Genomic DNA, 72,089 nt, shown 5'->3' with positions numbered 1-72,089 from the left:
CCCAGTGCCCATGTGTTTGAGGTTCTTCCTGCCATAAGCTAAAATCAACTCCTTGTCTTTAATTTGATTTTCTTAGGGGTGTTCTACCACAGGAATAGAATGGAAACCGTAAGATTCTCTATCATTCTATGCAATTGTATATTAAAAATATGCAGTTTGTGTTTTGATTTATGAAGGGCTCACAATTAATGTCTCAGAAGAGACCTTATGGAGTAATTTTGAAGTATTGCTAAGTGTGTGGGAACATCTGAAGTTTGAATGTATACAGTATTATGAAATGGATATGAATTTAGTAAGAATGGGGCAGAATATTGTGATTTGACTGTCAAATGTTTTCCAAATGTTCTTGTGTTTGTACACTTTGGTTTCAAGCTAACAATACATTTGTGGAACCTTTTAAGAGGCAAGACCTACATGTCTGAAAGCCCACAGGGAATAAATTGGTCAGATGTTATTATAGCCAGCCCCTCTTGTCCTTATAACTATCTCTTGGTTGGCTTCATGCAACAAGCAACACCATGAATGGGGGCCACAGCTCTCATGTATTCCCCTCTCTGATTAACTGTGCCCTTTCAAACTAAGAGCCAAAATAAATCTTTCCTCTCTTAATATTAATCCAGTATTTTGTTAAAAGCAACAAAGAAAGCTAACTAATTCAGTGTCTACAATAGATCTTAAAGATGAGGAATGTAGGAGTGGCTTAGTGCCAGGAAAGACGAGGTATCAGATATGTGCACAGAGACTGGAGGGAATGTTGTACAAACCAACAGCATCTCTCCTGGTAGGTCTCTCATGGGGCAGTACTAATACCATAGAACATCTTTTTTGAACTTGTTTTTTACATGACATTGTTCAGGAAATAACTTCAAAACTGCTTCTTGTGTAAGGTAAGTGTAAAGTGTAAAACAGCCCTAATCCCAATATTGTTCACATTTCCCATAATTACATATTTCACTATCCATTTTTATATAGAGAAGTAACATTTGTTTTGGTATGGTTTGGATTGGCTTGGTTTTTCGAGATAGGGTTTCATTATGTACTTTTGGCTCTCTTGGAACTAGCCCTATAGATCAGCCTGGCCTCAAACTCAAAGAGATTCACCTGCTTCTGCCTCACAAGTTCTGGGATTAAAGGTATACATCACACTGCTCAGCCCAAAGTAACAGTTTTTATCTGCCCTTATATTTTTAATTCTGCAATTTTGCAATTTTTGTTGAGTTAATAAATTTGACTTCTGTTCTATGTGATGAAAATTTTATGATAATATACTAGCTACTATTTTACCTCTAATTAAATGTTAAATTTTCACTAAAATAAAAGGGAAGAAGAGAAACGGAAATTGTTAGTTGGAAAGGAAAATTATTTGGAGGGGAAAATAGGGACTTCTAATATACAGTAGGTCTAAGATTTGGGAACAATTGAGAAGAGAAGATGAATCATGGTTTAAATTTATGTCTAAGACATCAAAAGAAGTCCACTTCAAATGTAAAGAATTAAAACACTTATTATATTTTAAGTGCTTTCCTAATATTCAAATTAAGTCCATCATAGTGTAATCTCTCCTTTGACTTCCTGCATTACTCACTGACTCTTAAGTAGGCTTGTCTAGACATGTTATAGCATCTGTACTGTGCTAGACGTGTATTACAAATGCTTGAGTGGCATAAAACATAAAGGAGGAAAATGTATATTTATTTTAGATATCTTTATATATTTTGTTATTTATGACATTACTAAATTATATATTCTACTTTCAAAAGCAGATACTAGACAACATTTTAGGCATTTATTATATTGTCCTACAGAAACTATGCTTTCATAGGCATACACTGCTTCATTTTCTTGATGGTGTCATATTTTGAGACTCCTTTATGATAGTAGTCACAGCTAGCAATAAATAATTAGTATTTATAGTCATCATTTTTCATTGCTAGATTTGGAATAGAAAGTATCGTGCTATGGCTCTTTTACCTTTTCTTTTCCCTTGTGGATAATTCTAAGCATTTTATTGCTGCATCTAGAAACAACATCAGAATCCTCTGAACAAGGTACTCTGGGTACCTTGAATCTCTCTAATGGTCAATTTTATGTATGATCCTGGCTCAGCAAAGGTATCAAGCTGTCCAATGTTACAATAAGTCTTGTTGTGAGGGTATTCTGATAATGGATTAGTATTTATATTAAATATTTTGTGTGAACAAGATTATTTTAGATAATCTGAAGATCCCAATCAATCAATTAAAGACATGAAGAAGAGGGTTGAGCTATTTCTAAAAAACAAAAATATCTGTACCATGTTTAATCTTGTTTTCAAGTCTTAAGGCCACATCTAAAAATGTGGTTGGTGTAATCTATGTGGTTGGTGTAGTCTATGTTCAAATAAGAGCAAGCTGGTTTTTGAGAAATAAACCAAGTCATATAAAGAATTGATAACAACAGTTGGGACGCTGCCCTCAAAATGATAGATGGTTGAATGGACAACTCACAAGACAGAAAATGGACAACTCACAAGAAAGAAAATGAACAACTTACAAGACAGAAATTTACAAAAGTGACTTCTATTACTAATTAACTTAGTCTGGTATTTGAAGATGTGGACTCTAGTTCTTTGTCAGGTCCCCCTGACTATTCTGGTTTCACACTCCTTTTCAGAAAGAAGGCTACATTATTAGCATCTGCTTGAGGGACAACCTCTTTCCTGAAGCCAAGTGCTTGTTTTTGTACTTCCTAAACAGTATGGCTAGAGTTCTTCAGCAAAGAGATGGCAGTTCACACTGTACAGATAATCAGAAATATTTGTCTTCAGCAAATGGCATTGCAATATTAGCCTAGTTCATTTTGAGTAATAATATTAAGAATTAATATAGTAGCAGAGACATTACTATCTTGTTTTCTAGGGAAAAGCAGATGAATGATAAAAGTTAGTTACTGTTAGAAAAAAAGCTGAATAGGATAAACTGGATCGTAAGGGTGATAATGACAAAGCATCTGCGCATGTGCGACATGGCGTAGCTTGTCATCAAGCTCAAAAGACAGTCATTGAGAAAAGTAGCCATGGGCACTGAGAAAGATGGCAGTAAGAGCTGACTGGCGGCTGATGCTCATAGATAAAATGGTGAGCGCTATCTTTCCTGTGAGAAAAAGGATACTGCTGGAAGAGTATCAACATTTTGGAGATACAATAAAAACAGAGGTAGCCCTTGCTTCCTCTGCTACACAAGACTATTATTAACCTTTTTCCATGCTTCCAGATGCAGAGAGTCCAAGTGCTTGGATGTTTTAAGATCAAGAATGATTTTCTTTTTTAAGGGGGGGGATTGGGGGGTTGGGAGGAGATGGTAATAACACAGTTGATTGTCCAACATGGCAAAATGTAAGCCTTGAAACCACCTGGTCTGGATATTTTTCAGTTAGAACAATGTTGGGATGCTTATGTGCAAAGAAAATGGAAATCAAATCTATGGGATCCAAAGAAAAATGCAATTTAGTTTTTGGTATGAATTCCAGCTGAAGCACTAGTTTTTAAAATATGTCTACTGGATAGTTCCTGCCATAGCTTAGAACTCTGATACTAGAATCATATAATGTCTTTTGAAGCTATGCTTCTTCTCCAAGCCCAATACTGCATTACTAAATGAGAAAAACCTCTTTGGTTTCTAGAATTCTTATTCAAGGCATTCTTTCTCCGAATTTTAGGCAGAGAATTATTTGAATATGTGGCCATGTAAAGCTTAAGACCAAATTAACATAGAAAATGTTTGGAGTCATTCGTGATTGAAAGGTTGGTTTCTTTAAAACCGAGTGTTGCCATTTTTCAGCTAAATTTGTAAATTTACACTCTTGATGGGAACTGGTCATCATTCTTGGCTTCAAAGATTGTTAATACCAGAGTCATCTATGAGGGAAAATTAGTGAGAGAAATAACATTCAGACTTTCACAAAAATGAGAGAAAATAATTAAAATAATATGAGATTTTTTTTCCTTAAAACTGAAAATTCATTATGTGGTTCAGGAATCTGCAGTGACCCACTATAGGCCTGGGCTTTCTGCATGCAGGGGATAAGACACAGGCAGAGAACCTGGCGTACACCCATGGAGGCCCAAACACTTGCCACTAAAGTCTTTGCAAGCCTATATGTTCCCTTAGTTGATTCTGTAGGCCGTGTTCTTCTTGTGTCCTCCATCCCCTCTTACTCCTACAGATTTTCTTTCCCCTCTTCCTTCAGGTAGAGGATTACCAGGGATTTCGTGGAGGGAGGGACCTCATGGAGACCTCCAATTTAGCCTAAACCATCTAAAGTATACCTCAAATAAAACTAATTTAACACATGAGTTATGAATCTATTTCTTGATTGTGTATTTTATTACTTTCTCTGGTTATTAATTAAACGTTTCAGGATATAGCAGTATGAGATCTAAAAAGAATCAAGTATCTCTTCTCTTTCATCTGTACAGGTACGGTCTTCGTGCATCACTACATCTGTGTAATAACACTAACAGGAGACATCTGACTTTAGCCACGTTGTGATAAAATTTTTGGTCATAGCCACACACTTGTGGGACCCATGTGCTTATTTCACGATTCATCACTTCATAAGCAGAAGCACAGTAAAAGATGACGTTTCTCTGCCTACCACTGTTTCATAAATTGATTCAAAAGTAAAGACACTCCAAATAAAACGTGCCCTGTAGACCATCAGTTCCTCCAGATGGCTATTCTGAGGGTTTTTTCAAGCAGAAAAATGAAATGTTCTCATAAAATATATACATTTTCCCTTTTCAGTCTGGATTCAGCTTAACTGCTGGAAGGAAATTGAGTTTTCAGAATGATTTGAGGATAAGGATGGAAATTTTCTGTCACATGGAGAACTCACCATCTGAGTCTCTGTTTAATATTCCATGGTGGACAATAAGCAGGCATTCATTCTCTGCTTTTCTAATGTGTGTTTTTGAAGGAGCTAGCATAGAGAGAGGATAGCAGTAGTTTTCTTGGATGGTATAATCAGCTTCATGTTTTTCACATTTTTTTTTAAAAAAGGATTTTTAGTTCCCCTTCAGAAGCTTTCTTTCCTTTTTTTTTTCTTTTTTAAACTTTCATTTCACTTGAGGCTGGGAGAATGACTTCTGTTTTTCTATGAAATAAGTTAGCCTCCATAAACCTCCGTGGTCGGGCCACAGTGGAAGTGGGTGTGTTTGTAATTTGACTCAGAGTATATGCTGACCAATTTAATTCTAAAAAATAACAAATACAAATCAAATATTTTAAAAAGGAGTACTGTAATGAATTATATGCTCTTGGAGGGCAGAGGTGATGTTCTTAGTCTTTATGTGTCTCATAATGATGTGTTAAAATGTAAAAGAAAATTTTGAATTAATCAAAATTAATTGTTTTTATTTAATCTTTTGTTAGTAGCAAGCCCAGGATAATTTGTAAATAATTATTACAGATCTCAATTATAAATACCTATGTGTATTTTATGTTGAATTAACTATACAATTAATTCAACACTTTCCTCTTGAATAAAATGCATATTTACATGTATATTGACTTGCTGGTCAATATCCCACTGAGTTAATTTCATATAAAAATGATAGCTACCATCTATTGATTGCTTAATTTGTACAGTTGCTGTGATAAGCACTTTAAAGTAATTATTCTAATTTTGCTGATGAGGAAATGGATTTTCTGTTAGAGAGGTTAACAAAATTTTCCATAGCTATACACTATTAAGTTGAAAAATCAAAACATTTGAATTTTTGTCTAGCATCTGCACTCTTTAAAACTGTTCTGGAAACCTTGAAGGATTCTTATAATTTAATTGAAAAATAGAAATGTAAACACTATTACAACAACAGTCTTCTTTTTAAAAAAGAATCATCTTCCTATCTTTCTTTTTTCTTTTTCAGTTTTCTTTTCTTTGTGTTTTTATTATTCATTCAAATGAATTTCTTTATTTTCTCCTGAGAACCAACAACCTTTGTAATACGGAAATTAGAATGATATAGCCGAACTTCTAAAGCCACTTTCAAGCAAGGATTTGTACATGTATTGTGCTTAGTAGCAATCTTAGTTATAACAACTTAACTCTTCTCTGGCTAAGAGTGTAGAAGAATAACTTAAAGGGCGGATGCATTCTTGTGTATGCAATAACAAATCTGTCTTGCTGATGCTCCAGTGTTGCTGAGACTAGAAAGCATTCACCTGAGTGACATTGGTAAGGCAGGGGGATTACCTGCTCTAGAAAGAGAAGCAGCAGTTGCTTGTTCTGTTGTGGGTGTCTTTCTGGAATGAGCATTCAGACAACAATGGGAGCAGAAGAGATGTAACGGACGGCTCCTGAAAGGCTTCAATGCCAGGTTCAGTTTCTATTCTCATTTTATACTCTAGTACCACAAGGTTGGATGAATAAGAGAGCAAGATTTTACAGACAGGGGTGTAGTGGTCAGCAGATTGTTAAGGGCAGCAGCTCATTGTTTTAGGTATTCCTCCAGGCAATTTTATTACAAGTAGGAAGTGACATCATACTTGGCAGATAGGCAACATAAGCAGTGGTTTACATAAGTAACTAAATAAATCTATAAATCAGAATCGAATTATGGGTCTTTCCTACATCATTTTACTTCTCTTCGCCTTCATAACACCCTATGAATTATCTTGAGAAATGGATTAATAATCCAGGCGCATTATATTGTACTCCATTGGTTCTTATTCGTACTTCTAGACTTAGCCCTTCTAAGTATCTTTTTGACATTTTGGAAATGTTATTCCTAACTGGTTAGCATAAAAAAGCATTCCTTTCATTTAATACCATGCATATGCCTTTCTTTTCAGTGGTAATAAAATTTAATTCTCTAGGATTTTTGGAGGACCATTGCTCTCAATGAATCTATTTCATTTTGAAGAGTGACTGTGTTCTCCTAAACAACAGTTAAACCTTTCTTGATCTAAGTGGAGAACAGATCACACTGAACTGCTTGAATGCCTATTGCAGCAGCAGCTGTGATCATGGACCCTGTCAGGTTAGTTCCAGGAGGACTGGCAAAAGGACAGAAGTTCTCTTATTTCTTGAATCTAAGGGATATAAGTATTGCTAGACCTTGTTTCCTGGGAGCACATCTAAGTTAGAGGACAAGAATACCAGTCCATAGTAATCTACATGATAGCAGGTGTAAATTACTCTTAGGGCAGACACAGTATGCACTATTAGAACTTCTGTTGTGTTCTTTTCACTAGTTTGGTACAGCCCTTTTCATTTCCTTCCCATTGGGATTTTCCTATGACTTGATCAGATGGCCCAACTAAACATGTTCCTTTCCTGTTATGAGCCAGGCTTTGGTTATCTATTTCCACTCAACTGTAAATAATCCACCTTACATGTCAGCATGTTCATCAGTCCCAACCTAGGTTAAGGAGCTCATGGTTGGTATTTGCTAGACCCAGCATTTTGAGAAGAAGAACTTTAGGACCAAATAGGTTGGCTTTGTCTTGTTTACGTTTGTCTTGTTTGTGAATCAATTCAGAGGTTGGTGTGGGAAGCCAGGTACCCTCATGTTGATGGGTATAATAACAAAGCACAGGATAAATAGGGGGTCTTTTTTATCATTGTGCCAAACCAATTCATCCAGAGGTCATGGCTTTTTCATACAGAGTTCTCTATAGTCAGTTTAAATATTATCCCTCCTAGGTTTTCTCACTTAAGGTCTGATTGGGTCTTAACTTTTTTCTCTGTGTGGGAGCTCCCTTCCAGACCCATTTTTGTAGTGAAGTCCGCCCAGGACCAGTATTACAGTAAGACCAATAGGTCCCCACACAATTGCTCTTTTGTCTTTGGGCACTTGTCTGTAGGCTGCTACTAGCTGAGGCATGTCCAAAAGGAATCATAAAGGCTTCGTTTTCTGGCTTGGACAGTTCCATCACAGCATTGTGAAGTTTAAGGGGCAATCTTGGCTGACCTATTTCCAAATATCAGCACCTGAAGAACATGAGGCAGAACCCCTCTTGGGGCTGGCAGTTAGTTATATTGATGGGTATCTAGGAATTTGAGTTTCCCTGGAACAAGATTGCCCTTGCTTTTATGTGTAATTTACCCAATGAAGTCTTAGAGGCTGAGTAGAGACTAGCTTCGATGCGAAACTGTGAGATCTGGAAGGACATCCTGAGGCAGAATAAGAGCTAAGCCATTGACTCCACTACAATATTGTTTCAGAGGTGGTCTAGTCCAGCTTCCTCTGACCATCCCTGGATGGGGTCAACAACAACCATGACTCCTACAACTTTAGAAGAGAGGGAGTGGTGGGGATCTGAAATCTCAATGTGGATGGAAGATTGGAGGTAGTTCCTTGTGTCCAAGTCCACAAGTTAATTCTCTGTGCAGGGAGGAAAAGCTTCACTCTGAGAAAAGTGTACATCATACCCAAGAAGTATCAGCACCTTCACCTAGGTGGGATGTCAGGAAAGTCCATGTCTGTGTTCAAATGACTAGGACCCATGCCTTTATGTCAGCACAGGACTTGGGTGCCTGCTTGAGAGTTTTTCAGGTACACTGCAGACGAGCTTCGCTAGCTTGTTGGGTCAGTACTGGTAATCTCAAAAATAGCAACTATATAGCAATTCTTGACTGTGTTGCTTCATGAGTTTGCTGGTCTACACTGTGAGCAATCAACTCTGGAATTATTTTTCTATCTGTGTAATCAGCCATTCCTCCTGATTTTCAGTAGCCCTGGGCACTTTTTCTTCCTACTGTTTTGGGTGAGGAAGCACAGGGAGCAGGAGGAGTTTAAACATGGCTCCTAGTGGACAATGGAGAGCCTGGCAGGGTTACATCATCCATCACCAGAGGGCAGCTTGTTTGGCTACCTGGTCTGCTAGTTGGTTTCCTGACTCACTCACTCGACCTTGACTCACTGAGGCAATGCACTTCTCCACAGACAGGGGCCCCAGACAGCTCCTAGCAGCTGGAGAACTGTGGCTGTTTCTAATTTCCATGCTCCTTGAAGAAATCAGTCCTATTTCTTTGTAGACTGCTGTTTTGGGTGTCTTGATGTGAAAGCCTCTTCCTCTGTTGTCGGCTGCAGCTCCCATCAGTGAAAGTCTATGAATCTGAACTGGGAAGCAACTAAGAAGGTGTCTTAGTTAGAAATTGTCTTAGGGTTTCTATTGCTGTGAAGAGACACCATGACCATGGCAACCCTTATAAAGAAAAACATTTAATTGGGAGTCACTTAGAGTTTCAAAGGTCTAGTCCATTATCATCCCGGTGGGAAACATAGCTGCATGCAGGCAGACATGGTGCTACAGAAGGAGCTGAAAGTTCTATATTTGGATCTGCAGGCAGAACAGTAAGAGATCGCCACACTAGGCCTAGATTGAGCATCTGAGATGTTAAAGCCCACTTCTATAGTGACACATGTCGAACAATGCCATACCTCCTAATGGTACTACTCCTTATGGGCCAAACATTCACACACATGAGTCTGTATGGGCCATTCCCATTCAAACCACCACAGAAGAAAATTTCGTTTATAATTTAAGGGATGTATATGGGAGGATTTAGGGCCCAGAAACATAGCTGTCATAGGTTCATGGGAGGGCCTGATGTTCCTCCCAGTGGTTCTTAGGAAAGGGCTCTTCCCCAGAATTAGGCCAATAAGAGCCTGGTGAGCATCCCCATGTAGTTGTTGAGCCTGGCAGAGCTGGTTGGCTTGCCTTGATTGGTGATCAGTTTTTCAAGGTTGATGTTATTGGAAGAACAAGATTGAGTGCTCTTATGACTTCCTCAAAATTTTGTGATGCTGACAATTGGACCTGGTAGGGAGGCTGCATCATGTCCAAAATTTCATCCTCTGGAGAAGCCGTGGGGGTACTTCTTTGGTGTCTGCAGGCTTAAACGTTTGTATAGCCACTATGGGCTAGGGATGAGAAGGTCTCTGAATCTGATACTGAAGCCATTCACAGGGTGTTGAGCCCAAAGACAACATAAATCAATATATGGGAGCTGATCTGTGTGCTTTCAAACAGAACTCTTAGATTCTGTTAATCAGAATCAGATCTAGATCTCTTTCAGGCAGCCATCTGACCTCAAAGAATCCAATCAATTTCACAGAGTGTTTAATTTGGGGGCTTCATCTTTATTCTGCAGTCAGTGGTAAACCCTTTTTTTAAAGTTGTCAGGTACGGTTTTCAGGATTGTGTGGGTCTCATATTGGGACTGTGCCGATCCCAAGATAAGAAAAATTCCCTAGCCAGGAGTTAAGAGACCTTAGCCTGGTATGGCATGTAGGGGGAGTGGAGAAGAACAGTTTTTCCCTCCAGCATGTGCCTACCTGTTTGATCACCTCACAGTGACTTAAGGGGTCCTACCTTAGTACCACACATACATTATCTTGCTCAGTCACTTGCTATTATGGAAGGTGAGTGATGATCAGATGAATTGATCTCCATGGAAGTACAGGTTGTGGCCCAGTCAGATCTTGCAGCAACAGAGATGTGGGACCAGTACAAGCATCCACAGATGTACTCACCATTCATTTAGGAGTTATACATTCCCATTTATTTCTTTGGAGGCCAATCTGTCCTTTCCTTGGAGACTAATGTCATCTGAATCTTCTTTTAAAGTTTCTGAAATAATTTCCTGTGGGATGATCAAGCTCACTCTAGCTCTTCCTATCTCTCCAGCGAGTCCTTCCCTGTTCTGTATGGCCAGCCTTGTTTCATCTTCTTCTACTCAGAGACTCTAGTCCTCTGCCTCACACTCTCCTTGGCTACTGGAAGGGGACCCCAGAATCTCATTTAAGGCATTGTTTCCCAGTTCTAGAGACCACTGAAGAATGGTCTGAGAGGCCCTGGAGCTGTAACCTCTCTCAGGAAAGGGATCATGGTGAAATAGATCTTGCTGGAGCCTCGAGAAATGTTGAAGGAATCTTCCTGAAATAAGCATTCAGACAACAATAAGAATGGAGGAAAGGACATATCAAAAAGTAGGCTGAAGCCAGGAATCTCCCGAAAGACTTTGGTCCTGGGCTCAGTTTGTGTTCTCATTTTCTACTCCAATACCATAAGGTTGTGTGGCCAAGCAAGGAAGATTTTACAAAATGGCTTGAGGTAGTCAGCAGGTTGTTAAGGTCAGTGATCCACTGTTTCAGCTATTTTTCCAAGTTGTTTTGTTCCAGATAACAAGTGATGTCATAAATGGAAAATAAAAAAGCAGTGCTTTAAGTAAATCCCTAAATAAGTCCATATTTAATAATTTGTCTTTTCAACCATATTCTACTTTAGTTTCTTTTACTACTCATGTGCCACTAACAGTTCCAAGCAAGACAATTTTGTATTATTCTAGAGGAACAAAACTTAAAGTATATATTTATATATAGCGATATGGTGTTTATTAGTGTAGCTTAAGGGTTGTGGTTCAACCCATTGTTGTAGTCCAACACTGGTGATGTTCCAAAAGAAAGTCCAAGAATTCAGTAATAGTTTAGTTGGGGAGCCTGGATGTCCCAGCTGGTCTTCAGTGTACATTTGAGTCCCAAAGAAATACCCCTCACCGAGATAAATTCCTGCATTCTTTTTATTCCATTTCCCTACTTCATGTTCTCTTTGTTTTTGGGCCATAACCCAAAGGATCCAAATTATACTACCTATAATTTCACATGTGGTTGGCCATCCAGTGGAGCAAATGTGACTTACCAGGGGCCACATCCTTAAAGAAAACATATTCTCCTGCCTCATCTGCCTTCAACTGTCACTAGCACTTCACAATTGGTGTTGGTGTCTCTTAGCTCCATGGTAGAACATTGTGTGCTTGCCTTTGTACAGGCATCCACAGCTGTTCTGATTTCATGGGTACATTGTTTTTGTTCATTTATAGAAGAGGATGTTTTTCCCCTGTCCTTTTCAACTTCCCCTTAAAATCTTTCTGTCCTGCTCTTCTGAGATGGGATATGCACCATCACAGATGGGATACATGTATATATCCACTGATGGCTGAAAAAGGCAGTACGCTAAGTAGCAACCTTTCATTTGTAAGATGTGGAATAAGGGATAAAATTTGAGTGACGAAGATAAGACAAGAAAATTATGAGGGACACTGAGAATACATTTAATATGGCCAATTTAACTTTAACACTAATCAAGATAATTTCATGTGTAATCACCTATGTAATCACTTATTTTTAGGTAAGTCAGTCCTTAAGATAAGATCTGTATGAATAGTTGGCAAAGTATATTTTTTCCAAATTTGTAGGCTAGTTTCTTTTCATTATTCTGATTGTTTCTTTAGCATGGAAATAGACAAAGAACTATGAAAATAAAGCAGACACATACAACACATACCCAAAAATATTTTTAAAAATTCAGTAATTCAGTAAATGGATTAATTGGGTAGACAGTTCTCAAGAGAAGAAATATGGACAGCCAATCCATATTTGAAAAGTGTGCAAATTTTTAACCATCACTGAAATACAAATTAAAACTGATTTGAGAATCTATCTCATTTCAGTTAGATTGACTATCATCAAGAAAAAGATGACAATAAATGTTGATGAATGTGTCATTCTTTTTTTTAAAGATTTTATTTATTTATTATATATAAGTACACACTGTAGCTGTCTTCAGACACACCAGAAGAGGGCATCAGATCTCTTTACAGATGGTTGTGAGCCACCATGTGGTTGCTGGGAATTGAACTCATAACCTCTGGAAGAGCAGTCTGGTGCTCTTAACCGCTGAGCCATCTCTCCAGCCCCCAATATGTGTCATTCTTATACAATATTAGAAGTAATTAATGTAGTGTAGTGTATGAAAAAACCTAGTTATATCACTTTTGGATAATGACCTGAAGGACTATAGGTTAGTATTCCACCAAGATATGTGTATACCATGTTGATTGTCATATAAGGCAATAGATAAGGAATAGAACCAGCCTGTGTGTTCAGCAACAAATGAAAAAAAAAGTTCAGTACATGCACACATTGGAATTTCATTCATTTGTAAAGAAATAAACAATTTTCAGAGAAATTAATGCAACTAGAAGTCTTTATGTTAAATGAAGTAAGCTATATTCACAGAGATGTTTCATTTCTTTTACTCATAAGTTAACTGTGACTTTAAGTGTGTATGTAAATGTGTGTGTGTGTGTGTGTGTGTGTTTCATATATATAATTCATGGAAGTAGAGAAGAGTCTAAAAGAAGGAAGGAAGAGATATTAAGGGAGTGGGATATGTGTGAAGGAAGTATAATGGATACATGTGATGTGTAAGAAGGAGGAAAGACTGTGTGGAAGGAGGACAGAGTAGGTGTGGTCATGTTGGAGGAAATGTGTCAGTATGGGGATGAACAATGAGACCTTTCTCCTGAACTTTCTAGAGTCAGTTTTCTCCCAAAGGCCTTCAGAGGAAGATATAAAGCTCTTAGTTCCTCCTGCACCATGCTGACTGGATGCTGCCGTGCTCCAGCCTTGATGATAATGGACTAAACCTCTGAGCCTGTCAACCAGCTCCAATCAAATGTTGTCCGTATGAAAGTTGCTTGGTCATAGTGTCTCTTCACAGCAGTAAAAACTTAACTAAGACGGGTGGGCTGGGCAAAGGAAGAGAAGGAGACATGTAAGTAAGAACAGAGTATAATAGCTTACGCATATGAAAATATCATAATGTAATCTATCACTTTGTTAGTAACTAAAACAATAATCAATACAAGATGAATCAATAAATGACACAATCCTGAAATTGCTTGTTGCCAAGACCCTTGACTTGAGTTCAATTCTTGGACTCCCATGGTGGAAGAATCAAACTAATTCCACAAAGTTTTTCTCTACCATCCGCATATATGCTGTGCATGCAAAGTAAGTAAATGTAAAAGAAAATATTTAAATGAAAGCAAGAGTCATTTATTTTCATATTTCTTGTCTCTTCAATTGAACATAGTAGGTATCAGTTATACATTTTAAATTTTTTATTGGACCTTTGAAGAATTTCATACAACATTATTTGATCCCTAACTCCTCCCAGATCTACCCCAAAATCCCAACCCATTTCAACTTTATTTTGTCTGTACTCTCTCAGATCTCGGCTCACCCAATAGAGCATGCATGCTTGACCTACCAGGGAACATACCCTTAAATATAACCTACCCATTTTCTTCAAGAAGCCACCACTACTCATAGCTCCTTAATCAGGGTTGGGGATGCTGAAACTCTTTTCCTTCTATGGTAATATATATTATTAATATTATGAAGTTCAGGTTTATTTGGGGGTAGTACTAAGAAATATTTAGGTGTCCCAATTTTTTATCATTTTACATATTTTCCATGTTTATAAAGCATATTTCCTGAGCACAGTATTTCTATAATTAACTAAGGTAGTTTACCGTTATGACTCTGTCCATGTTTCTTCTTTATGAAGTAAACAGATAGCTAGTGAAAACTTTAGTCAGATAATAAATCCAATATTTCAGAGACAAATTAAATACAGATTCTACCTATGTATCATAGGTATTCACTTTAATATTTTATTTTCTTTGACACCATACAAAGAAATGGTGGCATCGGAGAGAAATGTCTCTCATAAACTACTGTGGAGTTTACTCTCTTGGCTCTTTGTTTTGAGTGATTTGGTAATAACCATGAAAAGTGACATCCCTTAGTGGAATGGGTTTCAGGGTCTCAAAACCATAAGACTGGCAGCTTTGTTTGAATGTTGGAGCCACATGCAGTCTTACAACTTCCCAGGTTAGACCCAGTTAATAGCACTGCTTGGGAAGGTCATGGAAGCTTTAGGATATAGAGCCTCGCTACAGAAAGTACGCCTTGGGGGTGGGTTTTGAGGTTTTGCTGCCTAGTGCCATGTTGTTCTGTCTCTTGGTTCCAGCTGATAACATGTGAACAGCAAGCTTCCAACTCCCCTGTCTTCTCTGGTGTCACATCTGACCCACTAAGATGGGCTTATTTCCCTTTGGAATTGTAAGTTGAAAATACTCACATTCCATTTTTGTCATGATATTTTATTACAGCAACAGAAAAATAACTATTGCATTGCAGTAAAGGAAACTTCATTTTTAAAAATGATTTTTAAGTGCATCTGCAAAATTGCTCTATTATGACTACACATGCACACATGCCATGGTGCACATGTGTGGAAGTCAGAAGCTCTTGTTTCCATCATGGATTTTTTTATTGTTCACTGTAGTGCATAGTAGGCTAGATGGCTCATGAATTTCTGGCAATTCACCATTCTTCTGCCTCTCATCTTCCTATGGATGTTTGTTGCCACCTCTGGCTATAGAAGTGTTCTATGGATCTGAATTAATTGGCCTCACATATGTGTGACAACTGCTTTATCCATTAAACTATGTCCCCAGTCCTAAGAAGAGTTATTCAAATACTAGTTAAAATAGGGAAGAAGACTTTAAAGACTTTATCTGTACTAAGCTTTCTGTATAGGTTTTGAGTCTCTTTGGTGCCTACATATTTATATTTACTGTCTTAGGCAGTGTTTCTTTCTTTGTTTTTATTGAATATTTTATTTATTTAGAAATGTTATCCCCTTTCCCAGTTTCCCCTCTGCAAATCCCCTATACCATCCCACCCTCCCCCTGCTTTTATAAGAGTTTGTCCCCACCTACCTATTCTTACCTCACCACCCTGGCATTCCCCTGCAGCCTCTCCTCCCATTGATGTTAGATAAGGCCATCCTCTGCCACATATGTAGCTGGGGCCATGGATTCCCTCAATGTATACTCTTTGGTTAATAGCTTTGTCCCTGGGAACTCTGGGGGAGGGGTCTTGTTGGTTGATATTGTTATTCTTCCTATGGGGTTGCAAACCCTTCCAGCTCCTTCAGTCCTTTCCCTAATTCCTCCATTTCTATTGCAATGATGAAACACCACAACCAAAAGCAAATTGGGGAGGAAAGGGTATATTCTGCTTAGACTTACAGATCCATCATTGGAGGAAGACAGGACAGGAACTCAAGTAGGGCTGAAACTCAAGTAGGAGTTGATGAGGAAGCTATGGAGGGATTCAGCTTATCGAGGTAATCTTCTGCCTTACTCAACCTAACTTCTTATAAGACAGAGGACAACCAGTCTAGCGATGGTACCACATACAAATAGCGCCCCCCCCACACCCATAGATCACTAATTGAGAAAACGCCTTACATCTGGATCTCAACTGAGGCCCCTACCATTCTGATGGTTCTGGCTTGTGTCAACTTGACACATAAAGTCAGCCAATAATTTACTAGGACTTCTTGGTAAGTTTGTCTTGAGTAGCTTACTATACTATACAGTCTGTTTAAGTGACAGTAATACACATTTAACTCCCCTACTCTCCCTTAAAATTCTGGTGATTCTATGGGTGTTTTAAATCAACAACCAAAATTTTATAACCCTATTTTAATTTTAGTGTCGGCAAATAGCTTACTTGCTACTTTTAAAAATATTTACATGATATTTACATTACTTAATGAGTTCTTATTTACATTATTTAAATGATTATTGAATTATTTTAAAGTAAGTTCTATAAATAATGTATCTTTATATCATCATATTATACTGATAAGTTATTGGAGGAAGAAGAATTTAAACTTCCATTATTGTCCTCCTGATGAATGAGAGTACTTGTAATTTTAGAGACACTGTAATTTTTTTTTTAACTTGAGTATTTCTTATATACATTTCGAGTGTTATTCCCTTTCCCGGTTTCCGGGCAAACATCCCCCTCCCCCCTCCCCTTCCATATGGGTGTTCCCCTCCCAACCCTCCCCCCATTGCCGCCCTCCCCCCCATAGTCTAGTTCACTGGGGGTTCAGTCTTAGCAGGACCCAGGGCTTCCCCTTCCACTGGTGCTCTTACTAGGATATTCATTGCTACCAATGGGGTCAGAGTCCAGGGTCAGTCCATGTATAGTCTTTAGGTAGTGGCTTAGTCCCTGGAAGCTCTGGTTGCTTGACATTGTTGTACATATGGGGTCTCGAGCCCCTTCAAGCTCTTCCAGTTCTTTCTCTGATTCCTTCAACGGGGGACCTATTCTCAGTTCAGTGGTTTGCTGCTGGCATTCGCCTCTGTATTTGCTGTATTCTGGCTGTGTCTCTCAGGAGCGATCTACATCCGGCTCCTGTCGGTCTGCACTTCTTTGCTTCATCCATCTTGTCTAATTGGGTGGCTGTATATGTATGGGCCACCTGTGGGGCAGGCTCTGAATGGGTGTTCCTTCAGTCTCTGTTTTAATCTTTGCCTCTCCCTTCCCTGCCAAGGGTATTCTTTTTCCTCATTTAAAGAAGGAGTGAAGCATTCACATTTTGATCATCCGTCTTGAGTTTCATTTGTTCTAGGCATCTAGGGTAATTCAAGCATTTGGGCTAAAGCCACTTATCAATGAGTGCATACCATGTATGTCTTTCTGTGATTGGGTTAGCTCACCCAGGATGATATTTTCCAGTTCCAACCATTTGCCTACGAATTTCATAAACTCGTTGTTTTTGATAGCTGAGTAATATTCCATTGTGTAGATGTACCACATTTTCTGTATCCATTCCTCTGTTGAAGGGCATCTGGGTTCTTTCCAGTTTCTGGCTATTATAAATAAGGCTGCAATGAACATAGTGGAGCACGTGTCTCTTTTATATGTTGAGGCATCTTTTGGGTATATACCCAAGATAGGTATAGCTGGATCCTCAGGCAGTTCAATGTCCAATTTTCTGAGGAACCTCCAGACTGATTTCCAGAATGGTTGTACCAGTCTGCAATCCCACCAACAATGGAGGAGTGTTCCTCTTTCTCCACATCCTCGCCAGCATCTGCTGTCACCTGAGTTTTTGATCTTAGCCATTCTCACTGGCGTGAGGTGAAATCTCAGGGTTGTTTTGATTTGCATTTCCCTTATGACTAAAGATGTTGAACATTTCTTTAGGTGTTTCTCAGCCATTTGGCATTCCTCAGCTGTGAATTCTTTGTTTAGCTCTGAACCCCATTTTTAATAGGGTTATTTGTTTCCCTGCGGTCTAACTTCTTGAGTTCTTTGTATATTTTGGATATAAGGCCTCAATCTGTTGTAGGATTGGTAAAGATCTTTAGATCTTTTCCCAATCTGTTGGTTGCCGTTTTGTCCTAACCACAGTGTCCTTTGCCTTACAGAAGCTTTGCAGTTTTATGAGATCCCATTTGTCGATTCTTGATCTTAGAGCGTAAGCCATTGGTGTTTTGTTCAGGAAATTTTTTCCAGTGCCCATGTGTTCCAGATGCTTCCCTAGTTTTTCTTCTATTAGTTTGAGTGTGTCTGGTTTGATGTGGAGGTCCTTGATCCACTTGGCCTTAAGCTTTGTACAGGGTGATAAGCATGGATCGATCTGCATTCTTCTACATGTTGACCTCCAGTTGAACCAGCACCATTTGCTGAAAATGCTATCTTTTTTCCACTGGATGGTTTTGGCTCCTTTGTCAAAAATCAAGTGACCATAGGTGTGTGGGTTCATTTTTGGGTCTTCAATTCTATTCCATTGGTCTATCTGTCTGTCTCTGTACCAATACCATGCAGTTTTTATCACTATTGCTCTGTAATACTGCTTGAGTTCAGGGATAGTGATTCCCCCTGAAGTCTTTTTATTGTTGAGGATAGCTTTAGCTATCCTGGGTTTTTTGTTATTCCAGATGAATTTGCAAATTGTTCTGTCTAACTCTTTGAAGAATTGGATTGGTATTTTGATGGGGATTGCATTGAATCTGTAGATTGCTTTTGGTAAAATGGCCATTTTTACTATATTAATCCTGCCAATCCATGAGCATGGGAGATCTTTCCATCTTCTGAGGTCTTCTTCAATTTCTTTCCTCAGTGTCTTGAAGTTCTTATTGTACAGATCTTTTACTTGCTTGGTTAAAGTCACACCGAGGTACTTTATATTATTTGGGTCTATTATGAAGGGTGTCGTTTCCCTAATTTCTTTCTCGGCTTGTTTCTCTTTTGTATAGAGGAAGGCAACTGATTTATTTGAGTTAATTTTATACCCAGCCACTTTGCTGAAGTTGTTTATCAGCTTTAGTAGTTCTCTGGTGGAACTTTTGGGGTCACTTAAATATACTATCATATCATCTGCAAATAGTGATATTTTGACCTCTTCTTTTCCGATCTGTATCCCCTTCATCTCCTTTTGTTGTCTGATTGCTCTGGCTAGAACTTCAAGAACTATATTGAATAAGTAGGGAGAGAGTGGGCAGCCTTGTCTAGTCCCTGATTTTAGTGGGATTGCTTCAAGTTTCTCTCCATTTAGTTTAGTGTTAGCAACTGGTTTGCTGTATATGGCTTTTACTATGTTTAGGTATGGGCCTTGAATTCCTATTCTTTCCAGGACTTTTATCATGAAGGGGTGTTGAATTTTGTCAAATGCTTTCTCAGCATCTAATGAAATGATCATGTGGTTCTGTTCTTTCAGTTTGTTTATATAATGGATCACGTTGATGGTTTTCCGTATATTAAAACATCCCTGCATGCCTGGGATGAAGCCTACTTGATCATGGTGAATGATTGTTTTGATGGGCTCTTGAATTCGGTTTGCCAGAATTTTGTTGAGTATTTTTGCGTCGATATTCATAAGGGAAATTGGTCTGAAGTTCTCTTTCTTTCTTGGGTCTTTGTGTGGTTTAGGCATAAGAGTAATTGTGGCTTCATAGAAGGTATTCGGTAGCGCTCCATCTGTTTCAGTTTTGTGGAATAGTTTGGATAATATTGGTATGAGGTCTTCTATGAAGGTCTGATAGAATTCTGCACTAAACCCGTCTGGACCTGGGCTCTTTTTGGTTGGGAGACCTTTAATGACTGTTTCTATTTCCTTAGGAGTTTTGGGGTTGTTTAACTGGTTTATCTGTTCCTGATTTAACTTCGATACCTGGTATCTGTCTAGGAAATTTTCCATTTCCTGAAGATTTTCAAGTTTTGTTGAATATAGGTTTTTATAGTAAGATCTGATGATTTTTTGAATTTCCTCTGAATCTGTTGTTATGTCTCCCTTTTCATTTCTGATTTTGTTAATTTGGACGCACTCTCTGTGTCCTCTCGTTAGTCTGGCTAAGGGTTTATCTATCTTGTTGATTTTCTCAAAGAACCAACTTTTGGTTCTGTTGATTCTTTCTATGGTCCTTTTTGTTTCTACTTGGTTGATTTCAGCTCTGAGTTTGATTATTTCCTGCCTTCTACTCCTCCTGGGTGTATTTGCTTCTTTTTGTTCTAGAGCTTTTAGGTGTGCTGTCAAGCTGCTGACATATGCTCTTTCCTGTTTCTTTCTGCAGGCACTCATCGCTATGAGTTTTCCTCTTAGCACAGCTTTCATTGTGTCCCATAAGTTTGGGTATGTTGTACCTTCATTTTCATTAAATTCTAAAAATTTTTTAATTTCTTTCTTTATTTCTTCCTTGACCAGGTTATCATTGAGTAGAGATTTGTTCAATTTCCACAATGTGGGCATTCTTCCCTTATTGTTATTGAAGGCCAGTTTTAGGCTGTGGTGGTCCGATAGCACGCATGGGTTTATTTCTATCTTTCTGTACCTGTTGAGGCCCATTTTTTGAACAATTATATGGTCAATTTTGGAGAAAGTACCATGCGGAGCTGAGAAGAAGGTATATCCTTTTGCTTTAGGATAGAATGTTCTATAAATATCCGTTAAGTCCATTTGGCTCATGACTTCTCTTAGTCTGTCGACATCACTGTTTTATTTCTGTTTCCATGATCTGTCCATTGATGAGAGTGGGGTGTTGAAATCTCCCACTATTATTGTGTGAGGTGCAATGTGTGTTTTGAGCTTCAGTAAGGTTTCTTTTTTTTTTTTTTTGTTAAAAAAAAAAAAGACACATTTATTCAGCGTCATGATCAGACTTTTACATTTAGCAATCAACAGCATGGGTGAAAAAGGTCTACAGTAAAACCCTTCGTTGGAATGCTTTACACTTTCCACAGAACAGAAACTAAAATAACCTGTTATACAATTAGTCACAGATACAGTCCTGGAGTTTTTGCCCACACACATGAGTATTGTCTAAAACATGTCTTCTTTGTAGCAGCTAGGCCCTGCCACCACTGTGCTTGGCTGAGTTCACAAATCTGTTGTAACCTGTAGCTTCCCTGTCACTTCTCTGGCTCTCCTTTCCTGCTAAGCTTTGTTTCCTGGCTGTAATTAGAACCTCCTGCCACTGCCATAGCTACTGCTGCTGCTGGAACCTCCATAGCCACCTTGGTTTCGTGGTTTAGCAAAGTACTGGCCTCCACCACCATAAGGGCCAGAGCTCCTGCCTCCAAAGTTTCCTCCTTTCATCGGTCCAAAATTTGATGACTGGTTGTTGTAATTGCCAAAATCATTGTAGCTTCCACCACCTCCAAAATTGCTTCCACTACCACCGCCAAAGCCGCCTCCGCCTCCTCCGTTGTTATAGCTGTCATAGCTGCCACTCCCGCCATAGCCACTGCCCTGGTTTCCATAACCCTGTCCACCACTTCCATAGCCTCTGCTTCCTCCAGAGTAACCAGGGCCGCCTCCTCCATAACCACCATCATTGCCAAATCCATTATAGCCATCCCCACTGCCACCATATCCACCACCACCACGGCTGCCACCAAAGCCACCACGACCACTGAAGTTCCCTCCTCGACCAAAATTGTCATTGCCACCGAAACCACCTCCACGACCACCACCAAAGTTTCCGGAACCACTTCGACCTCTCTGGCTGGATGAAGCACTAGCCATCTCTTGTTTCGACAGAGCCTTTCTTACTTCACAGTTGTGGCCATTCACAGTATGGTATTTCTGAATAACAATCTTATCCACAGAGTCATGGTCATCAAAGGTGACAAACGCAAATCCCCTCTTTTTTCCACTGCCTCTGTCAGTCATAATTTCAATCACTTCAATTTTCCCATACTGCTCAAAATAATCTCGTAGGTGATGTTCTTCAGTGTCTTCTTTAATACCGCCAACAAAGATCTTCTTCACAGTTAAGTGGGCACCTGGTCTCTGAGAATCTTCTCTTGACACAGCTCTCTTAGGTTCCACAACTCTTCCATCCACCTTGTGTGGTCTTGCATTCATGGCAGCATCCACTTCCTCCACAGTGGCATATGTGACAAAGCCCAAAGCCTCTGGATCTTTTGGTGTTTGGATCTCTCATTACCACACAGTCGGTGAGTGTTCCCCATTGCTCAAAATGGCTCTTCAGACTCTCGTCGGTTGTTTCGAAGCTCAGCCCTCCAATGAAGAGCTTCCGCAGCTGTTCCGGTTCCTTGGGGGACTCTGACTTAGACATGACGGTAGGATGATGAGAGCGTTCAGCGATGCTTCCTCGCCAGCGTCAAAGAGCAGAAAGGAATAAGATAGCGAACGTGTCAGTAAGGTTTCTTTTACGTATGTAGGTGCCCTTGTATTTGGGGCATAGATATTTAGGATTGAGAGTTCATCTTGGTGGATTTTTCCTTTGATGAATATGAAGTGTCCTTCCTTATCTTTTTTGATGAATTTTAGTTGAAAATTGCTTTTATTTCATATTAGTATGGCTACTCCAGCTTGCTTCTTCCGACCATTTGCTTGGAAAGTTGTTTTCCAGCCTTTCACTCTGAGGTGGTGTCTGTCTTTGTCTCTGAGGTGTGTTTCCTGTAGGCAGCAAAATGCAGGGTCCTCGTTGCGTATCCAGTTTGTTAATCTATGTCTTTTTATTGGGGAGTTGAGGCCATTGATGTTGAGAGATATTAAGGAATAGTGATTATTGCTTCCCGTTATATTCCTACTTGGATGTGAGGTTATGTTTGTGTGCTTTCACTCTCTTTGTTTTGTTGCCAAGATGATTAGTTTCTTGCTTCTTCTAGGGTAAAGCTTGCCTCCTTATGTTGGGCTTTACCATTTATTATCCTTTGTAGTGCTGGATTTGTAGAAAGATATTGTGTAAATTTGGTTTTGTCATGGAATATCTTGGTTTCTCCATCTATGTTAATTGAGAGTTTTGCTGGATACAGTAACCTGGGCTGGCATTTGTGTTCTCTTAGGGTCTGTATGACATCAGTCCAGGATCTTCTGGCCTTCATAGTTTCTGGCGAGAAGTCTGGTGTGATTCTGATAGGTCTGCCTTTATATCTTACTTGACCTTTTTCCCTTACTGCTTTTAATATTCTTTCTTTATTTTGTGCGTTTGGTGTTTTGACAATTATGTGACGGGAGGTGTTTCTTCTCTGGTCCAATCTATTTGGAGTTCTGTAGGCTTCTTGTATGTCTATGGGTATCTCTTTTTTTAGGTTAGGTAAGTTTTCTTCTATGATTTTGTTGAAGATATTTACTGGTCTTTTGAGCTGGGAGTCTTCACTCTCTTCTATACCTATTATCCTTAGGTTTGATCTTCTCATTGAGTCCTGGATTTCCTGTATGTTTTGGACCAGTAGCTTTTTCTGCTTTACATTATCTTTGACAGTTGAGTCAATGATTTCTATGGAATCTTCTGCTCCTGAGATTCTCTCTTCCATCTCTTGTATTCTGTTGGTGAAGCTTGTATCTACAGCTCCTTGTCTCTTCTTTTGGTTTTCTATATCCAGGGTTGTTTCCATGTGTTCTTTCTTGATTGCTTCTATTTCCATTTTTAATTCCTTCAACTGTTTGATTGTGTTTTCCTGGAATTCTTTCAGGGATTTTTGTGATTCTTTCAGGGATTTTTGCGATTCCTCTCTGTAGGCTTCTACTTGTTTATTAATGTTTTCCTGTGTTTCCCTAAGGGAGTTCTTCACATCTTTCTTGAAGTCCTCCAGCATCATGATCAAATATGATTTTGAAACTGGATCTTGCTTTTCTGGTGTGTTTGGATATTCCATGTTTGTTTTGGTGGGAGAATTGGGCTCCGATGATGCCATGTAGTCTTGGTTTCTGTTGCTTGTGTTCCTGCGCTTGCCTCTAGCCATCAGATTATCTCTAGTGTTACTTTGTTCTGCTATTTCTGACAGTGGCTAGACTGTCCTATAAGCCTGTGTGTCAGGAGTGCTGTAGACCTGTTTTCCTCTCTTTCAGTCAGTTATGGGGACAGGGTGTTCTGCTTTCGGGCGTGTAGTTTTTCCTATCTACAGGTCTTCAGCTGTTCCTGTGGGCCTGTGTCTTGAGTTCACCAGGCAGCTTTCTTGCAGCAGAAAAGTTGGTCTTACCTGTGGTCCCGAGGCTCTAGTTCGCTCGCGGGGTGCTGCCCACGGGCTCTTTGAGGCGGCAGCAACCAGGAAGACCTGTGCCGCCCCTTCTGGGAGCTTATTCAGCCTCAGGAGTGCCCACCTGACCAGGTGGAGAGGTCTCTTTCCCATGGTGTCTGGGAGCAGAGAGCTGCTGCGGGCCGGGATCCGTGGGTGTGGGACTTCCGGTAAACACAGGACATGCCTGGTCCCAGAGGAGTTCTTCCTCTGTGTGTCCCGATTTCACCAGGCAGCCTTCTTGCAACAGACAAGTCGGTCTTACCTGTGGTCCCGAGGCTCAGGTTCGCTCGTGGGGTGCTGCCCAGGGGCTCTCTGCAGCGGCAGCAACCAGGAAGACCTGTGCCGCCCCTTCCGGGAGCTTCAGTGCACCAGGGTTCCAGATGGTCTTTGGTGTTTTCCTCTGGTGTCCGAGATGTGTGCACAGAGAGCAGTCTCTTCTGGTTTCCCAGGCATGTCTGCCTCTCTGAAGGTTTAGCTCTCCCTCCCACGGGATTTGGGTGCAGAGAACTGTTTATCCGGTCTGTTTCCTTCAGGTTCCGGCGGTGTCTCAGGCAGGGGTCCTGCCGCTCCTGGGCCCTCCCCTATGGGAACCCAGAGGCCTTATACAGTTTCCTCTTGGGCCAGGGATGTGGGCAGGGGTGGGCAGTGTTGGTGGTCTCTTCCGCTCTGCAGCCTCAGGAGTGCCCACTTGACCAGGCGGTCGGGTCTCTCTCCCAAGGTGTCTGGGAGCAGAGAGCTGCTGCGGGCCGGGATCCGCGGGTGTCGAGACACTGTAATTTTAATTCTCCATAGAAATTGGACATGGAAAATGTGTTAAGTCACTTCACTTCGGGAAATGACAGCTTTTTAATCAGGAAGGGAGATTGTAAGATCAGATTAATTCAGAAAGTGTTGGTAACAAACTATATGGGATTGATATTTTGCGAAATTAGATATTCTATCTTCCCTTGCGATTTAATAAAGACTTATTATTAACAACATTTTTATAACATTAAAAACATAAAACTTGTATTATCTTTATGTAGGTTGATGTCTATATGTAGGTGAGGGCTGGGTCAAGTTAGGGCAAAGCCATGATTGGACAGTAAAAAAATAAGGTGGGAACAAAGCTTTTGTAAGGTAGGAGAGAAGGGGAAGGAGGGGGGTGAGAATCAAGATGGAGATGAAGAAGGGTGACCCAGACCAGGGTGGTTTTGAATTGCCAAGGTAGTGATGTATAGTTCTTAAGGGATGGATTTCTGTAGGCAAATTTATCTTATCTATGTGGGCGGTTTATATCCTTATCAATTGGTTGTGAGTTTATTGTGTGGATGTATTGTGGATTGAGAATTTAACATACAAACCTGATTGTTGGGTTGCAGTTTGTTGAGGCTTGATTTTACCAGGTAGCTGGAACCAGAGAGTATGTAGCTAGCAGAGAGCTGCCAGGAGATATACTAACCAGAGACAAGTTATGGTGAGGTCCATATGGCCGCACAGACGCCAGAACTGACTTTAGGAACCAGCATACCAAGGTGCCACACTGGAATGGCTTGTGGACCTCCTGGGTCTGAGAGTACTTGGGGACAGCGTGGAGCTGCTCAGATAAAGATACCTTGCAGTGCCATGTGGCCCTATGGATGCTAGTACTAGAGAGAGTGCACGATACCCAGCAGTGCCCTGTGGGTGCCTATGCTAGCACAGGATAAAAGGTTTAACCATTTTTTAAATATTTACTGCAACATCTTTAAAGTTTTAGCTTTGTGCTATTTGCTCCATCTCTATCACCTTCATAATCTAATTTTTGATGTTAGTTTAGTTAATTTTATTTTGTGGCTTTCATAAAAGTTAAATATGAGATATGAAAATCATGAGAAATAGACACTTAGTTTAATTTTCAGCTAGAATCACAACAACCCTGGTTGAAACAATCTGGTGTTTAGAGACAATAAAATCTTTAACCATAATCTACAGCAGTGGCTCTCGACTTACTTAGTGATGCAACTCTTTAACATGGCTCCTCATCCTGTGGTGACCCCTCAAGAATAAAATGAATTTTGTAGGTACTTCAAAAGAGTAATACTGTTACTGTTATGACTTAGAAAGCAAATATCTGCATTTATGGTGGGTCTTAGGTGACCCCTAGGAAAAGATCCTTTGGCACCCAAAGGGGTCATGACCTCACAGATTGAGAACTACTGGTCTAGTGTCCTATGAAATCTCGTCCCTGTCTGCCTCAGACATTTCATCTTATTCTTCCAATTATGCTACAAATGGATACTGAGGAGCAGCTGAATTCTAGATGTTTTACAGGGTGTCCTGGCATCCACATATAAAAAAGCAGACATTATTCTGTGTCTGCTTCTATAATGGTATACATTCTATCAGGGGGATGGTAGATCAATGTTATACCTATGAAATGATTCAAGATTAAAATAAAAATCTCACTTTAATCAGTTGAATGCCAGGTCTTATCTTTAGTCCTTTAAGTGAAAGAATTCAGAGGTAATTATAATTGGATCATTGTTGTTATTTCGAATGAACCCAGCACACACATTTGCAGCCCTTATGAAACTACTTTCAGAATTCAAGAAATTGTTATTGTCCCACGTGCCTTCTCCTTGGTTAATGGACTAGGGATCACCTGGATATGATATGCTGCCAAGACTATTCTAGTGTAGTCATGAGAGAAAGGTATTTTCCCCAGAGAAATATGTAAGTACAATGCCCCTACACTTGTTGCATTTAAGATAAAATACCTGGTCACCTCTAGATTCATTATTTTGTGGAAAAGTTAAGACAAACATTATTGTTTCGGATTTATAATTGGAAAAACTGAAAATTGACTTGTGAGCCTTCTCCCTGAGGATTAGCTCTCATAGTCCTTAAAGGTGCTACCCCAGCTTCCAAGAAATACATGTAATCAGTAGTCTCACAGAGCTGTAAAGGCTATAAACCACAATAATAACTGGACCTACAACATATCCCCAGTTGTGCAATAGTGGCATTATTTTTAGCATAACCAGCAACTGTTTAATTGGACATAAGGCCTGATCAATAGGAGGGAAATCATGTCTGGTGCTGTAAATCTTACCCAACACAACTGGTTGGGGAATTCTTATAGGATAGAGCAAAACCTAATGCTATCAATTTTCTAAATCACTATGATTTCTAACTAAATTCTAAATACTTACTGTATATCCACACAAAACAGTAGGTCTCAATCCTTATCAAAGAAACTTCTGTTGGCAACAGATATAGACTAACAATTGGTGAAAAGCAGAGACTACACGACTGTGGAATATCCAACCCCCAACTGAGGCAGATACATAACACAATCCCGACACCTAAAGCCAGGGAACATAATGGAAGAAGGGCAGAAAGAGTGCAAGGGCCAGAGACCTAGGATATATGCTACTAGATAGCGCCTTCTAGTGGCAGTGATGCTGCATCCATGAAATGTCAACAGTATGGGCACCTACTCAAGACCTGAATAAGAAAACGCTGACCTACTTATGAACTTATGGGACACAATGAAAGCTGTGCTAAGAGGAAAACTCATAGCGCTGAGTGCCTGCAGAAAGAAACAGGAAAGAGCATATGTCAGCAGCTTGACAGCACACCTAAAAGCTCTAGAACAAAAAGAAGCAAATACACCCAGGAGGAGTAGAAGGCAGGAAATAATCAAACTCAGAGCTGAAATCAACCAAGTAGAAACAAAAAGGACCATAGAAAGAATCAACAGAACCAAAAGTTGGTTCTTTGAGAAAATCAACAAGATAGATAAACCCTTAGCCAGACTAACGAGAGGACACAGAGAGTGTGTCCAAATTAACAAAATCAGAAATGAAAAGGGAGACATAACTACAGATTCGGAGGAAATTCAAAAAATCATCAGATCTTACTATAAAAACCTATATTCAACAAAATTTGAAAATCTTCAGGACATGGACAATTTCCTAGACAGATACCAGGTATCAAAGTTAAATCAGGAACAGATAAACCAGTTAAACAACCCCATAACTCCTAAGGAAATAGAAGCAGTCATTAAAGGTCTCCCAACCAAAAAGAGCCCAGGTCCAGACGGGTTTAGTGCAGAATTCTATCAAACCTTCATAGAAGACCTCATACCAATATTATCCAAACTATTCCACAAAATTGAAACAGATGGAGCCCTACCGAATTCCTTCTATGAAGCCACAATTACTCTTATACCTAAACCACACAAAGACACAACAAAGAAAGAGAACTTCAGACCAATTTCCCTTATGAATATCGACGCAAAAATACTCAATAAAATTCTGGCAAACCGAATTCAAGAGCACATCAAAACAATCATCCACCATGATCAAGTAGGCTTCATCCCAGGCATGCAGGGATGGTTTAATATACGGAAAACCATCAACGTGATCCATTATATAAACAAACTGAAAGAACAGAACCACATGATCATTTCATTAGATGCTGAGAAAGCATTTGACAAAATTCAACACCCCTTCATGATAAAAGTCCTGGAAAGAATAGGAATTCAAGGCCCATACCTAAACATAGTAAAAGCCATATACAGCAAACCAGTTGCTAACATTAAACTAAATGGAGAGAAACTTGAAGCAATCCCACTAAAATCAGGGACTAGACAAGGCTGCCCACTCTCTCCCTACTTATTCAATATAGTTCTTGAAGTTCTAGCCAGAGCAATCAGACAACAAAAGGAGATCAAAGGGATACAGATCGGAAAAGAAGAGGTCAAAATATCACTATTTGCAGATGACATGATAGTATATTTAAGTGATCCCAAAAGTTCCACCAGAGAACTACTAAAGCTGATAAACAACTTCAGCAAAGTGGCTGGGTATAAAATTAACTCAAATAAATCAGTTGCCTTCCTCTATACAAAAGAGAAACAAGCCGAGAAAGAAATTAGGGAAACGACACCCTTCATAATAGACCCAAATAATATAAAGTACCTCGGTGTGACTTTAACCAAGCAAGTAAAAGATCTGTACAATAAGAACTTCAAGACACTGAGGAAAGAAATTGAAGAAGACCTCAGAAGATGGAAAGATCTCCCATGCTCATGGATTGGCAGGATTAATATGGTAAAAATGGCCATTTTACCAAAAGCAATCTACAGATTCAATGCAATCCCCATCAAAGTACCAATCCAATTCTTCAAAGAGTTAGACAGAACAATTTGCAAATTCATCTGGAATAACAAAAAACCCAGGATAGCTAAAGCTATCCTCAACAATAAAAGGACTTCAGGGGGAATCACTATCCCTGAACTCAAGCAGTATTACAGAGCAATAGTGATAAAAACTGCATGGTATTGGTACAGAGACAGACAGATAGACCAATGGAATAGAATTGAAGACCCAGAAATGAACCCACACACCTATGGTCACTTGATTTTTGACAAAGGAGCCAAAACCATCCAATGGAAAAAAGATAGCATTTTCAGCAAATGGTGCTGGTTCAACTGGAGGGCAACATGTAGAAGAATGCAGATCGATCCATCCTTATCACCCTGTACAAAGCTTAAGTCCAAGTGGATCAAGGACCTCCACATCAAACCAGACACACTCAAACTAATAGAAGAAAAACTAGGGAAGCATCTGGAACACATGGGCACTGGAAAAAATTTCCTGAACAAAACACCAATGGCTTATGCTCTAAGATCAAGAATCGACAAATGGGATCTCATAAAACTGCAAAGCTTCTGTAAGGCAAAGGACACTGTGGTTAGGACAAAACGGCAACCAACAGATTGGGAAAAGATCTTTACCAATCCTACAACAGATAGAGGCCTTATATCCAAAATATACAAAGAACTCAAGAAGTTAGACCGCAGGGAAACAAATAACCCTATTAAAAAATGGGGTTCAGAGCTAAACAAAGAATTCACAGCTGAGGAATGCCGAATGGCTGAGAAACACCTAAAGAAATGTTCAACATCTTTAGTCATAAGGGAAATGCAAATCAAAACAACCCTGAGATTTCACCTCACACCAGTGCGATTGGCTAAGATCAAAAACTCAGGTGACAGCAGATGCTGGCGAGGATGTGGAGAAAGAGGAACACTCCTCCATTGTTGGTGGGATTGCAGACTGGTAAAACCATTCTGGAAATCAGTCTGGAGGTTCCTCAGAAAATTGGACATTGAACTGCCTGAGGATCCAGCTATACCTCTCTTGGGCATATACCCAAAAGATGCCTCAACATATAAAAGAGACACGTGCTCCACTATGTTCATCGCAGCCTTATTTATAATAGCCAGAAAATGGAAAGAACCCAGATGCCCTTCAACAGAGGAATGGATACAGAAAATGTGGTACATCTACACAATGGAATATTACTCAGCTATCAAAAACAACGAGTTTATGAAATTCGTAGGCAAATGGTTGGAACTGGAAAATATCATCCTGAGTGAGCTAACCCAATCACAGAAAGACATACATGGTATGCACTCATTGATAAGTGGCTATTAGCCCAAATGCTTGAATTACCCTAGATCCCTAGAACAAACGAAACTCAAGACGGATGATCAAAATGTGAATGCTTCACTCCTTCTTTAAATGAGGAAAAAGAATACCCTTGGCAGGGAAGGGAGAGGCAAAGATTAAAACAGAGACTGAAGGAACACCCATTCAGAGCCTGCCCCACATGTGGCCCATACATATACAGCCACCCAATTAGACAAGATGGATGAAGCAAAGAAGTGCAGACCGACAGGAGCCGGATGTAGATCGCTCCTGAGAGACACAGCCAGAATACAGCAAATATAGAGGCGAATGCCAGCAGCAAACCACTGAACTGAGAATAGGTCCCCTATTGAAGGAATCAGAGAAAGAACTGGAAGAGCTTGAAGGGGCTCGAGACCCCAAAAGTACAACATTGCCAAGCAACCAGAGCTTCCAGGGACTAAGCCACTACCTAAAGACTATACATGGACTGACCCTGGACTCTGACCCCATAGGTAGCAATGAATATCCTAGTAAGAGCACCAGTGGAAGGGGAAGCCCTGGGTCCTGCTAAGACTGAACCCACAGTGAACTAGTCTATGGGGGGAGGGCGGCAATGGGGGGAGGGTTGGGAGGGGAACACCCATAAGGAAGGGGAGGGGGGAGCGGGATGTTTGCCCGGAAACCGGGAAAGGGAATAACACTCGAAATGTATATAAGAAATACTCAAGTTAATAAAAAAAAAAAAAGAAAAAAAAAAAAGAAAAAAAAAAGAAAACGCTGACCAACACACCAATGTGGATGGAGAAAATTTAACAAGTCTGCAGCTGTAGATACGGACAATCAATGGCTTTTGAGAAAGGAAGAACTTTTCTTCAGGTATGAGCATCCTGATAGGTTATTTAATTCATAAGGATCAGCCCTAAATACATGTACATACAAGCAGCACTAAACTGACTTAGTAATAACACACACACACACACACACACACACACACACACACACACTGAGAGAGAGAGAGAGAGAGAGAGAGAGAGAGAGAGAGGAGACACACACAAATACACACATACACATATACACACACACATATATATATATATGACATATGTGTATATGTCAGGCATTTGAGAGGAAGTGGAGGGACGTGGGAGGGATTGGGGTAGGCAGAAAGAGTGTAGCCCGCAAATAAAATAATCACGAATAAACTTCTTGAGAATGTAAGTTTAAAAAGAACTGTATACATATGTAAATTAGAAGTGGGGTAGTTCATTCTGCTGCTGCCCACTAGCTTACCCACTAGGGGATATGCTTCTATTTTGAGAGGAGCAGCTCCTCCGAAAGGTGGATCTGCAATAGAAGCTGCTTCCTGGGAGACATAATCAAGAGCATCTACTCACTTGCTTCTACAGTCTTTTGAATTATCATCCACAAAGATTCACGTCGAGCCTCTTCTCTAGTGTGCAGCCATGGGAGAAGAAGGTTGCCAGTTATTTCACTACTGCAAATGAGGAGATTTGGACCTGTTGATCTCTCTGCTCATGTAAAGTTGCCTTAGGGGAGAGCTGGGTAGTGAAGGAGATTAGCCTTAATGCCAGTGCTTCAGCAATTAGATGGGAAGAGGGGCTAGAGACTTACCCTTCGGTGAATGTGAGCTACTCTAGGAAATACAGTAAGTCACGGAATCCCTCAAGAAACCCAAACTAGGCATTTCTTTTCAGCTGTAAAACTGAAATGATCGGTATAACAGATGGGAAAGTGCTTTGTAGAAGCAGATAAAACTAGAAAAATGTGAAGGCCTAGACGGGAAGAATCACTCCCCCAGCCCCCTCCCCGCCCAGTTCCTCAAAGGTTTTGTTCCATTTTGTATTCATAGAGCTGGAAGCAGCAAATTGAAACTTTGAATAGGATTGCTGAGATGTGCATGACTTAGGATGAAGCATTATAAAGAGGAATTACTGTGTGTTGATAGGATTACCTAAATTTATTTTTCAATGACTTTTTTTTAAAAATTGGGATACTCAAGAATGATATTTTCCCCCTTTGGAGAACAGAGATTAATATAAGCTAATTCTATTTGCATCTGGCTGAGTGGTCTAAGATTGTTCCTCTGGGTTTAGGGATCAATTACAGATGAATTAACAAAGAGCCTTTGTTATTTGTCTCTACTTGGCTTTGACTTCCTACCCCTAGGTAATAGTTACAACTCTTCTATTCAAGTGGGAAAAAGCTTATTTTACAGCTCAGAATTCTTCGTTGTTTATTCTTGGCATCTGTTGGGTGGCTCAGGAAAATAGGATTTCCTCATATACTCATTTGTCACTCTTTAAGAAAACATCAGTAGATTGAAGGATATTCTTACACAGGTCTTCTAATGGTCTATTATCCTGGAGCCCAAATTAGTTTCTCCCATTTCATGTATCAAACAACTTGCAGTTTAAAGCATCTGCTGGCTCCTTCTATAGTAAACTAAACATTAATTCTTACAATGTAGATTACCTGAGACTCTTCTTTAGGCAAGAGGTCCTTTGGAGAGATAGGAAAGGAAGGAGGGAGTAAATGACTACTTTACTTTGGTGGGAGAGGGGAAGAGGGAAAGTTGGACCTCCTTTACTTTTACCAAAGATGCATCCCCGGTGTCTTTATGAAAGAGCTATTGCAAGTAAGTCAGCTATAAGGAAAGAACCAGTCCATCACAAAGTAAGTGATATATTCTCCAGGATATGATTTTTCAAGTCAAACCAGCAGTATCCTCTACTGAAAGGCTCAAAACATTAATTCTTGCATCTTACTAGAGACATACTGAGAATGGACATGGTAAATTTAACAAACCATCCAGTCATATTTACTAATATCTGTAAACAACTGCTTCACTTTTATCCACAAAAGAAAATTCTAGGCTTTAGGAATTGTCTAGATATGCAGAGTCTAAAGTTCCTTAAAAGTACATTGAAACAGTCCTTCTGCTTGCGGCCTCAGAGTTTTACGCATATCAGAGGCAAATAGTATTGTGGTTTTGAGATTGTAGGAGATGCTGAGTTCTGAGAGGCCTCCTACCTGACTAGAGTCCTCTTTGCAGCTACTTAACAGTCATCTTTCTTTTCCTTGAAGGCTTCACAATGTCCATAGCTGGCTGAGTCATGGCATGAGAATAATAAATGCACAAGATGTAAAGAAGGGCAAAGAGATAGACTTTGATGACTGGGTAATGGGCTCAGTGATGAATACCAGCCTTCTCACCTGGGTAAATGAGTTTCAATCAGGGTCTGGTGTTGGAATTTACTGTTCTGACTACAAAAAATAAGCAGTGAGTTTGCGGGTTCAAAGTAATGGTGTGCACAGTGTCAACCTTCTTGCTTTTCTGGTGCCCGTAGGTTTTGTAAGTAATGATATCTAATAGTGAGTCAGACTCTGGTTGTTCAAAGTGATTTTTGTAGAGATGGCTGTTGCTATGGTGGTTTGAATGAGAATGGCATGAAAAAGCTCATATATTTGGATGCCTGGTGTTCAGTTAGTAAGGATTATGAGGTATGGTCTTGTTTAAGGAGGTTGGTCACTAAGTGTGGTTCCAAAAGATCATGCCATTCCTCTCTCTCTCTCTGCCACATTGTTACTGTTCCAGCATGTAAGCTCCCAGCTCTTATTCCAGGACTATGGCTGCCTGCCTGCACCATGCTCACAGCCATGATGGTGGCAGACACTACTACCCCCTAGAACAGTGAGCCCCAATTAAAAGCTTTCTTTTATAAACTGCCTTAGTCATGGTATTTTGTCATGACAGCAGAAAAGTAACTAAGATAGATGCATGAAAATGGATGCTGTACTATGAGTGATTTAAATAAATGATAGGATAAAGTAAAACAGGGAGAAGTTGGAACCATGAGAACATGAATATTTTAAGGATAATTCAGAACTTTTCCTCAAGAAAGCAATGTTAGGTCCACTATGGAAAAATAGGTTGTATGTGAGCATATTATTGGCATGTGCAGAAAGGCAGACATTTGTAGAGATAGAAGCCAGAGTCAGAAGAAATTTTAGGGAAGAGATGTACAAAATGCGAGTCCGAAAATCATGAAAGGAAAAAGGAGGAAGGTCTGGGTGCGTTGGCATATACTTAAACTGCAGTGTGCCTCTCATAAATGCCCAGAGGAGGCACTGAGCAAAAGATACCCCCTCTTACTAACTGGAGAGTGCAGACTTGATATACAGGAGATGATCAGTGCAAGGGCGCAGCAACTCAAACTATTAGTTGATTCTTGGTGAAACTACCTTTTCAAAGACACATCTTACAGGAAAATTCCCAGAAGGAATGCTGGCACAAAAACCGTAGAGAGGAAGCTATATATACTAATACTCCTGAGTAAAAATGATGGATAACTCATCTTAAAATTGCAAACTTGAGCCTGCATCCTTACCCTGTAAAATCTGTAGTTAATAGTCATGTGCAAAAATGTGCATAATTGGTGGCAGCATTAATACTGGGGAAAACAGGGTTGTAGAAGAAAATGATGGATTGGCTTTAAAGTTTAGAACCATTTATAATTTTCAAATATGCACTTTGAGTTGATTTGAAATATTTCATACTTGAGTTTCCTAATGGAGTTAATTAATCACAACTGATTTCAGTGCAAGCACAGCACCAAGCAGAAACAACGCAGCCACAGCATAAATGGAAATCAAGGCGCATCACTCCTACATATTTACTGATGAAGCAGAGGCTTTCCCCCACCTTTCCATCCTTACTCTGTGAATATGATGCTTTGCAATACAGTTAGAAACTCATTTGTATAGGTTTATCAATTTTCATATTAATTTACTTAACAATTTTGAAGTTGTCATATATTTTTATTATTCTTTTGGACTCAGAGAAGCTTAAAAAATACAGCCTTGCTTTTAAAAATCTGTATCTAGGTGCATATGACTTGCAATAAATGATCTGGAAATGCAGATCTGTTTTCAGAGGAGCACAGAGTGTTTCTACACAGGCACACATAGCATAGAAATAGAATTTAGGATAGACAAAGAAAAATGTGCCTTACAAATTTCCTTTATATTAGGCCACTTCTGTATGTATAAATCTGTGTGATGACATTGATGATGGTCTCCTCTGTGACTTTAATGGATAGGTCTGCATGAAAGTGGACTAAGCTGTAGGCAGTTGGAAAGGGTCCAAGAAGCAAACAAATAGCTCCATTCTGGACCAGGTAGAGGGGGATAAGATTATGAGTTGCACAAGAGAAGGAGCCATGTCTGTGTTGATTTTTATTGTCAGTTTTGTCAATATAAATCAGTGTCTTGCAATTCTACTGTTCAAAGTCAAATGCTTTTTACTTTGCAAATTGAGCCATGTTTTCTACTTAATTTCTAAAGCCAGGTCATATTGCAAATTATAGGAAAGCATGTCTTTCAGATGTTGCACAGACAGTGTCAGTGTTCAAGAGCAGACTGGTCAACCAAATTGTCTTGCTGTTTTCAAGTTAATTAGCTTCACAGATACATCGGTATCCTGTAGCTACTAATATCCCCTTTTTGTTTCTGAGTTATTATAACCCGGTTTTGATTTGTAGGACAAAGTCCCTCTCCATGTCATAGTGCCTAACAGTTTTACAATTTACATCAAGGTATCAGTGGAAAAGGCTTACCTAGACTCATAATTAAAACTGATTTATGATGTACTGGACTAGACATAGCAGCCAACCAGGCCTAGTATATTTTTACACATGAGATAGTCACTTATGAGATGTGTTTGAGAGCATAAAAGTAGAACCTCACATCCAACATGAGAAGAAGTCTGGAAGGCATCCGTTCTGCTAGGTATTAAGGAGAGTTCTCTATTTCACTGTCTTTATGGAACCATAATTTAATTTAAAGCACCTAAAGAACATGTCCACTGTTTATGATGGAAAAAACTCTAAGATTATATCTGGAATACTCTCAGTGAATGACACTTTTCTTTCCCTAAGAAAATATGTGTGTGAAAGTGTGTGTGTATCCAGAATGGAGTTGTATTATAGGTCTCTATGTATACATACCTTATGCAACTAAGCATGAACAATACATAAATAAGGCGAGAAATGATTTTATGTGTCCATGGGATGTTTGGCTATCTTGTGGGGTATTATTCCGAGTATATTTTGGATGTATTATTGGTGAGTCTAAAATTTGAATCCATAACTTAATGAAGTAGGTTGCTCTCCCCATTATGGATGGGCCTTATCTCATTCCCCCCAAACATATCAAAAACAGAGAACCTTCTATTCTGGTCCTGAATGTTTATGAGCTGAGTCATAAGTTTTTCCTGTTGCTGAACTGTACCATGAACATATACTCTCACTGGCACAAATTCTCATTCATGGGCCTTGATATCAAGATGGTCATATATCATCAACTCTCTTGGGTTTCTTGTTTGCCCTGTGCAGGTTATGGAAATTCTTGGTTTAAGTCACCATCATTCATATGACACAAATTTTGTTGTCTCTGTTTTACTGAAGAATACACACACACACACACACACACACAAACACACACACACACAATCACACACACACAATTACACACAAACACACACATGCACACACAAATCACACTAATAATATATTTCTCATTATAGAGATGAATTTTAACTCTTTCAAAATCTTGGTAGGCAGGTAGATTGTGTTTAGTCTGCTCATAGTTTTTGCTCTCAGCAGAGCATCACAGTCTTAAAACTGACAATAATTACTTTTGTTCCAATTGTAAAAGTTATGAAATTAGAGTGCTTTGAGGGACATATGCAATGATAGGAACAGTTGAAGTCATTAAGCTTCAGTGAGCTTATTAAAGTGTTTACCAATCACGGTGATTTGGTGTTGGGCAGAATTCAGGAACCTCTCCAGGGGTGGCGTCAGTAATCCATCTGAATTTTCCATTACTGCTAACTGAAGAAAAACTAAGAAAAGGATAATTAAAATTATAATTACACTATCACCAAGAAGTAACATGAGACAGAGAAAGGTTATAATTTTATTCAAAATTTTTCTTTTAAAGAGTTCCCAGATTTTCAGAGATGAAACACACTTGACTGTGTGTTGTGCATTTCATCCTAAAGACTACCTCGATAGACATCTGCAAAGTTGTCCTGTTGAACACAAAGGCTTGAAGTATTCCAAAATTCCATATTAAATGAAAAGGAGCGGAGTAACACAATCCCTTATAAGTAGCAAAATTCAAGTGTTAGTAGCATATGCATACAGAACAGAATATTTCTCTATACCCAAATCTATTGAGCAACAAAATACTACATTTGGTGAAAAGATGTTAATTCTAGGGTGGGAGTTTTTGAAAGGAAATAGAAAAATTTCAAACTTATGTATACTCTATACTTTGAATGTTTTGACTCATCCTCGATTTTTATCTTTCAAAGATTTATTTTCAGCTGTTGCTTTCCCTCTAAAACATTCAATCATTCTCCTAAATATTTTCAAATTATTTTTTCCTTAAATGGGATATATTTCAGGTTATGCACAGGCAATTGAAGAAGGGTATGGCCTGTGAAGGGCAATGACAGGTTTAGGGAAGTAGGACAGAGGAACATGCGAGACAACGTGTCTGGAATGATGGTGAATCTTCCTCTTCTTCACAACTGCAGAAGAAACTGTGAATGTGTAACAGATGAGCAAGCCTAGGGAAATGGGGGCTGACTGAGGAAACTTCCTGGAGACAGGAGGCAATGGATTTGAAGTCCACTTGCTATCAGGGAAAGTGAAACACTTTTCCAAACCGCTGCAGAAATAATGAGAAGTTCAAGCAGGAAGTGTGTGGGAGAATGCTATGGATTACGTAGGTATGTTTTTGTTTGCAAGACTTCATCAAGAAGCTAGGAAAGGAGAAAGGCTGTCGATCCATCAGAATGAGGAGATGAGGCTAAGTAAAAGATGTAACCTTACTATGAAAGCCGGATAGGGAATAGTGATTTACAGAGAGAAAAAACAGGAAGGCAAAGGATCATAAGGAGAGGTCCAGTGAGAAGCAAAGTTATTCATAGCATTGAACACCAAAAATCTCACGTGACATATGGTATTAAAAATGGAAGGATGCCTTTATGTCTAACAGAGAAGCTGTTCACTCTCTTAATTGACTCTGCTGTAGAAACCTAGGACACATAAAAATCATGCTAGCATCTAGGCCCTGGGCCTAGAAATGCTCATTTAAATTAGCTTGGATAGCATCCAAGCACACGATTCTTGTGAAAGACCCTGGGAAGATTCTATTGCGCCGTCAGAGGTAAAGACAACTGTTAAACATGTTGACTACTTTTCAGAAAGCAATATGGGCTTGCCCAAAACTTTCAATCTAATAGAATAGACCCATGGGAAGCAGTTGACCCTGTCAATTTCTGTCATTCCTGCATATAATCCAGTCTGTTACAGGCAGTGTAACTTATTCTCAGCTAATTATGGCAGAGTATCAGACAGATTAGTCAGAACCCTAGCAGAAGGGGATTTTATAGGTATGGTGGTTCAGATATTAAGGATCATAACAAGGATAACTTCTACGTGCTCTTGAGTTACAGTCCTAAAAGTATTTTTCTCTCATTTGGATATGCCTCAGTGCCCCATAAATACAGGCAGTACAAAAGTAAGGCAAGGTTGGCCAAGGAGTTAGATGCCCTTGGGGGTTGACTTTCACACCCAGATTGCCACATCTAAAAGTTGGGAAAGCAGGGTCTTTGTGCTATGCAGTCTTATGACATTTTGCTTTTCATGTCACGAGAGCAACTTTGATATAAGACAATATTGCTCTGAAAATAGAGCACTGTCCTTTGGAATGAAGGCAAAATGAGGATTTAGAACCCTTGCAGGTTGTTCTGTCAGGACTAATTTGAGTGTTAAAGTTCTATTTGCAAACCTGAGTAAACAGGAATGCAGACAGCTTGAACAAGATGAAATTGTGATATTGCCCAAAGGAACAAGCCGATCAGGGAGAGCTCAGCATGCATTTGAATCAAGAGCATCTGCAACAACTTTAACTCTGTTTCATGCAGTCTGGGCTGGACCAAAACAAGGGCGGCTTAACCCGTGACACCTGGCAAGGAGGGCAGAGAGCCATACAGCAGACAATCTGATAGCCTCTCTAGGCTTTTGCAGTATATGAGGGCTTGTGCTAGACAATGCCTCCATCCAATTCTTCCGCAGCTGTCTGTCACAGAAAGCTCCAGCAAATTCTAATTCCTGATCTTGTCATCTGCCATAAATATTTATTGCATATTTAGGGAGACCATGGTAACAAAACTGAGTCTGAGCTAAATTCGTAAAATGTTTTCTGTTTTAGGTAATGCACTTAAACACATATGACAGAATTATTCCTCTTAAAAAATATTAAGTTTATGCTTATTCAATTAATACCCTTGAATAAGGTCTGCATCGAGGGTCCTCGGTGGTCAGAGAAAAACTTATCGATGGCTCAAAAGAATTTCTTTTTTCTGTGAGGATTTTGTGGTCTGTATGCATCAAGCAACACTGTGCCGCTGCTGCTCATAGTGGCTGTTTGGCCTCCTGAAGAGTTTTTGTTGTTACCACTCTTTGTTTATGTTGAAGACTGAATCTCACGTAATCCAAGCTGTCCTCACAGTACCTGTGGACTAGCTTTGAGGTTCGGATCCGTCTCCTTAGTTCTGAGGTCACAGGCATGAGCCACACAGGAGCCTACAGTTGAGTCTGGTAATGGTTGCTTGTGCAGACATGGAACTGAATAAACAGACGCACCTATGGGATGGACAAGGCCCGGATGCTGTGATGTAGGCCATTATTTCCACAAGCACTGATTCAGGATTGCTAACCAAGCTGAAGAGGAAAAGCCACACCGAGAATCCAGACTTGCCAGGCACAGAGGAAGGCCGGCTGCCATCTATACTGAAAAGCAGTACAATGAACCCCGTCTTCACTTCTAGGTGGGTCTCAAGTCTCTTTTCTGGTTGTTCCTAGAACTGAACCAAGGTGAAATAACTTTCATGCTAACCAAAACTGTCAGATCACTCTAGACTATGTCCACAGTAAAGACAGAACACTTTCTTTAGCAAACATCTTCCATCACATATGATAGCAAATATGAGAAAAAAACCCTTAGCTATGAAAATAATATTAAAAGAAATGAATGAAAATACATTCTTTAATACTATGCTTTTAATATTTAGTATGTTTTTTTCAAAAATATATTGAATGGAGGTTTGTGTGTATACATACTGTTGCACAGAAATAGTCAAGTTTGGCAGCCTAGTTGTCAGGCCATACTTCATAGAGTTCCCTTTCTGAAGAGCAGGGAAGACGGTGGCTTTTTTGCAGGTTGGTGTCAGCTCATTGTTTCTTCTTCCATACAATAAAACAAAGGTATTGTTGTCTTTCCTGTTATTAACATGCCTTATGAGATGGCAACCATGAAAAAAATTAACACTATTTCCTAGTTGGTTAACATTCCAGGTTAAACTAGGTCATAAGCAATTCTAAGGTTACGGGTTCGAGAGTCCTCAGTAACATGTCTCCCACCGCATATCTCTGCATGTCTAGAGGAATGTTTGCAAATATGTCCATGACTACAAAAAGCTTAGTCTGGAGTTAAAATTTTAGAAATCTATATGATGGAATAATATATGTTTAAAGATTAGTATTCTTGTAATATATAAAAATTTGAACTCATGAAAGTTGCTAAAATCAGTTTTGTTGTTTTTATTTTTGGGGAGTAATTTTGCTTGTTTAATGGGGTCTGGAAGGTTAGCTCAGTGGTTAGCAGTCCTGCACCGTTCCTGCAGGGACCCAAGGCTGGTTCTCAGTATCCATGTCCTGTGGCTCACAAACACCTCCAAGTGTGGCTTCAGCAGATTGGAGACCCCCTTGTTGGCCTCCTTGGGCATCTCACTCATATGTAAAACCCACATGTAAATTGATACGTAAATATCCATAAAAATATTTTAAACCCTAAATAAATGTTTAAACAGCCCATCTTAATCTAAATTTGTAGCCCAAAATACTGAGTAAGGGATTATCTGTTAATTTACATCATCCTAATCTAAGTATTCTCCATAAAGTTGCAAATTTGTAAATTAGTTGATTATTAGTAGAGTGTACACTATGACATCTGTAGTATTTCTTTAGAGCTCCTTAATTTCCTTAAATCCCATTTCTTCCTTATGGTGGTAGCATATATTTTCTTAAATATTATTTTAGTTTTACAAACCGGCTAATGTCAACACTAACCCATATGTCTCTACAACACAGTCTTTTATTTTATTTTTTTTACAATCTTTATTTTTATTTGTTTAACAAACTCTTCTTCCTAACTGGAGTAACTTATTTTATAAAAAGTCCTGCATAAAACGTAAACTGCAGTTTTATTGAGTTTCATGAAGTTGATTTGATACATTTGCTTCTGTTATCTTGCAGCTAATAAGGAAAAATGAGCTTCATACTTTAGCCTCAAAATGAAAAGCAATTTGATTCGCATAAATATCCTTTCCTATTTGCAGATACACACTTCCAGAATGAGCTCATTTTGTAGCTTTTTCTAGAACTCACTTTCTCAGGATGCTTTATAAAATGTACTTGATAAAAGGAGACATCCAACAACAGCCACTGTTTTCCTTCATGGTTTCTGAAGAAGGACTTATTCTTTCCTAGACTTTTGAAGATCAGAATTCAAACACTCATTTTTCCATTTTACCTACTTCATTATTGAGTCTAATATTAGAGTCGTATAATTATTGTATGCCAGCCTCAAAACATGGCATTGAAGCAACGTGGTTATAATTTTGGAGCCTAGAAGGTATTCTCAGAAGTTTCTGGATCAGAATATTTCACCTGGAAAAGAAAAGCAACCAGCTGTACAGGAGCAGGCTTCCAGCTACGCTCAGTCCAATGTGTCCCGATGTCCGATGTCCCATGTTCTTGTTTGTGACTCGGGCAGCCTCATGTTTACCGAAGGCCAGCTGTCCTGATTTCTAAATTCTCACATAGAGAAAGCAGCAGCCTACTCCTGCTTTGACCCTCATCAGTGGCCAGCCCTGAAATACGCTTCTGCCCAATAAAGAAACAGCAATTCATTGCGATTCTCCACTGAATGGTTTTGGGAAAGTCTATCGTGCTCCTAAGCCAAGAGGTCCCCTTCATCCATTCTCAATCCAGGTTCTAGTGCACTTCAGAATTTCTCCTAGATGGCTTCCAACTTGGGAGCTGCAAAAGCTAAAGGTGATTACATATGGGGAAAATACAAACAGAACTTGTGTTTTTTCAAAGTCTTTACGAAGCAAATGCTTGAAAATGCTTGGACTGTTTCTCGGGAATCATCCCATAGTAAACAAGCAAACAAACAAACAGGGTTTTAAATTTTCAGTCATGAAATAAAGTAAGAGAAGATCAGAGATAAGATAATTCAGACCTTAGTCAATTTAGGAATGAGGATTTTAGGAAAGAGAATAAACAGAATGAAAAACAAAATTAGAAGCTTGTCATGGTGACTCATGCCTTTGAGACCAGTACATAGGAGGCAGGGGCAGGGGCAGGGGCAGAGGCAGGCAGATCTCTCTGGGTTTATGACTTGCTTGGTCTACAAAGAAAGTCCAGGCAGCCAAGGCTTTTACACAGAAAAACCCTTTCCCCTCCCAATAAAAACAACAAACAAACAAACAAACAAACAAACAAAAACTTAGTTTCTTCTTCTCTTAAAGGGAAAATGTATGGTTTCCCTTTTCATTTAATTTCCACAAAGTATAGATTTACAAATTTTGAAAACTCTAAAAGCAAAAACATTTCTCCTAAACCTAAAGCTGATAAAAAGTGATTTTGTTCATTTGTTATTACCTCACTTGCTCTCCTGCTTCCTTAAGTTGAGAAGTGGAGTGCAGAGCTCAGTCACATCCATGTGACTTTCGATACAGAACAGAACAAACAAACAAACAACCCAACCAGCTCCTACAAGGAATGAAATCATGAAAGCTTTCGATATGTTAGCATCTCCTCTCCAATCTCAATGTAGTGTATCCCCATTGCTTGCCTAAAAATAAATTCTCCTTCAAAGCTGAAATGTTGAAGCAATAGTATTGGGCAATATCCAAGTTAGGGATCACAGAAAATCATTTTAAAAACAAAAGTAAACCCAACAGGAGAATTGGGCAGTTCTGTTTTTCTAAGCTCAAGTATAGTTTATTCCAGAATTTGCTTCACATTTTTTCTACCATTACTATTTCTTAAAATTCCTTTGAGGATTTTAAACATGTTGCCCTTTACTAACCTTTGTGCTGTAATTTTAATTAGGGTGTATGGGTATAAATATAACAGGTGCCTTTAGAGTGAGATAAAACAATGGCCCAACATATGTTTAAAATGCATGGATTTTTAGAGCCTGATTATCATTTAGATTTACATTTATTTGGCCACTACTGGCTTGATGCATTTTAAGGTGTGTGTGTGTGTGTGTGTGTGTGTGTGTGTGTGTGTGTACATGTGTGTGTGCATGTCTATCTGTCTGTCTGTCTATCTATCTATCTATCTATCTATCTATCTATCTATCTATCTATCTCTATCTGCCTGTCTGTTTATCTGTCTATTTACTCATTTTACTTTGAGCATCAAAAACATGACCTAATCCTGAGGAGAGAAAACTCAAGAAGCACAAGAATTTCAGGGTATGTATCTTTCCGAACCATCATAGAAAAGAAGTGACATTGATAACTTCCTTATCATGGGGCCACCACAAGCAGTGCCATAACATTGGAGCTAGATAATTACTGTTGACAGAGAACCAAATGCAATGCAATCTAAAAGTCAAAAAAACACTTGTAACTTCATGTCTTTCTCGATTTGGTTTTAAATTGTTTCCTGCTTTAAAATTCAGAGACCATCCTGTTACTGCAGCAGGATGTGTTTGTATTTAGAAGAATCACCACTTAGGACATTTTGTACAGATAGAATGAAGACAGAAATTGTTAATTACAAAAATCTCTTGACTGATTTGTTTTGTCCTTGGTTAGTGATCATGCTAAATAATATGATAATGTTTCTAGGACAAGTTTAAGAAAAAGAACCTCATTTCCTTTTCATTTTTTTCTAATGAATAAAGGGTAGATTTTTTCCATTTTATTAAATTCAACTTAATGATGAATGAAAAAGTATATAAATTACATAATATTTTTCAGATAAAGGACTTAAACCTACCAAAAGGAAAAGATTAATAACATCTTCCTGAGATTAGACAATTTGAAGGTCTTTACAATTAAAATATGCATCATACATTAAACTGCCCTAAGAGAAATTGCTTTTATTTGCTAGAACAATGACATCTTCCATGATAGATTCTTTACAGTGACAATTGTGTTCAGTCTCTTGTTTGTAGGAAAAGAGTCTTAATAGATGTCGCACTTAGGGGAGCATACTCATCAGACTTTGTACTTGATAAAATATTTTTGAGTAGTGTATATAGTGGGCCCAGACTTTAAAAAGAAATGTTTTGACATATTTTTGAACATCCATTTAGAGGCCACTGTATTTCTCTTAAGAACATTACTACCCTACCTCAATATGATTTCCCTTTCCTGTAGTAACCTGGTGTCTCTCCCTTTTCATGGAAATATTGATCATCTATAGTAAAATGGTTCCCCGTGGTGGCAAATGAGTTGTGAGTGTGGTAAAAGAAAGGGCATTGATCTCAAACCCAATAATCTCTTATGTGGAGACAGAAGCCGTTATGAACTCTGTGCATTTGTAAGTTTTATTCTGTTGCTCGTCTCATAGGCCTTAAGGTATGGTTAATCTTCCTGACTGAGCCTTTGAAACCAATAATTAAAATACCAGTGAAAGATTATTAATAAAATCAGTTGGCTCTGGCTTGCATTCAGACAATAACATCCCATTAAAAAACTAGTTCCTTCAAATTCCAGTGGAGATTTTCTGGTTTTCATGTTCTCTTGAATGCAATAAGTCTTTTTTTTCTTGGAACTTTGATTTACTTTATATACATACTTAAATTGGAGTTTCATCTTCTTCAATACAATTCAAAAGAAAAAATAAAATATGCTCTTAGGAAATGAAGGTGGCCACTAAAACCTTACAAAGAATGACATGCATTTATGATAACAGGATCCAAAAGAATTAAGTGAGAAGCTATTTTTGTTCTAGTCCGTTTAAAATTAAGTCTGTTAAAAAATACCCAGTTCACTCCATACTCTGTTTTGATGCCTGAAACATTATCGTGGGGGTGCGTGCACACTCAGATGCCTCAGCCCTGATACCAGAAACACCCTCTAAACAGCAAGTTTATTGCTCCAAAGCTTCGAATGACTGGCAAATTAGAGACATGTTTAGAAAATAAATGGCCTCCATTGTGCCCTAATTGTCTATTAGTCATCTTGCCAATGAACTCCAGCTGGAGTGTTCTTGGGGTGATTGAACATGACCCCTGGGGTATGTCTGCCATTTGAAGACAAAGGAAAATTCCAACCCAAATAATTGATAGCCTGGAATTCCTCCCTAAATCTTGCCCTCTCCGCTACCCTATCTTTTCAGACTTCACGCTGCAGTCGAATGCTTTGTCTCAAAATTGATGCTTTTCTTATTCTTCTAGGGCTTTTCTTTTGTTACCACAATTCTTCACCTGTGGGGAATAAAACCCACACATTCAGACCCCCTTGTGGCACTGACAGTGCAGTGGTTCCCATTTGAGTACGTATTCACACTCAAGGTTTGGCTGATTTGCAAGGAGCTATTAAAACAGACGGAAACCTACTACCTTGAAACCAAATTAAAATGTAATTGAAGGAGAAAGTAAAAGATGCAATAAGAAAAAAGGATAATGTTTAGGTTGACAGTTTAAGCAGGGATAGGGCAGGGATAAAGGGAAGAGATAGGAAGTGAGATGATAATAATATAATATAGTATATTTTATACATATACACATATATGTATTTTATATATGCAATTTGAATAGAGAAAATTTTTATGTTTGGTTAATGATGCCCTCCATAGAAATGGGTTATTCAATAAAAATCACAGTGCCAGCCATGGAGTAGTTTCCTACTAGTTATCAATCAGGAAGGTCTACAAAACATTACAGGCCATTGTCATTGTTCTAGGTTTTCCACCATATCTAAATGGTAAGAGTCTACTGATGAAGACACAATATCCTTTGATTGCAGGACCTGGAGAAATCAATCTTTAACAAAGCATGAAACTCTCTGACAGGTTTCATAATGCTATAAGGTACTATTCAGAGTAAGATGGACATATATCAGTTGTCTTACCCAGTTCTGTACCAACTGTGCCCACAATACTGATGTGCAAGGCGACATGGTACAATAGTGGCATGACTGTTATGAGGTAACCAACAGTTTTCTGCTTGATTTGAGGCCCGCTACACTGAAGAGAATTCATGGTATGTACTATGAACTTTGTCTAATGCCTATGGCTCAGAGATCACAGTCCCTAGGGGGTAATCTATTGTTGCTTTTTTTTTTGGATAAATGAGTATGTTGTCAAACTGTCTTCTAAATATTTGTTCCCGTCTATAAATTTGTTTATACTTATTGACTGCATTCTCTGGCTACTTTCAACCTTGGTGAGAGAAGTTTCTTTGTATGGTGGGTCATGTCTTCTTCAGATATTCATGACGGATCAAACTGCTTAGAATAAGCAACTGTCAATGCTCAGCCTTAATTATTTATCAAGTCCTCTCACTGCCTTGCAGAAGAGGGAATGGGAAAAAAAACGGACAGTAAGAAAGAGTGCTGTGTAATACTGTCTTCAGGACATGGCATTAGATTATCACTCTAGTAAAATCTTTGCAGCTATAGTTACCTGCACAAGACCTTTATAAGTTTAAACCAACCAGAATTATAGTATGGAGAAATGAGGGGCACATGATGTCCTCCAGTCCTAACTGAGGAACTACTGGCAGCTGATGGCTGCTAGAAAAGGCTGCTAGTCATTTTTATTTGGGGTTATGACAACTTGTTGGTTGTTACTCATGTACCAGTGGAGGACATCATATCCATGTACATATAGGCAACATTAATTGGATGAGTGGAACAACACGTATGTTAAAGAGAACATGAAATTAGGAGGGAGGTGTGTTGGGGAGGTATGAGAAGAAGTTAGAGAGGGAAAATGGGAGTTAAATATCATAATGTGATATATATGTGTGTTTGTGTATGTGTGTGTGTGTGTGTGTGTGGATGTGTGTTTGTATATAGTATGCCATATCTGTGTGTGCATGCATGTGTGTGACATTCTCAAAAATATATACTTCTTTCAACTGCAGGAAACATGAATTGATAGTTTTTTCCAAGAGGGAACATATTTATGCTAATAATGAACATTTAGATATTAAGAACAAAAATTAACATTAGCAGAACTATTGCTTGTAAATGTCTCAATCACTATTTAAAGGTAAAGGCTTATAAAAATATAAGTGAAGTAACCTCTCTACAAATTGGCTGCTAAAATATAAGAAGGATATAAATGTTATATAAAAGATAGCACCACATTGGAAATATGACTAGAATTTAAGGTGTAATACAAGTTTAAATAAAACTTATTTTGACCCGAGTCTCTACCAGTCAGTCCTTTAAGAAGGTTTGTATGGCCAAGTGAAACTTCTAAGCTGTTGTCAGCAAGTATCTGGCAGGATCTGTCCCTAGTTTTGAGCTAATGGCAGACATGGCTAATCAATCATGGCACTCTTTCTTGCTGAGTCCAGATTCAGCCTCAGGAATCATCACAAGTGCCAAATCCATTATTTTTGATAATAGCTGCCTCAAGAATTGTATTGAAAAAGATCCTACTTTCATTCCAAGTTTGGGGACAGCTTTTGTGGGTAGCAACCATGAAAATGTAAATAGTAATGGGATTTTGGGAGATGATTTTAAAATCCTATGATGATGATATTGTTGTTAAGCTACTTAGATTTTAGAGATACATTCAAGAATATACAAGTAAATATTGAAATGGTTTCCAATTGCTTTAAACAGTCTTGGAAAATAAAAAAAGGATTGTATGAGAAACAAAGTGGACATGAGCTATTGAAGAATGAGCATTGGGTAATAAAATGAGATTAACTTGGAATTAACATATATTATATGAGAGTAAATTAAAAGTATGCCTCTGCCATTTACATGTATACCAGTTATATGATCATGGTCAAATTACATGATACATGTATTTTAACCTTATGTTTCCTTATCTGTAAACTAGGATATTAGTAAATTACAATTTACACTTTTTGTAGGGAATTAAATAAAATACTTAATTATGTTTAGGTTTAAACCTGTCCCAGAATTAAGCCATATGAATGTTTTTTTGCATTTTTTTTTCTTTTTTTTTCTTTTTTTTTCTTTTTCTTTTTTTTTTTTTTTCGGAGCTGGGGACCAAACCCAGGGCCTTGCGCTTGCTAGGCAAGCGCTCTACCACTGAGCTAAATCCCCAACCCTGATGAATGTTTTTTATTATCATCTTTGATGGATATAGAATGGAGAAAACCCCAGTAGAAAGAAGGGTTGTTGAGAAAAAAAATGAATATATAATAAAAATTTAATAGAGAGGGGAAAAGGTGAGACATTAAGAATTTAGATAGTGACAGACTTAGGGAATAGCATGTTTGATCAGTTCCTATACAATGTGCCCATGTTTTTGTACATGGTACTCAGACTATCACAAAATAATAACAGACAAGTAAATGCCTCTTGTTTGTTTTCAGTTGTGTGCTAGACTTCCTCAAGACAGAGTTGATAATTGTACTTTATTATCAACATGGCTTATTCATTTGAAAATCTTATGGTGTACTTCCAAGGAGAGGCAATTTCACTACGATAAAGTTTTCTGATTCTATTGCCTTCATAAGAACCACATTTCATAGTTGACTACCCATGATGTTTTTAATCTCCCAAGTTAATGGCTCTGCTTAAATTCAGTCAGGATATAAATTACAAAAATAACATAGATTACCTTCCATGTTAGCTGTGACTGATTATTTTATTAATGTTATTAATACCATAGTTAATTCTCAGTACATTCAGAATCCATACTCAGGTTGGGATGTTTTTATCTGAGTGCTGTACTATCTAATAAGTTCAGTAGCTACCTTAGACCAACTGTACTTGAATAGGTTTGGTCTGGTAGATTCATGTGTTTCAGTGCTTGGCCATTGGTAGTAGCATGATTATGAGGTGTGGTCTTATAGAAATAGGTATGGCCTTGTTAGAGGAATTACCTCACTCTGTAGGCAAGGTTTATTGTCTCCTATGATGAAGCTCTTGCACAGTGTGGAATCAGAGCCTCCTCCTGTCTGCCTTTGTCTCCTTCAGGCTGTCATTGGCTCAAGATGTAGAAGTCCCAGCTCTTCCAGCACTGTGTCTACCTACATGCTAACATGTCTCCTACCATGATGGTAATGAACTGAACCTCCAAAACTGTAAGCCAACTCCAACTAAATGTTTTCCTTTATGAGAGTTACCTTGGTCATGATGACTCCTCACAGCAGTAAATCCCCAACTAAGATACCCATCATTGATAAGATTGTACTATTCAAGTGCTCTTCTAGATTGGGAATATGTTTCTAAGCTAGCTTATCTGAATCTATATGACATGTAAGACACAGTGGATGTAAACAAAATAATAGTGCATAGACTTTGGGTATAAAAATGTAAACCAGCATAGTGTGTCTACATGCCTAGAATATATAAAGCTTTTCTTTACAACATTAATTAGCTCAGCATTTATGTAATGTATCTATGGAAATGGTGATCAAGAGTTTTTTATGGGAAATTTCACAAATTAATTTATTTAAAACAATCAGAAACATGACCTGCATGTAACTGGTGTTTAAAATAGGATTAGTAGGCACTATAATTTGTATTCTATTGTTCAAAGTTACTTAAAATGGGCTTGTTAAACATTTATTTATGAATAGATGAAAATATTGTCTGGATTCTCTCCTTTGTCGCTGTCAACTTCCACATCATATTGTACTTGTATATTTTAGTCATTGAATAAGGCAAATATATTCACTTTATTCTTTCTTAAAAAATATTTATCTTTAATCTTTTTTTTACAGTCCAGTCATTATCCCCCTTCTGGTTCACCCCATGACAGCTCCTCATCCCATTTCTTCTCCCCAGCCCCTGACTCAAAAAGGATGTTCCAATCCCCCTACCCTTCCTCAACTCAGCCGACCCCACCATGCCTCCCCACTCTCTGGGGCCTCAAGTCTCTTGAGAATTTAGTGCAACTTCTCTCATTGAGACCAGACCGGGCACTCGTCAGCTGTATGTGTGTCAGGCCAGCTTGTGTATGCTGCCTGGTTGGTGTTCAGTGACTGAGAAATCTCAGGGATCCAAGTTAGTTGAGACTGCTGGTCTTCCTATGGGGTTGCCCTCTTCCTCAAGTTCTTCCAGCCTTTTCCTAATTCAACCACAGCAGTCCCTGACTTCAGTCCATTGGTTGAGTATAAATATAAGTATCTGTTTCTCTTTCAGCTGTTTGTTGGGTGTCTCAGAGGGCAGCAATGCTAGGATCCTGTCTGTAAATACATCATAGCATCAGTAATAGTGTCAAGTCTTAAAACTACCCCTTGAGAAAGGTCCTAATTTTGGCCAATTACTGGACCAATTTTACCAATCCTTTCTCTCAGTCTCTTCTCCATTTTTGTCCCTGAAGTTCTTTTAGACATGAAAAAGTCTGGGTTAGAGTTTTTGACTGTGAAATGATAATCCCATTCCTTCCACTTGATGCCCTGTCTTTCTATGGAGGTGGACTCTACAAGTTCTCTTTCCCCACTGTTGGGCATTTTATCTAAGGTCTCTCCCTTTGAGTCCTGAGAGTCTTTCTCCTCCCAGATCTCTGGTACATTCTAGAGAGTCCCCCTACCTCCTCCCACCCAAGGTTGCATATTTCCATTCATTCTGCTGGACCTCCGGTCTTCTCTCCTGAAATATAAGCAGAATATCATCCTGAATAAGGTAACCCAAGCACAAAAGAACACACATGGAATTCATTCACTGATAAGTAAATATTAGCCCAAAAGCTTAGAATACCCAAGATATAATTCACAGACCACATGAAGCTCAAGAAGAAAGAAAACCAAAGTGTCAATTCTTCAGTCTTTCTTAGAAGGGGGAACAAAATACTCACAGGAAGAAATATGGAAACAAAGAGTGGAGCAGAGACTGAAGGAAAGCCCATCTAGAGATTGCTCCAACTAGGGATCCATCCCACATGCAGCCACCAAAACCAGTCACTATTGCTAATGCCAAGAAGTGTTTACTGACAGGAGCCTGATATGGATGTCTCCTGAGAGGCTCTTCCAGAGCCTTAGTAATACACATAAGTATGCTTGCAGCTATCCATCAGACTGATCATGGGGGACACCAATATAGAGGAGTTAGAGAAAGGACTGAAGTAGCTGAAGGGGTTTGCAATCCCATAGAAAGATCGATAGTATCAACCAACAGGACCCCTCAGAGCTCCCAAGGACTAAACCACCTACCAAAGAGTACACATTGAGGGACCCAGAGGTTCAGCTGTTTATGTAGCAGAGGATGGCATTGTCTAGCAGAGGAGAAGCCCTTGGTCCTGTGAAAGCTCATTTCCCCAGTGTAGGGGAATGCCAAGATGCTGACATGGGAGTGGGTGGGTGGGAAGGAGAGCATCCTCATAGAAGCAAAAGAAGGGGGCATGGGAGAGGGGGTAGCTGGGAAAAGGGATAATATGTGAAATGTAAATACATAAAATATCCAATAAAAATACAAGAAGAAGAAGGAGGAGGAAGAGGAGGAGGAGAAGGAGGAGGAGGAAAAGAAAAAGAAGAAGAAGAAGAAGAAGGAGAAGGAGAAGGAGAAGGAGAAGGAGAAGGAGAAGGAGAAGAAGAAGAAGAAGAAGAAGAAGAAGAAGAAGAAGAAGAAGAAGAAGAAGAAGAAGAAGAAGAAGAAGAAGGAAGGAAGAAAGCAAGGAAATAAATGAAAGAAAGAAAGAAAGGAAAGAAAGAGAAGAAAGAAAGAAAGAAAGGAAGAAAGAAAGAAAGAAAGAAAGAAAGAAAGAAAGAAAGAAAGAAAGAAGGGAAGAAGTGGCAGCATCAGCAGCCACTGCCTAGTGAGAGGTGGGAAAACAGAGGGAGAGGGCAAGTAAGGGGCAGGATGGGGAGTTCAGATCCAGATATACTCTCCGAGGACAGACATCTGATGTCCTTTACCTAGGCCGGAGCTCATGGAGAGTCCACCACTTCTCAGTAGTATCTGCTTCTAGATAACATGCCTTCAGCATATGAACTTTGGGGTACATTTCTATAATTTGCTATGAAATATATTTGAAGGGTAAATTACATTGACCAATGGCTAGAGAATGCAAAATAAAAAATGATTTCCTATTGAGAAGTAATAAAGGGAAATATTGATTATAGAATCTAGGTGATGGGTACATTATTTCCCTGTGGATTACTTTCTAGTTTTACTTTCTTGTGCATTTTATAATAAAATAGTAGGAAATATATTCATGTGTTTCCTTATAAGTGTCTTCAGCCAATGCTTCTTAGTTTTACAGAACTTTCCAGTGCTATTTCAATTTTGACACTGTTAACATTGCACACGGCCTTAAACACTTTGATTCTTCTTACATAAATTTACTCTTTCGGATGATTATTTTCATTTAGGTCAATTCTACTATCCCAAGTGAAAGGTCTCAGGGAGGTTCAAGAGGAAGGTTGAAACAGATTGTTGGAGGGAGGGATGCGTTAGAAGAATTATTAACACTATAGAAAGACATCAGCACGGTGAGGTTTAGGCCCAAGCATAAAACACCGAGTTATCAAGACAGGGTCTGTGAGGAAAGGGATCAGAGTCATGTAGTAAAAGTAGGTGTCTCCTTATTCCTTTTTAAGATAGGAGACGTTTTAAAGCACAAGACTGTAACTGAGTTCTCTGACTTCCAGGCAGAATATAGGAAGCTGGAGGCAGCAGGATGGGTGACTAGTGGTATCTCCTTTCATGCAAACTCACTCCATCAGGCGGGAGATCCTGTCAAGTGGGAGTCTGTTAACTGCCAGACATTGTCTCTGGTCCTGTGCCTATCTATGAGGGGTGGGCTGATCCAGGTATTGTGGCCTGAGTAGCAGCAGAATCCCCTCCATTCTTACAAATGCTCGAGTACTTTCACATAGTTCTATCACATTTATAAAAGATGTGGGTGAATCTTTAACAAATGAAGGGAGAATAAGTACAATGGTTACTAATGTCTGTTGCTGGGAGAGACTTTCCCTAGGAAAACGCAGCATCTATTGACCCTAGCTGAGGAACCTAGCACAATGTAAAGATTATACCGAAGTCCATCTGAGTAAATGAACACATTTGTTGAGGTGACTGCCGTATCACAGAAGAGTCCACCCAACACAGATGCTGACTCATGTAGAGAGCTTTACCGCTCAGACTCTCTTCCCAGAAGCTTTTCTGAATCTCCTCATCTGTTCTAGTTTCTTTCACCTTGGGAAAAGCCTCTCCAATTGAACCTTGTCAGTTACAGCTCTCAAAAAATGTTTACATTGTTTGCTTACTGAGTCCCAGGAGCCTCCAGGCTCCTTTCTGGAGAAAATTGCTATAGAACAGGTTCCACTTATTTTTAGTTGATTTTATTTGTAATGTACATTTTTATAGTCATAAGGTTAAAATTACAGTAATAGAAGGAATAACAGAAAAAGGAAGGAGGGGCATAAGGAACAGAGTGGGGAGGAAAGGGAAGGAGATTAAAGCAACTTCAGAAAGAATCAAGAAAGGGTTTTCAATTATAATTCAGAATTTCAGATCTGGATGCTTGCCAGTGATTTTAAGTGGGATCCCTCCACTGAGAATACCTATAGAACTAACATGTCCGAATAATGTGTTATCTCTCTTGAGTTTCAGGCTTATCGTACATTTTCATTTAAAGAATTTCCAAAAGTTTTGTAGGCTGTGAGCTCCTGGAACCATGTTTCTAATAGTGTTGTTTATGACTATATAGTAAAGAGATCAGAATTCAGAACATGCCCCCATACAACTGTAATCCCGGGTCTAGTATTTCCTGTAAATGTTTTTATATCAAAATGTTAGCAGTTGTATCTCCATTTCATTTATTATCAAGAAAAGACAATGCTGCCTTTCAGACCATCGTACTGAAAGTTGCAGTTGTGGTATGAGTTCCCACCACCTCTTTTTATATTTTTATGAGATTATTTATTCATTATGTTCTATTAGGTGTAATTAATATTTTCACGTTGATGTTTTCCTTGTAGAGTCTTCTGTAGACCTGGATTTTAGATAGATGTTGCTTTTCTGTGGCATGTTTTTTTCTCTCTTCATCTGTTGTGATTCACAGTTTTGCTGGGTGTAGTTGTCTAGGCTGGCAACTGAGGCCTCTTAGAGTTTTTACAATATCTGTCCAGGCCTTTCTGCCTTTTAGAGTCTACATTAAAGTCAAGTGTTATTCTACTGGGTCCGCCTTTAGAGCTGCTTGGTCTTACTTCCCTGCAGTTTTCAATATTCTTTCTTTATTCTGTGCATTTAGTGTCTTGATTATTACGTGTCTTAGCGAAAATATTTTCTGGTTCAATCTCTTTGGTGTTTTTATGCTTCTTGCACTTGAATAGGCCTGGCCTTCTTTAGAATAAGGAAGTTTTCTTCTAAAATATTTTGTAAATATTCTTCATTGCCTTTGGTTTTGCTTCTTTGTTTTATTTTTCATTTGTTTTTCTTTTTTTCATCTCTTCCTACTGTTCTTAAATTTGGTCTTTTCATTGTGCTCCATATTTCCTAGTAATTTTAGGCCACATTTTTCCCAGATTTAATATATTCCTTGACTGACTTATCTTCAGTGCCCATGAGTCTGTCCTCCATCTCTTGTACTCTGTTGGTGTATCTTACCTCTTAGCTTTTTATTTCACTTTCTTATTTTCTCATTTAGAGGTTTTTTTGGTTTTTTTTTCAGTTTGGGTTTTCTTTAGTGATTCTATTTCTACTTTCATGTCTTGAACTGTTTTCCTTTCATTACATTATTTGTTTGTGTTTTTTACTTTACATTATTGAATTTATTTATATCCTTTAAGATCCTTAAATATATTTGTATAGCTATTTTGAAGCTCTTGTCTTGTGCTATATTGTATTTGTCAGGTCCTACCTTAGTTGGCTGATGGGTTCCAGTGGAGATATATTGTCCTGGCTGGTATTGATGGTGTTCTTATTCTGGTGTCTAGTCCTCTGGCAGGTCGTGGGAAGAATGCGTTTCTAGGTATTAGGAGCTGACATGAAGAAATGAGGATGGGCTTAGTAATGGGGGATGGGTGAGAAGTTCAACAGAAGTGAAGAAAGCTGGATCTGCGAGGTCTGCAGAGTCACCAGGAAATGGAGACAGTGAGGGACATCAGGCTCCTGCAGGTGGTCTAAAACAGATGAGACTAGGGAACTAGAAATAGAAAAAAGGAAGAAGAGTCAAGGTCACCCGCTTGACTTTCAGGCCAGGATGGTCAGCAGGTTTCCAGGTTAAGTGTCCCTCCAGGTGTTAGCATCTGATTCCAGACTGATGATCAGCAAGATTCCAGGAATAGAGAATTGGTGGCTGAGACAAATGGGGTGGGATAAGGAAGGAAGGCTGAATTTTATTACAGAATAATCACAACTTTTGTAGTCATGCACATCAACTCTACCGTTCAAGACAGTAGACTCCCTACCACTCAGAGAAAAGCTTCAGTTTCAATCAAGGGACACTTTGCAATTATGTAAGGGGGAAACCAAACTGAAAGACTGGCTCTATGAGTTTATCTCCCCAGTGTACTTTATCCTCATTTGAAGAGAAACATTACATGAAACTCACAGGTTCCAACTAGACCTTAGTTCGTTCTGTTAGCCTCCTATTTATCAAAATGGTTTGAAAAGAAAAGGAGGCCATAAATAAAGCAATTTCTATGTTTTGTTTGGAATAGTGCACAGAAATGATATTGTTTTGTTGCATTTTCTTATAGGAATCCTAAAGGATGGCTCATTTATTTAGAAAGAAAAAAATCAGACTACTTCAGCTAACCAGCTGACAAAACTAGCAAGACAAAGCAAACCTCACTACAGCTTTGCTCTCTGAGGATAGCCCAGCCCAGCAGGATTAAAATTTAGATACTGAAAAAATATTTGCTCTCATAGAATCATAAAGCATAACCTTAAAGATTGCTGTCATATGATTTTAAAGAGCTCTTAAAATAACATTTGATAAGGATTGTTATGCATACTTTAAATGAATCTAAACCTTCTTAGTTTGTGTGTGGATGTCTCTGTGTATATGTGTGTGTGTGTGTGTGTGTATGTGTGTGTGTCTCTGTGTGTGTGTGTGCCTTTGTGTATCCGTCTTTGTATCTCTCTGTGTGTATGTGTGTATCTGTGCATGTATGTTGGTATGTGTCTCTATATATGCACTACACGTGTATGTCAGTGTATGTATCTGTGTGTATGTGTATATGTATGTATATCTGTGTCTATCTTTCTTTGTCAATTTGTATGTCTTTCTATCTGTCCGTGTGTGTCTGTGTATACCTCTCTGTGTGCATCTATGTGTATGTATATGTATATACCTGGGTATATGTATCTGTGTCTTTCTATGTGTGTATGTGTGTGTGCATGTGTGTGCATGTGTGTGTGTGTGTGTGTGTGTGTGTGTGTGTGTGTGTGTGTGCGCGTGTGTGTTTTAACTCTGAACTGGAAATCGATAGTGCCTTTTGGGAAACAATTTGAATAAAGAACCTCAGATACTTATAGACCTCTAACTGAGTAATTGGCTTCTAAGGCTTTTCTTAACCTGAAGAAAAAATGAAAAATTAATTTAAAATATGTATGTTTAACTCTATAATAATAATAATAATAACAATAATAGTAATACTACTAATAAAATAGAATGCATGAGTTTAGGATAGCTATTGAATATATTTCTTCAGGCAATGTTACAATATATGTATTTTGACTTGATTTAAAATTTGGTGGTTAATTTTAAAATGTCTTTTAAAATGTTTTTTTAAGTTATATTTATTATAAAATCACTCATCATAAGAATACAAAAGTATATAAAATATAATTTTAAATGTTAAGAAAATTAAATATGATGCCCCAAATATTTAGATAAGAGTAAAATTATAGATAATATTGTTCTAAACTTTTAAAAAATATATTTTAATCTTTTCTTCCTGAAGATGACATAATTTTATTCTCTTTTCTTATAATTTTACTTAGCCTTTTTAAAAAATTTTTCTTTAATCTTTGTTTACAGCCCAGACTTTATCCCTCTCTCAATCCACCCTCGGACTGTCCTACATCCTATACCTCCTCTCCCCTATCTCCAAGAGGATGTCCCCACTCCATTCCCAACCATACCAAACCTCCTCACTCCCTGGTGCTCCAAGTCTCTCCAGGGTTATGTGCACCTTCTCTGACTGAGTTCAGACCCAGCAGTTCTCTGTTTAACAGCTATTGGGGGCCTCGTATCACCTGGTATATGCTGACTGATAGGTAGCTTAGTGTCTGAGAGCTTCCAAAGATCCAGGTTAGTTGAGACTGCTGGTCTTCCTCTAGAGTCACCCTCCTCCTCGGCTTCCTCCAGCTTTTCTCTAATTCAACCACGGGAGTTACCAGCTTCTGTCCATTGGTTGGGTGCAAATATCTGTATCTGACTCTTTCAACTGCTTGATGTGCCTTTTGGAGAGCAGTCATGATAGGCCCGTTTGTAAAACACCACAGCATCAGTAATAGTGTCAGGCCTTGGGGCCTCCCCATGAGCTGGATCCCAATGTGGAGCTGTCACTAGACCTCCTTTTCCTTAGTTTCTTCTCCATTTTTGTCCCTGCAGTTCTTTCAGGCAGGAACAATTCTGTGTCAGAGTTTTTGACTGTGGGATGGCAACCCCATCCCTCCACTTGATTCCCTGTGTTTTCACTGGAGGTTGACTCTACAAATTCCTTCTGCCCACTGTAGGGCATTTCATCTAAGCTCCCTCCCTTTGAGTCCTGAGAATCTTTCACCTCCCAGGTCCCTGGTACATTCTACCCCTACCACCTGCTACCTTCTGATGTTGCTGTTTTGATTCTTTCTGCTGGACCTCGGGGCTCCAGTTCTGTCCCATCCCCCAATACCTGATCATGCTCCCCTCTTAACCTCCCTGTTGTCTGTCCCATCCAGGTCCCTCCATCTCTTCCCTCCTTCTGTGATTGCTTTCTTCTCCCTCCCAAGTGGGATTGAGGCATCCTCACTTGGGCTCCTTGGCTTCGTAGCCAGCTTGACTTCTGTGGATTGTATCCTGGGTGTTCTGTAATTTTGTCTATTATTCATTTATTTTTCTAATATTTTAAAGCACGGCTTGATTTATTTTATTCAGAGACCATGTTAAATCAAGTAGTTCTAATCCTGAGAAACATCCTGTGGACCATTTGATATTTAAAAAACATATTTCCCCATTTCCATATTGGATGAGCGTCAGGAGAGACACAGGGCAGAATAGATGGGTCTTAGGTAAGCCATTTAACTTCTCTGTGCTTTCCTCTTGTCTGAAATGTGCATATGTTCTTCGAAGAAGGAAAGTGACTACTTGCTGTCCAGGTTTCAGTGGATAATAATCAGCTTTTTTTTCTTTTTGAATTGAACTATGTTCCTACTGTAAGCAATCTGTGGTCTTAAAAAACTGAACCTCAAAGTAAAATATAAATCTCAGCCTTGAAAATTCTTTTTCTATGGCTCAATGTTCTGCTTGGTGTCAACTTCTTGATGTACTCCTATTTCCATAGCCTAGCCAGAAAGCTGGACAGTAACACCCACTGGACACTGCCAACAGTCTCTTATTGTTCATGATGACAATAGATGAACATAAAATAAATGGTAACCCAAGGCAAGGTGAGAATGAGAGAAAATAATACAGAAGTAGTATTTAATTTAAATAGTTTTATGTGAGGCCAAGCCTCCCAGAATTTTACCTAGTAATATATTGACTCCAAATTATCTTTTAAAATGATGATTTGAATTTACTATGGTTATTTTTATTTTTAGGCAGGGTCTCAATATTTAGTCCTGGCTGTTCTTAATTCACTTTGTAAATCAGCATGGCATTATTCTCATGGAATTCCTCCTGCCTCTGTCTTCCAAGAACCAAGATTTCAGATATGTATCCCCATGCTCAGATTCATCTGAATCTTTAAACCCATTTTCTTTGTGACCTCATCAAAACAGTACTTCTCTTAGGAAAGCTATTTCTATTAATGGATAATAATTCCTACATTTAGTCATTTCTGATATATTAAAAATGTTCTGGCAGTTGCAGAATGACATAGAAAAATTTGGACAATGGTTTTGTCTTATAAAGTTTTATATCTTTTTTATGGCTTGGATATAGTTCATGGGTGAGATTGTAGTCTAGTTATATGAAGCTCTGGATTCAATTCCTAACCTTAACACTAACCCAATATATACCTTATATAAAAAATTGTAAGGACAGCATGTTGATAAATGGCTAAGGGAACATAGTACAACTCCACTGAAGTTGGCATTGGTGAAGAGGGAATGGATAAACACTACAAAGAACAAAAGTAGTAATAACCTGACCCTAGTTATAAAGAATTTGAAAATATTAAAAATGTGACATTTTTATTAAATTTTAAAATATGCACACTCGACACCAAATAAATCAACAATGGATTTTTTTCTCGTTTTCATAGCCTGAAGGCCAGTGTTCCCAACTGAACACAATTTGCTTTGATAGGGCAATAAAATAGAAATGCAAATTATATGAAACTCTCCAATTAGCCAGTCAGATGCAGATATGGGCTACTGTGGCTATAATAATTCCACTGCGAATTAAAGCGCCAAGTAAGGGGAATTTCAGAACTGTTTCACAGCACTCTGAAGAAAAGCCATGATCCCCACCCCCTCTTTTGGTTGAATGCACACTGACCAGCCTTCTGAGAAGTAATTTGGATGCTGGGGGTTGTTCCACCATCAGGAGGAAGGATCTAGAGATATGGCAGGTGCTGGTTACCTCGACAGACATCGCTGACATTTGCAATGTATACATTGCCATTGTGCCTTCTCGGCTGTTTTCCTCCTCTGTGATTAGCCACTGAGAATCAGTGCCTCTGATCGAGATCTCATCTGAGAGAGCCGATATCATGAGCCACTCAGGCTGTGTACACACTATGGAATCATGATCACTAGAAATCTTATCTGAAATAGTGGACCCGCAGCCAGGAAGCCTTTATTTCTGGCAGTTCTTGTAAGCATCAGTTAACCACTGTATGCTCTAGTCTCTAAAACAATTCATGCAACCTAATTGTCTGTTACCCCTTCTTGCGCTGGAAAGATGGGTCAGTGGTTAAGCACATTTGCTGCTCTTGCAGAGGACCCGAGTTTAGCACAACCACCTGTAATTCCAGCTCCAAGGACTCCAATACCATCTTTGGGTATCAGCAGACACAAGCACTCACTTGATCATTACACTTGCTACACACACACACACACACACACACACACACACACACACACACACACACATAATTTGTTTGCAATCTCATTTTCCTTTTAAGCCTATAGATGTCAAGTAAGCTTAATCATGATCTCTGACATTATAGAGATGGCTGTGTTCTTATGTGTGAGAGTAGTGGTTAGCTCATGTACAATGAACTCTCTCTTTCTCGCTCTCTCTTACACACACACGCAGAAGTACATGCACACACACGTGCACAAACACACAGAGAATGTTATATGTTCATTTTAGTGCAAATATACATCTTTGTGCATGTGGGTATGCAAGCAAAAGTACATGTATGAATATGAAAATCAGGTTGGGTTTCTTTCCTCAATCACTCCTCACCTTTAATTTTGAGATGGTCCCTCACCGAACTAAAAGCTCAAAGATTTGTCTATGCTAACAAGCCAATGATTTCCAGGGACTTCCCTCTCTCTAGCTCACTGCAGTATAGGGAATACAGCTGTGCTGGACTTTTTATTATTCAAGTTGGTGATCAAAATTCAGATCCCCATGACTGTGCAGAAGGCATTTTTTAAAAGGAGCCATCTCTCTATATGACCTTTGTTTAACAGACGTACTCAGTTCTATTTCCCAGTGAGGAAAAGAGTAACAAAGGCAAATGTTGAAAGCCTTTGCCTGTAATACCCAACCAGTGACATTTTGAGTAAAACAAAAATTTAAATGAACAGGTTCTAACATTACATAATGAATATTTTATAAAATTTACTAATTATCATAAAACATGAACAAAACGCTACATTTTAAAATATATAAATATCAGATGTAGTTATGGAAGTAACTGCTAATTTATTCTTGTTCATTTTTTTATGTAGTATTTACCTTCATAATCTAAGCTAATGTCTCTGAATAAGTCTTTGGTTCAGATTTTTGTCCTTGTTCTATGTCTAATAAATTTTAAACTGCCTTCCTTGATCTAACATTCCTAGGCACTGAAGTCATTTCAAATAAGAATATCATCACTCAATGGTATACAACTTGAAAAAGTACAAAGAGTAATGACAGAATAGAGTTCAAAGCCAATAAGGTTCAACTGACAAATCAGGTGGCAGTACTGGTCACAGAGGATCCATGAAAGAGAAGGGTCATGTATAAGGAAGGGAAGCATTGAGTGACTCACACACTGAAAAGGTGAACTTGATTTAAGACATCATCAAGCATGGCTCCAACTTCCAGTTAGGAACAGAAGGCAGGCATACTAATCAGGTATGTAGAGGAAGACTCTTCAAGGTGTAAATGAGCAAAGAACATAGATTCCTAGATAATTTGTCATTTATGAACCAATAATCTCAGGTTGAATTTATCCTTGCACATGCGCAGACAAATAAAATAGTGTCCTCCTCAGATGAGCAGGCTGTAATTTCCAAATAGTCTAATTCCATCTACCATGTCTCATTTTTTTTTTCAAACTCAATCTTCTGTGAAGAAATAGAAACTTAAGAACTCAATTTACATTATTCAGGTTGCAACGCTATTGTGTGTTTTCAAGTAATCACATCCTGAAAGAATGATTAGACATTTCCTGAAGGATTTGCACTACATCAATCCATAGGAACACTCATTTGTCCTACCCTAGTATCAGTGGAATTCTTGTTTATCTACACTCTAAATTATAATGACATATGGATTTAGTTAACTTCACAGAGTAATACTGTTGAAGTTTTATTACATTCCACTGTGTTATTAATTAGTGCTTTTGGCATTCAAAAATGAAATCTGATGTTATCAGCAGCTGGGAACAATAGCTTCATAGGAAAAAAAAAAACCTCTCAATTCCATCATTATACTTGGTAGATAATCTCAACTGAAAAGTTAGAAATATCTGAGGAAAACATTGAAAAATACATTGAGAGAAATATGATTCAATTGCTTTATATAAGTAGAGGAAGTTTAAATTCTTTGATAAAATGTCATTCATCTATGTCACATATTATCAAAACATATTAATGTCATACATCAGACACTGACAAAGACTAAATATCCTACTTAAGGAAAGCATTTCTGTCTAATGGCATGGGCTTTCAATATCAATTAATTCATAGAAGTGATCGTATACAAAATAATAACCCAAAACAAACAAGCAAGCAAATCTTCAGGCTCTGGTTATATTCTTTCACAGATGCTGAAACTAAACAGTGTATATTATGTTTATTTTTAAACATTTTAATTGACAAAAATGTAATATTTATATAAATATATAAATATATATATATATATATATCATTGTTGTGTGTGGTAAATCTTCTAATGGCCTGTGTATCTTCAGGGTTGCAAAACAACCCTGTGATGTGTGCACATTGTGTATGTATAGATGACAGAGGTCAATATTAAGTGTCTTCCGTTATTGCCTTACATTCTGAGACATGGTCCCTAATTGAATCTGGAGATCACTGTTGTTATGTAGCTGACCAGTGGACTCAAGGGCTCTAACTGGCTCCAACATCACCCAGTACTGAAGTTAGAGATGGCTGCTGCTTTGCAGAATCACGTGGGTGCTAGGGATCAAAATGAAGGTCCTCTTTTTTTTTTTTTTTTTATTAACTTGAGTATTTCTTATATACATTTCAAGTGTTATTCCCTTTCCCGGTACCCGGGCAAACATCCCCCTCCCCCACTCCCCTTCCTTATGGGTGTTCCCCCCCCAACCCTCTCCCCATTGCCGCCCTCCCCCCACCAGTCTAGTTCACTGGGGGTTCAGTCTTAGCAGGACCCAGGGCTTCCCCTTCCACTGGTGCTCTTACTAGGATATTCATTGCTACCTATGAGGTCAGAGTCCAGGGTCAGTCCATGTATAGTCTCTAGGTAGTGGCTTAGTCCCTGGAAGCTCTGGTTGCTTGGCATTGTTGTACATATGGGGTCTCGAGCCCCTTCAAGCTCTTCCAGTTCTTTCTCTGATTCCTTCAAAGGGGGTCCTATTCTCAGTTCAGTGGTTTGCTGCTGGCATTCGCCTCTGTATTTGCTGTATTCTGGCTGTGTCTCTCAGGAGCGATCTACATCCGGCTCCTGTCGGTCTGCACTTCTTTGCTTCATCCATCCTGTCTAATTGGGTGGCTGTATATGTATGGGCCACATGTCGGGCCGGCTCTGAATGGGTGTTCCTTCAGTCTCTGTTTTAATCTTTGCCTCTCTCTTCCCTGCCAAGGGTATTCTTGTTCCCCTTTTAAAGAAGGCATAAAGCATTCACATTTTGATCATCCGTCTTGAGTTTCGTTTGTTCTAGGCATCTAGGGTAATTCAAGCATTTGGGCTAATAGCCACTTATCAATGAGTGCATACCATGTATGTCTTTCTGTGATTGGGTTAGCTCACTCAGGATGATATTTTCCAGTTCCAACCATTTGCCTACGAATTTCATAAAGTCGTTGTTTTTGACAGCTGACTAATATTCCATTGTGTAGATGTACCACATTTTCTGTATCCATTCCTTTGTTGAAGGGCATCTGGTTTCTTTCCAGCTTCTGGCTATTATAAATAAGGCTGCGATAAACATGTGGAGCACGTGTCTTTTTTATATGTTGAGGCATCTTTTGGGTATATGCCCAAGAGAGGTATAGCTGGATCCTCAGGCAGTTCAATGTCCAATTTTCTGAGGATCCTCCAGACTGATTTCCAGAATGGTTGTACCAGTATGCAATCCCACCAACAATGGAGGAGTGTTCCTCTTTGTCCACATCCTCGCCAGCATCTGTTGTCACCTGAGTTTTTGATCTTAGCCATTCTCACTGGCGTGAGGTGAAATCTCAGGGTTGTTTTGATTTGCATTTCCCTTATGACTAAAGATGTTGAACATTTCTTTAGGTGTTTCTCAGCTATTTGGCATTCCTCAGCTGTGAATTCTTTGTTTAGCTCTGAACCCCATTTTTTAATAGGGTTACTTGTTTCCCTGCGGTCTAACTTCTTGAGTTCTTTGTATATTTTGGATATAAGGCCTCTATCTGTTGTAGGATTGGTAAAGATCTTTTCCCAATCTGTTGGTTGCCGTTTTGTCCTAACCAAAGTGTCCTTTGCCTTACAGAAGCTTTGCGGTTTTATGAGATCCCATTTGTCGATTCTTGATCTTAGAGCGTAAGCCATTGGTGTTTTGTTTAGGAAATTTTTTCCAGTGCCCATGTGTTCCAGATGCTTCCCTAGTTTTTCTTCTATTAGTTTGAGTGTGTCTGGTTTGATGTGGAGGTCCTTGATCCACTTGGACTTAAGCTTTGTACAGGGTGATAAGCATGGATCGATCTGCATTCTTCTACATGTTGACCTCCAGTTGAACCAGCACCATTTGCTGAAAATGCTATCTTTTTTCCATTGGATGGTTTTGGCTCCTTTGTCAAAAATCAAGTGACCATAGGTGTGTGGGTTCATTTCTGGGTCTTCAATTCTATTCCATTGGTCTGTCTGTCTGTTACTGTACCAATACCATGCAGTTTTTATCACTATTGCTCTGTAATACTGCTTGAGTTCAGGGATAGTGATTCCCCCTGAAGTCCTTTTATCGTTGAGGATAGCTTTAGCTATCCTGGGATTTTTGTTATTCCAGATGAATTTGCAAATTGTTCTGTCTAACTCTTTGAAGAATTGGATTGGTATTTTGATGGGGATTGCATTGAATCTGTAGATTGCTTTTGGTAAAATGGCCATTTTTACTATATTAATCCTGCCAATCCATGAGCATGGGAGATCTTTCCATCTTCTGAGGTCTTCTTCAATTTCCTTCTTCAGTGTCTTGAAGTTCTTATTTTACAGATATTTTACTTGCTTTGTTAAAGTCACACCGAGGTACTTTATATTATTTGGGTCTATTATGAAGGGTGTCGTTTCCCTAATTTCTTTCTCGGCTTGTTTCTCTTTTGTATAGAGGAAGGCAACTGATTTATTTGAGTTAATTTTATACCCAGCCACTTTGCTGAAGTTGTTTATCAGCTTTAGTAGTTCTCTGGTGGAACTTTTGGGATCACTTAAATAAACTATCATATCATCTGCAAGTAGTGATATTTTGACATCTTCTTTTCCGATCTGTATCTCCTTGACCTCCTTTTGTTGTCTGATTGCTCTGGCTATAACTTCAAGAACTATATTGAATAAGTAGGGAGAGAGTGGGCAGCCTTGTCTAGTCCCTGATTTTAGTGGGATTGCTTCAAGTTTCTCTCCATTACTTTAATGTTAGCAACTGGTTTGCTGTATATGGCTTTTACTATGTTTAGGTATGGGCCTTGAATTCCAATTCTTTCCAGGACTTTTATCATGAAGGGGTGTTGAATTTTGTCAAATGCTTTCTCAGCATCTAATGAAATGATCATGTGGTTTTGTTCTTTCAGTTTCTTTATATAATGGATCATGTTGATGGTTTTCCGTATATAAAACCGTCCCTGCATGCCTGGGATGAAGCCTACTAGATCATGTTGGATGATTGTTTTGATGGGCTCTTGGATTCAGTTTGCCAGAATTTTATTGAGTATTTTTGCGTCGATATTCATAAGGGAAATTGGTCTGAAGTTCTCTTTCTTTGTTGTGTCTTTGTGTGGTTTAGGTATAAGAGTAATTGTGGCTTCGTAGAATGAATTCGGTAGTGCTCCATCTGTTTCAATTTTGTGGAATAGTTTGGATAATATTGGTATGGGGTCTTCTATGAAGGTCTGATAGAATTCTGCACTAAACCCAACTGGACCTGGGCTCTTTTTGGTTGGGAGACCTTTAATGACTGCTTCTATTTCCTTAGGAGTTATGGGGTTGCTTAACTGGTTTATCTGTTCCTGATTTAACTTTGGTACCTGGTATCTGTCTAGGAAATTGTCCATTTCCTTCAGATTTTCAAGTTTTGTTGAATATAAGCTTTTATAGTAAGATCTGATGATTTTTTGAATTTCCTCTGAATCTGTAGTTATGTCTCCCTTTTCATTTCTGATTTTGTTAATTTGGACGCAATCTCTGTGTCCTCTCGTTAGTCTGGCTAAGGGTTTATCTATCTTGTTGATTTTCTCAAAGAACCAACTTTTGGTTCTGTTGATTCTTTCTATGGTCCTTTTTGTTTCTACTTGGTTGATTTCAGCTCTGAGTTTGATTATTTCCTGCCTTCTACTCCTCCTGGGTGTATTTGCTTCTTTTTGTTCTAGAGCTTTTAGGTGTGCTGTCAAGCTGCTGACATATGCTCTTTCCTGTTTCTTTCTGCAGGCACTCAGCGCTATGAGTTTTCCTCTTAGCACAGCTTTCATTGTGTCCCATAAGTTTGAGTATGTTGTATCTTCATTTTCATTAAATTCTAAAAAGTTTTTAATTTCTTTCTTTATTTCTTCCTTGACCAGGTTATCATTGAATAGAGCATTGTTCAATTTCCACGTATATGTGGGCATTCTTCCCTTATTGTTATTGAAGACCAGTTTTAGGCCGTGGTGGTCCGATAGCACGCATGGGATTATTTCTATCTTTCTGTACCTGTTGAGGCCCGTTTTTTGACCAATTATATGGTCAATTTTGGAGAAAGTACCATGAGGAGCTGAGAAGAAGGTATATCCTTTTGCTTTAGGATAGAATGTTCTATAAATATCCGTTAAGTCCATTTGGCTCATGACTTCTCTTAGTCTGTCGACATCACTGTTTAATTTCTGTTTCCATGATCTGTCCATTGATGAGAGTGGTGTGTTGAAATCTCCCACTATTACTGTGTGAGGTGCAATGTGTGTTTTGAGCTTTAGTAAGGTTTCTTTTACGTATGTAGGTGCCCTTGTATTTGGGGCATAGATATTTAGGATTGAGAGTTCATCTTGGTGGATTTTTCCTTTGATGAATATGAAGTGTCCTTCCTTATCTTTTTTGATGACTTTTAGTTGGAAATTGATTTTATTTGATATTAGAATGGCTACTCCAGCTTGCTTCTTCTGACCATTTGCTTGGAAAGTTGTTTTCCAGCCTTTCACTCTGAGGTAGTGTCTGTCTTTGTCTCTGAGGTGTGTTTCCTGTAGGCAGCAGAATGCAGGGTCCTTGTTGCGTATCCAGTTTGTTAATCTATTTCGTTTTATTTGGGATTTGAGGCCATTGATGTTGAGTGATATTAAGGAATAGTGGTTTTTGCTTCCTGTTATATTCATATTTGGATGTGAGGTTATGTTTGTGTGCTTTTCTTCTCTTTGTTTTGTTGCCAAGACGATTAGTTTCTTGCTTCTTCTAGGGTATAGCTTGCCTCCTTATGTTGGGCTTTACCATTTATTATCCTTTGTAGTGCTGGATTTGTAGAAAGATATTGTGTAAATTTGGTTTTGTCATGGAATATCTTGGTTTCTCCATCTATGTTAATTGAGAGTTTTGCAGGATACAGTAACCTGGGCTGGCATTTGTGTTCTCTTAGGGTCTGGATGACATCTGTCCAGGATCTTCTGGCCTTCATAGTTTCTGGCAAAAAGTCTGGTGTGATTCTGATAGGTCTGCCTTTATATGTTACTTGACTTTTTCCCTTACTGCTTTTAATATTCTTTCTTTATTTTGTGCGTTTGGTGTTTTGACTATTATTTGACGGGAGGTGTTTCTTTTCTGGTCCAATCTATTTGGAGTTCTGTAGGCTTCTTGTATGCCTATGGGTATCTCTTTTTTTAGGTTAGGAAAGTTTTCTTCTATGTTTTTGTTGAAGATATTTACTGGTCCTTTGAGCTGGGAGTCTTCACTCTCTTCTATACCTATTATCCTTTGGTTTGATCTTCTCATTGAGTCCTGGATTTCCTGTATGTTTTGGACCAGTAGCTTTTTCCGCTTTACATTATCTTTGACAGTTGAGTCAATGATTTCTATGGAATCTTCTGCTCCTGAGATTCTCTCTTCCATCCCTTGTATTCTGTTGGTGAAGCTTGTATCTACAGCTCCTTGTCTCTTCTTTTGGTTTTCTATATCCAGGGTTGTTTCCATGTGTTCTTTCTTGATTGCTTCTATTTCCATTTTTAATTCCTTCAACTGTTTGATTGTGTTTTCCTGGAATTCTTTCAGGGATTTTTGTGACTCCTCTCTCTGGGCTTCTACTTGTTTATTTATGATTTCCTGATATTCTTACAGGGATTTTTGTGTCTCCTCTCTATGGGCTTCTACTTGTTTATTTATGTTTTTCTGGAATTCTTTCAGGCATTTTTGCGATTCCTCTCTGTAGGCTTCTACTTGTTTATTAATGTTTTCCTGTGTTTCTCTAAGGGAATTCTTCATGTCTTTCTTGAAGTCCTCCAGCATCATGATTAAATATGATTTTGAAACTAGATCTTGCTTTTCTGGTGTGTTGGACATTCCATGTTTGTTTTGGTGGGAGAATTGGGCTCCGATGATGCCATGTAGTCTTGGTTTCGGTTGCTTGCGTTCCTGTGCTTGCCTCTCGCCATCAGATTATCTCTAGTGTTACTTTGTTCTGCTATTTCTGACAGTGGCTAGACTGTCCCTATAAGCCTGTGTGTCAGGAGTGCTGTAGACCTGTTTTACTGTTTTCTTTCAGCCAGTTATGGGGACAGAGTTTTCTGCTTTCGTGCGTGTAGTTTTTCCTCTGTACAGGTCTTTAGCTGTTCCTGTGGGCCTGTGTCTTGAGTTCACCAGGCAGGTCACTTGCAGCAGACAAGTTGGTCTTACCTGTGGTCCCGAGGCTCAAGTTCGCTTGCGGGGTGCTGCCCACGGGCTCTTTGAGGCGGCAGCAACCAGGAAGACCTGTGCCTCCCCTTCCAGGAGCTTATGCAGCCTCAGGAGTGCTCACCTGACCAGGCGGTGACGTCTCTTTCCCACGGGGTCTGGGAGCAGAGAGCTGCTGCGGGCCGGGATCCGCGGGTTTGGGACTTCCAGTAAACACAGGACGTGCCCGGTCCTAGAGGAATTCTGCCTCTGTGTGTCCCGATTTTACCAGGCAGCTTTCTTGCAACAGACAAGTTGGTCTTACCTGTGGTCCCGAGGCTCAAGTTTGCTCGCGGGGTGCTGCCCACGGGCTCTTTGAGGCGGCAGCAACCAGGAAGACCTGTGCCTCCCCTTCCGGGAGCTTATGCAGCCTCAGGAGTGCCCACCTGACCAGGCGGTGAGGTCTCTTTCCCACGGGGTCTGGGAGCAGAGAGCTGCTGCGGGCCGGGATCCACGGGTTTGGGACTTCCAGTAAACACAGGACGTGCCCGGTCCTAGAGGAATTCTGCCTCTGTGTGTCCCGATTTCACCAGGCAGCTTTCTTGCAACAGACAAGTTGGTCTTACCTGTGGTCCCGAGGCTCAAGTTTGCTCGCGGGGTGCTGCCCACGGGCTCTTTGAGGCGGCAGCAACCAGGAAGACCTGTGCCGCCCCTTCCGGGAGCTTCAGTGCACCAGGGTTCCAGATGGTCTTTGGCTTTTTCCTCTGGCGTCCGAGATGTGTGTGCAGAGAACAGTCTCTTCTGGTTTCCCAGGCTTGTCTGCCTCTCTGAAGGTTTAGCTCTTCCTCTCACGGGATTTGGGTGCAGAGAACTGTTCATCCGGTCTGTTTCCTTCAGGTTCCGGCGGTGTCTCAGGCAGGGGTCCTGCTGCTCCTGGGCCCTCCCCCACGGGAACCCAGAGGCCTTATACAGTTTCCTCTTGGGCCAGGGATGTGGGCAGGGGTGGGCAGTGTTGGTGGTCTCTTCCGCTCTGCAGCCTCAGGAGTGCCCACCTGACCAGGCGGTGAGGTCTCTTTCCCACGGGGTCTCATGAAGGTCCTCTTATCTCCATGGTATGTATTTTACTCAGTGGGCCATCACCCTAGCATCTCTATCTGTCTCTCTGTCTCTGTCTCTGTCTCTCTCTCTCTCTTGCTTGCTAGTTTTTCTGAGGTATACAATACCATTTACTACAGTCATTATTTTTTTAAGTTTTTTTTTAAAGGAATCATGTTGCTTCTTTGTTGGAAATTTCTTTCTTGGTATCTGTTAGATAAACCCAATGAACTATGAACTATAAATAACTTACATAAGCTCATTTGATATGTATGAATGAGGCTAACGTCCAACTCAGATATTATAAAAGGATCACAACTGATTTAGCTTTCATTAAAATGCAGCATAAACACACATTCTACAAGCAACAGAGAAGAGGACTTCGACAGATGACTAAGCAATTTGGCGGGTACCATCTCAGCGTAGGTTGTCTCAGCCCTCAAACAGCTCTTAGAGTTTCTACTTAGGAAACCCAGAAAAATCAGGTGTCAAAGAATTAGTTAATAAGAAGATATGTTTGAGGTGCTCTCATATCATCCATCATGCATTATTGAAAGAGAAAAATCCTATCAGGGGACCAAATAACAAAGCAAAGAAAGGAAAAGGCCCAAAGGAAACAGTAAGATCAATTCTCACAGGTGGTGTGAACAGTCATAGATGCCTTGAGGTATTGGTATTGTTCCTAAAATGCTTCTCGCCTATTTCCTGTGGGCATGAGCATTTTATGGCTTCTACTTTTCAAAAGTTCAATATTTCTAGGTTTCTTTTAAAGAATAAATAATTATTTTAACTTAAGTTAGTAACATAATTCTGGGAAGATATTATAAATGGCTAACCTTGATAAAGTACTATCCTTGATAAAATATGAAGATAGAATGTTTAAGATTGTATTTATTTCAAAAATATTGATAGGAAAAACAAACTCAGAAATAATGATGGCCAAACTATTTCTTTCTTTAAGGTAATGTTAAATTGTTATCAGGAAACAGAAAATAGGAACTTTGAAAGATAAGCAATACTGATACCTCATTGTAGTTTCCCTGTAGTAAACACAGGCACATATGCTCATGTTTAAGGGGATATGGGCAGTTGGGCAGTCTCTCTCTCTCTCTCTCTCTCTCTCTCTCTCTCTCTCTCTCTCTCTCTCACACACACACACACACACACACACACACACACACACACACGCACACACACTTTTCTTCTCCTTTAGTGCTATTGCACTACACAGTTGAGAATGATTTTTATGTTTAAAATTCCACTAATGCTTGTTAA

At 39.0% G+C, this 72,089-nt stretch overlaps 1 pseudogene; it reads right to left on the bottom strand.

The window, feature by feature from the left end:
* Positions 1–20,800: 20,800 nt before the first annotated feature.
* LOC148003769 (heterogeneous nuclear ribonucleoprotein A1 pseudogene) lies at positions 20,801–22,344 on the bottom strand (annotated as a pseudogene).
* Between the last annotated feature and the right edge of the window lie 49,745 nt (positions 22,345–72,089).

Source organism: Rattus norvegicus, chromosome 9 (genome assembly GCF_021556685.1).
Source record: "Rattus norvegicus strain SHRSP/BbbUtx chromosome 9, alternate assembly SHRSP_T2T, whole genome shotgun sequence".
Classification (NCBI taxonomy): domain Eukaryota; kingdom Metazoa; phylum Chordata; class Mammalia; order Rodentia; family Muridae; genus Rattus; species Rattus norvegicus.
Note: the sequence above shows the minus strand (reverse complement) of the source record. Positions and strands in the feature narration are given on the sequence as shown.